The sequence below is a fragment of the Xyrauchen texanus genome, chromosome 24, assembly GCF_025860055.1.
Source record: "Xyrauchen texanus isolate HMW12.3.18 chromosome 24, RBS_HiC_50CHRs, whole genome shotgun sequence".
NCBI lineage: Eukaryota > Metazoa > Chordata > Actinopteri > Cypriniformes > Catostomidae > Xyrauchen > Xyrauchen texanus.
This window is the reverse complement of record NC_068299.1, coordinates 12,926,986-12,999,074: the sequence shown is the minus strand read 5'-3', so window position 1 is coordinate 12,999,074 and position 72,089 is coordinate 12,926,986. Positions and strand designations below refer to the sequence as shown.

Genomic DNA, 72,089 nt, shown 5'->3' with positions numbered 1-72,089 from the left:
ATATCAGGTGTTGTGTAATGAGAGTCTATCTGGACGCTGTTATTTTGAAGTTCAGTGTCAAGGAACAGGTTGCTCTATTGCATTCTCATACGACCAGATTGAACACGGAGGAAATTTTACCTTTGGATGCAACAAAAGATCCTGGAAATTTGATTTTCCAATGGCTAATCCTTGTGTATGGCAGAATAACCAAAAGACTAACATTTCCCTAATCTCTAAAATTGGAGTGTTTCTGGATCAAAAGGTGGGAATTGTGTCCTTTTACAATGTCTCTGACAAAATGACCCTCCTTCACAGATTCCAGACCACATTCACTGGGCCCCTCTATCCTGGGTTTTCATTTCAGCAATGGGGAAATTCCTCATCAGTGGCAATTTGTGATTTACCATTTACAAAACAAACTAAGAAGATCTAATCTTTACTCGCAGTGATAGTTAGTGAACTATTAATTAAGAGCCATGGCAAAAGTAATCACTGAAAATGTGCTTAACCCTACATTGCTACAGTAAATTTTATGGTCACATTACACAGGTTCATCTGAATTTTTTTTTATATCTTTTAAAAGTTAACATTTTCCTGTAATTTAATTCAAAAAGTGGAACTTTCAAATATTCTAGATTCATTACACATAAAATGAAACATTTCAATCCTTTTTTTTGTTGAATACGGCTTACAGCCCATGGAAATCAAAAATCCAGTATTTCAAAATATTAGAATAAAGAATTTATAATACAGAAATGTCGACCTTCTGAAAAGAATGTTAATTTATGCACTCAATACTTGGTCAGGGCTCCTTTTGCACAAATTACTGCAAATAATTATTGCTCAGTGGTCCCAAGTCCTCTTTCCAGAGGAATGTAAATTTTGCATTTAATTTGGAAATCAAGGTCCCAGAGTCTGGAGGAAGAGTGGAGAGGCACAGAATCCAAGTTGCTTGAAGTCCAGTGTGAAGTTACTAAAGTCAGTGATGATTTGGGGTGCCATGTCATCTGCTGGTGTTGGTCCACTGTGTTTTCTCAAGTCGAGAGTCAATGCAGCCGTCAACCAGGAGATTTTAGAGCACTTCATGCTTCCATCTGCTGACAAGCTTTTTGGAGATGCTGATTTCCTTTTCCCGCAAGACTTGGCACCTACACACAGTGCCAAAACTACTAGTAACTGGTTTGCTGACCATGTATTCCTGTGCTTGATTGGCCAGCAAACTCACCTGACCTGAACTGTCAAGAGGAAAATGAGAGACACCAGACCCAACAATACAGATGAGCTGAAGGCTGCTATCAAAACACCCCGGGCTTCCATAACACCTCAGCAGTGCCACAGGCTGATTACCTCCATGCCACGCCTCATTGATGCAGTAATTTGTGCAAAAGGAGCCCGACCAAGTATTGTATGCATAAATTAACATACTTTTCAGAAGGTCGATATTTCTGTATTATAAATTCTTTATTCTAATATTTTGAAATACTGGATTTTTGATTTCCATGAGCTGTAAGCCGTAATCATCAAGATTACAACAAAAAAAAAAATGCTTGAAATATTTCACTTTGTGTAATGAATCTAGAATATATGAAAATTCCACTTTTTGAATTAGATTACGGAAAAAATTTACTTTTCCACGATATTCAAAATTTTTGAGATGCACCTGTATATACTGTACATATACTTGTGTGCAATATTTTTAAAGCATAATCCTTAATTGTATTAATAAAACAATTGTGTTAATAATGAGATTCAGAATAGGTTAATTCATGCCATTATTTGTATTTTTTTGTTTGTTTTCAAAATAGTGGTATATGGTATTTTTTGGTTGGTTGTTTTTTGTTGTCCATATGCTTATGTGAGAAATCCACTAAATTGATTTTCTTTTTATTTAATTGACAAATTTTGATTATTTTTGGTGGAATAGAACCACTTTCTTGTCTATAGTTTTGTGTGCACTTTGGTGATTGTATGAGGTCTGTCTGTTCTGCCTGTTTAAAAGAGATCCAGGAGGTTGCTAACTATTTCACATGCTATGTCTGCTTTAATAAATTTGGCAGTTTACCAGCTGATTGTGCTAAATGTTGTTTATCTTTGATTGACCAATTGCTATTAGAAATACTGGGTTCAGGTTGAACTTCCATGGCGGACAGAATGCAAATATTGTACAATTCACTCCTATTTTTTCAAACTGATCTTTTTTAAATTTTTATCATACCTACAGCACAACTTGACATTTTATTACTGAAATTAACCATTCTTGGAACTGACTAGATTGATGTATTGCTTGGTTTTGCAGAGTCAATTGTATGTTTATTCATTTTTCTGACATTTTAAGCCAAAGTGACTTACAAATGAGGAATGTTACTACATTGTGATTAATCAAAAGGAAACAGTAATGATTAGAAGTTTTAAAAACTTCACAGAGAAAATGTGGTATTAGAAAGCTCACTCCTTGTGGTGGCAGGTGCCGCCTAACCTTTTACCCTTTCTTGCATTACGTCTGTATTGTTCTCTATCTCAAAAGACACAGATGCCACACTTGTGTGTATATAGAAGAGGCCAGAGATTAAGAATGCTAGACTTACTGAGGTTACCAGCAGTGGGAGGTACAACAATAAAAGCTTGATAGAGACATTTAAACATGCATTCTTCTAAATAGCACAGTCAACCCCCTTAAATCATCTGTTTGGGAGCATTTGAATAATTGACTGAAGCGATCACCCCCACACACACTTTAGTTCTGCTTCAGTCTCAGTGTGTAATAAGCATGTCGGATGTTCGCAGGGGTCACAGCAAACAGAGCGTCTTTGTCGAGTAGTCAACATTCTTATAATCCAGAACATATAGCACCCAACAAACACATACAATCAAACACATATAGTGACTCATTCTCTCACACACACATGCACACACAATGCACAGAGGAGAATAAAAACATCTTTTCTGATTATATTGGAGCCTACATTTCCTGCTAAGATCTGAGAGCGTGCTTCCTGCTTAGATTTTAGTGTGTGTGAGAAGCATTCTGCAAAACAATCATCTAATTTGGTCTGTGGTTATCTATAGAAGCCAATGTCTCCTTTTATGGACACTAGATATTTTATATTTTAATGTACACTCTGTAAATGCCTATACAAATTGAGATTGTTCAGAATTAGCATACAAACAACAAATTAGCATTATGGTCATACCAGAGACATATAACACAATCAGACCCATCACATACACCAATTACACAAAACATGGCAATTATTAATTAAAAAAATGTACACATAGGTGCCATTTGCAGGTGGAAAAATTAGATGAATAACAAAACTGGTGTACAGTGACACCTGCTGGTTAAATGGGGGATATTTTCTCTCTCTCTCTCCCTCGAGCCCAGAGTAAAATCCTTTTTTTTTTTTGTATCTGGGAAAAACTATATTAAAACAACGATGAACATGGTCACTAATTAAATCTTTCTTTGGTGAGATTCTCTCTGTGTCCCAACAGAGCGCGATGTGTAGCAATCTGCATAAATTATAAACTCTTATTCAAATGAGGCCTGCTGATCGTTAAACCCATGAGAGGTTAATGAGGAGAGAAAGCTTGTTAAGGGCAGGCCAATTAAATTGCAGAAGAGCCCCTGTAGAAGTGCACTGCATAAAGGAGGGCAATTAGGTACTGATTAGTAAGAATTGTCTTAATTAATTCCAAAAGTGCAGTTGTGTGTGAGACCTCCCTAATTATATTTACAAGTAAGAAAAACATAGATTGTATGAAGAAAACACATCTTCAAAATATCTCTCGCCCAGACATCACGTGATCTCAGGAAATGGGTCACCGTCAAAGAGAATTTGGGAGAAATGAGCGAACACAACATTGGCTGGGAGAGAGAAGCCAGACTTGATAGCCTTTCCCTGGGTGTTGTGGTGGCAGAGGAAGTGTTTAAGAAGGAACACGGTTGAAGGAGAGAGGAGGGGGAGCTGATGACTTATGTGGGGAATGTTACTTGAGTGCTCTCGGGGGAATAATCCCTCCGGAGACGAAGATAGAAAGTTAGTTAAGCGTGGGGTGCGTGTGAGGATGTTGAGTTAGGGCCATCGCTGTTGTATTGTCACAGGAATCTCCGAAAAGAAAACATTGCGACCAATGTCATTACATTACCTGCTTTAATAGTGCTATTGAGCATGACAGTAGTCTTTACTGTAATCAGACACTGCCAAAAGACATAGACTGAATAGTAGCCTACCCTTGTGTGACTTCGTTGGCCACTGGGAATCACCCTCTCCTACACTTCATATTCATATCAAATCGTGAATTAATTGAATGGTAGGGTTCACTTGAGTTCACTTGTGTTTTTATAGAGTGTGTTGTGCATTGCAGACTCTCTGCCGCTACCATCCCAGTATTTGTATTGCAGCCTGGACTTTTTAATCTGATGTTGTTTAATAAAGAAAACTGTCTTTGTGAAATAGGGTAGTTGTGTGATTTATCTTCTGGCATTTGCAAGTAATGAAATAAAATAACTATTACAATATGTATAATTATATTAATATATTGTTATGGACACTATAACTTTATCTAACTTTTAAAGTTAGAGAAGCCGATGTTTATAGTAATGGAAATATTTTGTTCTGAACTTGTTTTTATAATCTAAAAAAGAAAAACAATAATAAAAGTACCAAGACATCCCAGAAATACAATGTTCTCAAAGCCACATGTCTAAAGAATTATGTTTCAAATTTTCCTTTCAAGATGACACAAAATCTGACTGCACTGCTTGGCTATTATGAATAAAACTGCGCCACATTTTTAAAAATAGACTTTGGAGACAGGCTCATTTTATTTATGAGACTCTAATATATAAGATCATATACAGTTTTACAACATGAATGCTGCTCAGATTGCATAGTTTGTTGAAGAACGCTGACGAAGTGTAATTCTTTCAGGTGAGATCGCATCTAAACAATGGAGAATATTTCTCAGATGTATCACTTTTATGGACAAAAAGTGCTATTGGATGTTTTTCAATGAACGCTTGTCATGGACAATTGACCCAAGTGTGGTGAACTGGAATCATCAGGCGATCACGTTTTCATATAAAAATTATTGTGTAGAGGAAATAAAATGCACTAATTTCTATTCAATCACCTCAGAGGGTCTAATTACCACAATAAATGCCCAATTGGGAATAAAGAAATCATGACTTAGAAGCAGTGAAATGAAAAACAAATGTATCTATTTAAAATATATTGGATTAGAAGGTGACAACAAAGTAGGTCAATAAAATGACAATATGTTCAAATAGTTATGAAGAATAAGTATGCGTTGAGGGGAAATAAATGTATATGTAAGAGCGTAGGCCTACGCAAAATAACAAACAAGATGAAGGTGTACAGTTACAACAGACGTGCATAAAACATGGTACAAATGATTGTAAGTCATACAATGAAGCAGGTAGGAGGCAGGTGTTGTAGATCACAATGTAAATCAGCAGATGGAAGAAGGAAGGTGTGTATGTGTGTGTGTGGTTCTGTAAAGGAAACCAATAAGCACATTGACAAACAGAACACAAATATACTGTGTGTGTACTGCAAAATTATACAAATGCAAATAATTCAACACTGAAAAGGCTGGAATACAAACAGTCTAATAACTGCAGCAATAATTAACATAGTATATACAATAATACCTCATATAATAAAGGTTGGTCACACTCATAATAAGGCTATCACTGAACAGTCAACATAAACAGAGCTTTACTTAGCAATGATATTTGTCCAAGCAATAATAATATAATAATCATGATGAACTTACAATCTTCAATGACGTACACTAATAACACATGCGAAGAAAGCAACAGTGAGATGTTTGTGGCACACCAAGTGTGCCGCACAAGCCCTCAAAAGTGAAGCCAAAACGTCTCGATCGATCGCCCCTCCATACTAGGACTGGTATTCCTATTCCTATACTAGGACTGGTCCTAGTATAGGACTATAGGTCATAAACCCCGCCTCCCCATGTTATTCAACGGGACGTGAGACCAACTAAACAATTAAATTACACTTCACATATCTTTTTTTCAAAGATAGTCATTTACTGTAGTTTCTATCACGTTGTTGTAATTTCAAGTGTTTGTTTTCAAAATACGTTTGTTTTTAGTTAGTTATTGATGCTATAAAAACGGTGCTGTGACACTTCCGGTATAACCCACTTCCAGCTATTTTAACTATACAAAAATAATACATTATTGATTACAGGCTGGCAATATATGTCAACATATTATTATCATTAATTACGATTTTCATAAACGCATTGGTTTTTCGCAGATAGTTTATAAAGTACAAGTCCCTGGTATAAAATTCTAATGATCATAGAACAGAAATCTTTCATTGTGTGTCTATTTTAGAGACAGCATTCCACACATCACAATATTATATAGGCCTACTCTGCACCCATCTACTGAGGTAGGCCTACTTCAGCTTGGAAATTAACATTACTTGCGTTTGAACATAATATTTACAGGCAAATTGGTGTAATTTTTTTTAGACATTTCCATTGAATCAAAGTATTGGGGGTTATGAGTTTCCTCATGCATCCTCCGAGTCCGAATTCCCTTGAAAGTAGGTCGCATTCGAAGTGTCCTACTCACTTTTCTGAAACGAGTCAGCCTCGATGACGTATGCGGCCGACAAATGCATCCTTCTAAACCCTTCCATTTAAACGCATCTAAAAGTTCTTTAGGTGGAATATTTAAAAAATGTACAGTACCGGTCAAAAGCTTTGAAACACTAACTCATTCTTTATTATAATTTTTTCTTCACATTTTATAATAATAGTAAAATCATCAAAACTATGGAATAATATAAATGGAACTATGGGAATTATGTTGTGACTAAACAAAATCCAAAATAAATCAAAACTATGTAATATTTTAGCATCTTCAAAGTAGTCACCATTTGCCTAGAATTTGCAGACATGTACTCTTGACATTTTCTACACCAACTTCTTGAGGTATCACCATGGGATGCTTTTTAAACAGTATTGAAGGAGTTCCCATCTATTTTGGGCAAATATTGGCTGTTTTTCTTTATTATTAAGTCATCAATTTAAATGATTTTATTTGATTAAATTTAGTAAATTTAGTTTTATAATGAAATAAAATAATATGGTGGCACAAATATATTTTTTCATACGCCTTCAAATCAAAAGATTTTTAAGATCATGAGAAACATTTCAGTCAAGTGTTTCAAAACTTTTGACTGGTAGTGTATGTTTGAAGAATATTCAAGTCAACGTTTTCAATTCCAAATCTAATTCTGTGCGCCCTCTAATGGATCTGAAGGCTATTGCTACACTAAGGAAAACGACACAAAGCTTTCAGGCTGGTTGTAAAATATTAGCAAAAACCATTCTTGTATGTTGAGTACAGATGTCCGGTCTTGTGATTAATTGCATATTTACTACAACATTCAAACTTTGGTCTTGATGTTCAAACTTCTGTTTGTTTTTTTAAATTATGATGAAATATCTATACACCACTGTTCTCTTTGTGGTAAGTATACATCATATGCAACATTCTGTTTTCTCAGAGCGAGTATGTGACATATTTGTGCTGAAATCATGAAATTATTTATTGTAAAGGCAATCATTTTACATTTAACACCACATTATTATGTGGCCAGGTAATAATTGGCTTCTGTGTAAAAGACTGACCATAATGCTGCGTTTTGGAGCCAGAAAATTCAGAATCCTACTTAAAAGACACTTTTCTGCTTACACACACTATTAACTTAATCCATATCCAGCCTTCAGACATGCAGACACACACTCTCACAGCTGCACTATTATTGCAGTACCCACCTCCATAGATCTCTCTAAGTAGAGAGAGACGCTGCATCTGTTATCATGAAAATCTAATGAATGATAGTTCAGTGAAGCAAGGAATAATGTATAAGTGTTGTGTGTGTCTTTGATGCAATGTGGAGACATAATGTCTAGCAGTGTTTAAAAATATAATGCTTAAGTAAAGGTTCAGTTGCCTTCACCTTCCTGTCCTGTGTGTGGGCTTGTGATCTATCACCCTAAGAAGAAGACAAATGATTCCTACAGAGGGCAGATCTGACACCATTAATGTACTTGAGTGAGAGCCCTGGAAAAGAATAAAGAACGTATTAGATTCATGGTTCAGATAAACATGAATAGAATAAAATAGAATAGAGTAGAATGCATTTTAAAATCTATAAATTGTTACAGTTAAAAAGTGTTTATCTGCCATATTAAACCATGTGTTTTGAAAACAAGGCCCTGAAATCAGTCTCTCATGCTGTGTTCTGATAATGTGGCACATGTACATGAAAACTTTAAAATAATTTTCCAATATACAGTACAAAGACAGCAACAACATTTATCAAGTATTTTGATCTTGTATTTTTTTATTTTGTTTTTTTTCACTAGTTGCAATGACCATATAATGCCACGGTAATATGGCAAGGTGCACCAGCGATACTAACATACATGTAAACCAAGAGTTATAAACAGGTTATTTCATTGTCATGACATCATGACCTTTAAAATCATTTGAGATTAAAGGAATATTCCGGGTTCAATACAAGATATGCTCAATCATCAGCATTTGTGTCATAATGGTGTATACCACAAAAAACTATTTCAAATAGCAAAAAATAACACATCTTTGTTACAGTGAGACACTTACAATGGAAGTGAATGGGGCCAGTTGGGGATGAAAAAGACATCAACAATATGCATGTTAACATGATTTTATTGTGCTAAAATCGCTTACTAACCTTTTCTGTGTAAAGTTATATCCAATTTTACAATTTCCTTGTTGTTACAGAATAATGTCATAACATAACGTAAACCCTAAAACAACCCTAAAATGACAATTTAAAAAACTTTCCAGCTCAAATAACGCATTTATTTATTTGTTCTTGATGGGTGTGATCTTTAGGATATGTCCTAGTAGAGGCCTTCTAGCTCGCCTTGAGTGACGCAATCACACTTTAAGTGATGTACATAATTCATGATTTAAAAGCATAAGATCAAGCTGTCTGACCAGTCGGCTGTCATCACTGCTGGTATTGCCATTGAGAAAGAGATAATTATGTATTTAAAAACACAAGATATTCTGCATGACCGTGTCATTGCTTAATTTATTAAAAGGGAAAGGAGGGCTGATTTTCACTTCAAGTAAATTGGTTAGTGCTTTTTGCATTGTTATAGCAACATCAGGAGTTTTTCTAAGTTTACATTAGGCTGCTGGAGCATTCAGTGTCGGATCAAGATTTGAAAAGTAGTGCTGCGTTTCATTCAACTCGGAAAGTCAGATTTTACACTTCCTACAAGGAAAAGTGCAATGGAATGAATCTTGAAGTCAGAATTACAACTTGTAGGCTTGTGCAGAAATTCTCAACTATTATTTCGCTAAGATACAGGGGCATGATGTCACACAAACATGTTGAAACTAAATAAATGAGTTTGTTTCCACATTACATGATATTAAAACTTGTTTAACAAACGCTTGCAGAAACAGGTGTATAAAACACTTTCATCTCTTTTGATAATCGTACACCTGAAACACATATGCTAGAGCTGCAGCATTGTTTATCAGTTGGGTTGCAAGGAGACATCTCTAATGAGAGTCAAACTCCTGTTAAGCTAACGGAGCATTGCTGTCTTGTTTCCTTAAACGTCATCTTACGAAATTCGGGGAATGGAATGAATTTATGGTCAGAGATATCAAGTAGGAATAAACTTGAATGGAATGCAGCATAACTGTGTACTCTGACGAAAAACTAAATTTATTGCAAGCAACGTTTTTCGTTTTTTCGTTTACCTTTTTTCCAGGTATTACAGGCCTCCTTGGTAGATTCATATGAAAAGTTATGATTTTTGAATGTCTGTTCGGGAGACGTTCATTTCACAAAACAGTCATGTTGCATTTATAATTAGGCTTGCTTGAGCATTAAGTAACATTTGAAGTTCTGGCTTTCATGCGTGGACGTGTTTTTAAAATGTCAATTGGTTTTACTAGTTAGCTGCGACATAATGTATGATGCCCAAAGGCATAGGGTGTCTTCTTCATTGTGAAACTGTGCTGTCTTAATCACATGAATCACACTGAAGGCTTAGACTTTAAATGCACAGCCCACCACTGCTGTATACCATAAATGCTGTTGATTGAGCTTAACTTGTATTGAACCCAGAATATGCCTTTATGCCACTAAGGTGGCATATTATCAGTTCATGAGAGGACAATGAGAAAATGATCAATCTCTGAATGGCATGTTTATCTTCCAGGACGCAAGAAGCTCCCATAAACTTCTGAAATAAAAAACAACATGAATCCAGGGAGGGCCAAAGATCTGAGGCGTCAAAGAGGAACCCAAGACAAACAGATTAGACTCTTTAAACTCTTAAATGTCAACAAAGCTGACTCTTTTTAGAGCCGATTCCAGAACTTCGATCTCACGAAGAGCCCTTGGAGAACTCTGGAGTGTTCTGTGCTTACAGTAAACAAAGATAAGAGCTTTCCTCATCTTCTCTTGTTTGGCTAGATTTTTCCTCTCTTCTGTTCTCCTTTGATTGATAAGATCTGCCCAGGCATTACATTTGGCACTAGGACAAATGTGTGCGCACTTTGTAGTGTGCCCACATCTCTTTGACGTGTAGAGGCCAGACTTTCCTCCTCGCCAATTCTCTCTGTCTCCTTTTCTTTGTAAATTAATACCAAAATCCTGAATATGAAAGGATTACTCCCCCAGGTATAAAGATTTCCCTTCAACATTGTGTCAAGGTTCAGAAATGAGTAGCATTCATGCATTATCTAGGAATGTGATTTGGCATTGGATTGTAAAGGCAGAGATTTACCGTGAAAGAGAGAGAGAGTGACATGTCCCTGACTCATGATGTGTGTATATCCCAAGATGCTAAACTGAACTGTAACGTGTTTGGAACAGACTGGAATGTCTGTGGAATTCCCCCTTGAATCCCTTGCATCATTCAGTTCCTTTAACAGACATCACAACAATAAAGTCCCTCTCTGACTTCTTTCTCTCTGTTTTGTTCCATTTTCCCTCCTACTTTGTCCCCTCCTCTCTATATCACAGGAAATATTACCTCATACAGAAAAATGTCTCTATGTGTAAAACACAATTGTACAGGATCTCTCCCTGCCCAAGAACATTTCCAACAGTTCCTGTTTCTGCTTGAAAAGAATCTGGAACGTGGAGGAGTGTTGAGTGCGCAAAAATTCATTATAAAAAAAGAGTCAAAACAAGTCTTAACATGAGAGGAAAACATGCCCAAACAGCAGGTAATAAGTGAAAGTGCAATGGCTTTGAATGCATGGCAAAACTGAAATGGAACTTAATTTAAGGGTTTAAGGGTTTTTACATATATCAATATTTTATATAGCCCCTCAAACACACACAACAGGGTATATTTTTAAGTGTGAAAGGTCACAGTCACACACAACAGTTCCTTAGGGACTTCTCTGAGAAATACATAATCCATGCACAACCAGCCCTGCCTATCTCCTCCAATTCAGCACTGTATATAAGCAACACAATGTCTCATTGTTTGTATATGTGTGTGTACTCCTCCCTCACTTACAGTACACTAATGCAATGAATGATTGGCACAGCTGACTGAGCTGATAACAGCTCCATCCTCTACACATCCACACACTGCAAGGCATGCACATACCCGCCTGAGATTAACCCTCCTTGGCCACAAACATAAATGCTGCTTGCCTGGATCTGAACCACAGCTGATGTTCTGGGCTGTTATATGTGATCCAGTTTTGGGAAGCTACTTTGAAACTATAGCTTCACAAGCTCCTTTTTACATAGGAATAACTAACCTACAGTTAATCTTTTTCAAAAAGTAGCTAAAATCATTTTAAATATGTACTCTGATTAAATTAAATGACATAATTTAATAAACAATTATTATATCTGTAGTTATACCATTTTACCAATTAGTATATTTATATGGACTATAAACTTAGGAAGGAGCATATTATTGGTTTGACGCACTGAACGAATATGTTCCTTTCCCCCATTCAATTTGTGAACGAGCGACAATCAGGATCTGTTGACTGACTTAAGGAGAAATGTCATTCGTGTAGTTCTGTAATCTAGTTTTACAAGGAGAGAGAAAGGGTCTGGATGAATTATGAATAAACCTGACTACATTGACATCAGGGCATAATTTAAATGTATTATTATTTTTAGGCTAAAATTGTTGTCTTTTTTAATAGCTGAATAGTCACGCACAGCAGTTCACAAAATGACAGATATGCTTTTTTGTCATTTGCAGGGAAATGCTTTTGATGCTTAAACACTGCTGATATCTCTTCGTAGTTTTGTAACTAAATTTTAATAAAGAATAATTAGACTTGTTTCAGTTGTGAATGAATCAATGCTGCATCAGTGGTTTAAAGGAGGCCATGACATGCCTGTTTTATTTTTTATTTTTTTTATTTTAAGTTCCTTGAGGCTCACTTATAATATTAGTAAAACATTTTTGCACAATTTTGCATAATTGTCATATATTTGTAAATCATGATCATTTTCCACCCTCATTCTGACCCTCTGTCAAAAATGGTCGGTTTTGGTCTCCTTTAAGACTTGACAGTAAACGCCCACTGTTATGATTGGCTCTTGGCACTTGACTGACCTGTTCTCACCTTGGAATACATAAAATGTGCACATATAAAGCAATTTTCTGAGGAGGCACATATATAAATTTGCACACCAATCTATTAATAAAATGACATTAATTAGTCAGATATATATATATATATATATATATATGTATATATATATATATATATATATATATATTTGAATTTAATACATTTTTTGTGTGTTTAATTTTGGAGGGAAGGGGACTGTTCCCATTGAGGATAATACATTTACAGTATTTACTGTATAGATTTTTCTCGAGTGTCTATGGTCATAATTATTAACATGATACATTCACATAAACCTGCACAACGCCATTAAATATATATATATATATATATATATATACATATACATATATATATATATACACACACACAGCTACACATACGTAGAATATATATAAATATTCTATGTTATGGGAGCAGCCAATTTCCCTCCAAAATTAAACACAAAAACGTATTAATGCAGTGTTTCTGCTACTCCCCAGAAAAAAAATGCTATTATATGCAAGTCATTTTAGTGTCAACATAATAAGCAATATTATGCGTCAATATTTACCGATAATTGCTGCAATAATAGCTGCTGCTCTCTGCCCGCTTAAAATCATTGGCAACGCAAATTGTTTGGAACTATTGAGAGCTACACGAATCACGTGACCGCGCGGCGGCGAGATCACTGTCGCAACCGTCTATGTTCGCAACTCTCATATTTAACGGCTCTTGGGTGCGTTTCCCGTACAACGACATAACTTGCTGCTCCACTACCGTAGTACGATGCACTGTTGAAGAAATCAACTTGCTAGTCACGACTGTTTCCCGAAACCGTATTGTCGCAAATTGGTTGTTCAACCACGTTGGTTAATGATGTCACACATGTGGTGGAGTAAAAACTACTTTTAATGAATCTGTTTGTGATCGAATTAATGCTAGATGTTTTGCTATAAATTACGGACATATCATCTGAGGACTATCTCATATTTTTCTCAGTTATTTGCTTTATTTCAGATTCAATCATAGGCTCGTTCTTACGCACTAGAGCACGTTCACACATGCGCACTCTTCAAAAACGGTGCTTTAAATCTATTGACAAACTAAAAGACATAAAGGACATTTGTATGTCTTCTAAATAAAAGATACTGATTGTACTGAATGTCATCTTGCTTATTTGGCTCAAGATAATAATTTATTAAGCCCACATGTTATAATATCAAGAAACTCTACTTCTAACCACAGGTCGAGAGCTGTCGTTCCAACCACACAACTCTGCAATGCTGTTTGCGAATGTTCGTTGGAACGATGGTTTCGGGAAACACAGACTCGTTGAACTATGATGATAACGACGGAACTTGCGACCATAGTTGGCTAACGATGCTTTTGGGAAACACACGCCCGGTTCGCGCTTAGTAGATGCCGCCAAGGCAAGTTCAAAACAAAACGCGCGCGCGCTGTACTGTGATTGGTGGCTCGTTTGACCAGTTACGTTTTTATCCACTCATAAATAAAAAGGAACGACTGATTTTGAAAATGTAGTACAGTAAAAAGTAAGATATTTGACTTTGAAATGTAGTGGAGTTAAAGTAAAAGTCTCCCCAAATTTAAATACTTCAGTAAAGTACAGATACGCAAAAAAGCTACTTAAGTACAGTAATGAATTACATTTACTTCGTTACTGTCCACCACTGTAAATACAGCAAATGAATGGAGCAAATTTACATTTATGCATTTGGCAGATGCTTTTATCCAAAGCAACTTACAGTGCACTTATTACAGGGACAATCCCCCTGGAGCAACCTGGAGTTAAGTGTCTTGCTCAAGGACACAATGGTGGTGGCTGTGGGGATTGAACCAGCGACCTTCTGATTTACAGATTACCAGTTATGTGCTTTAGACCACTACACCACCACCATACAAGCAAATTGCGCAGAGCCCGCTACAGACTATGATCAATACAAACATTTATAAATTAACTGACAAAGAATTTATATATTTGATCAGAGGCACAAAAACCATATATGCAAGGTATGCAATGCATAGGGGCACCATGTAAAGATCCCCCCACTCGACAGATACATGGGTTGATACAAAATTAACGCTTATAATGGTCAATACTCCAACCCAACCACACCCCCCCCCCTCCTTGATTGATCATGTCGTTCAGTCTTTCACAAGTTTTTACAACTTCCTATAACTTTTATTTCATCAAAATATTGGCGTATTTTGACCGTTTCTCTTCACCTGACGCTTTGTCCACAAGCATGATTGATGAAGTATAAACGTGATACTGAAAACGAACTGGCTTGAATGGTTACCTCTGATAATGATTGGTTATGTACGTGGATAGAGGCAAATTTCCTTTTGCCTCTGTATGGCCTTTAATGGATGCTTTTTGAATGTAAGCAGATCACTGATGCGCCATTTGAATATACATTTTGATTGGTCAGTTTACTAATGAGAGGAGGCCTTATGCCGTTATTCTTCTCTGGCATTCAAGCCGATTCATACAGTAATTTAAACTCACCTGTCTACCGCGCATGAAAGACAAAATAAATAGAAAAATATAATTTTTCTTCACATTTTAGAATAATAATAAAGTCATCAAAACTATGGAATAACAGAAATGGAATTATGGGAATTATGTTGTGACAAAAAAAAAAGTCAAATTTTAGCATCTTCAAAGTAGTCACGATTTGCATAGAATTTGCAGAAACTCACTCTTGACATTTTCTCAACCAACTTCTTGAGGTATCACCAGAGGTGTTTCCAGCATTGAAGGACATCCGGGGCTTAGCCCAGACAATTTTGTTTTCACACTAGCAACCACTTCTCTGTAGTCCAAAGCTGGTGAGAGGGTATTCTTTGAGATTTGCTCTGGCTGGGCCTGTTTCTACAGTTCCTAAATCTTCCACTCTAGTACTATCCTCGACTAACTCATCCTCTCTCCTCCCTGAATCATCTGTGATGCAAAAGAACAGATACAGCACATAACTTATTGCCAATCAGCTTCAAACAACTAATTCATCAAGTGCTACATATTTCAAATTGTAGACCAATACCATTGAAGGAAATGTATTGGGAAGAGCAGATCAGTGGGATTGCCCAAAGATCTATCATGATTCTTGAATTTTCATGTACATTACCATAAAGTCATCACAAAAGAGTTATATTATAGTGAGTAAAGTGAAGTAAAAAAATTTTTTAATAGAAATTATTTATATTTTTTGACAAATAGTCAAAATGATGTATAAGATCCTAAATTAAAGCAATACATGAATGACTTTAGTCTAAGTTCATTGACACACCATGGCATCGAACTGTATATAATTCTCCATGTTCATCTGTCAAAATCCTTTCATTAGGATCATTGGGATAAACAATGTTTAACTTTTAACTTACTCTTAAGTAAATTGACTGATTCATTTTTACCAGTTTCCATGCCTGATTCTGGCACATCTTTGCTACCCTCAAAGTGTATATTTACTACAAACTAATATCACAAAACAAGTCACACATACATTTTATGCTAATGCTTATTGGTTATCCTTAGAGAAAACAACACCTGATAAACAAGAAAAGTATGCTCCAAACTGTATTTGAATCTTGGTCTCCAGCGTGGAAGGTGGATGCCCTAACCACGAGGCTAGAGGTTACAACATATAATATCAGTCCGTAGTAGACATCTTGAGGTGAAAGCCACTGTACTGTGAAAGCCACTGTACTGTGGGTGAAAGCCAGCCAGATGATGATCTTTAGACTTTAAGGACAAAAACAAATGTGAATTCTTACCCACTGACTTCTTTCGGAAATTTTAGAAGCCTCATTTGCTTCATTTTTGCTGTCTTTCCTGCTAACTGCTGTTAACTCGCCACTAAGTAACATAAGCTGATGTCAGCTCCTCCCCTACCTGCTGCATATTCAACAGAGAGGAAGAAACGGAGTCGCCCATAGGCTACCGACAGCAAAGAAACTTATTCTATAAGCTAGATTATGCCTATGTCTATTTTTACAGGCTGTATGCAGTATGTGCAAAGCCAAAACACAATGAAATAAGGCAATTTATGATTTTGGGGGTTTACATAGGCTATTGTCCGGTTTCATATTTGTCAGTCAACTTTTCAAAATTCATTCGGGGCTACACTCAAAACATTCGGGGCTGAAGTCCCGGCAAAATCGGCTGCCGCCGCCTCTGGGTATCACCCTGGGATGCTTTTTAAACAGTATTGAAGGAGTTCCCATCTATATGCTGGGCACTTAGTGGCTGCTTTTTTTATTATTCAGTCCAAGTCATCCAAATTTTAGTTTTTTAATAAAATAAATGTATATGTTGACACAATTATATTTTTGTCTACAAAACTAATTTAAAACATTTAAGAATATGCCTTCAGATCAATTTTTATTTGAGATAACGTGAAACATTTCAGTCAAGTAACCCCAAACTTTTGAACGGCAGTGTACCTTTTCATAGAAAAGGTTAGTAAGCTATTTTATCACACCCAAATGATGTTAACACACATATTGTTTACTTCTTATGGCTGCACTTGAAATAGTGATTATTTTTATATTTATGAATTGGCCTATTCACTTCCATTGTAAGTGCCTCACTATAACCCAGATTTTAGTTTTTAGTTTTTTAAGATAAGGAGGGAGAAGTCAACATTTTTTTCTGATAATCAGCATTACGCCACAAATGCTGTTGATTTTGCTTAGCTAGTATTGAACCCGGAATGTTCTTTTAATAACATTACCTCTACCAATGCTGTGATTTTATGGTGAGTCTACAGTACCTGTTGTCTGAAGTCTTATAAAAGTATTTTTCTGTGATGATCTATAATTATATATTTAAATAAAATTTGAGAGCACTGATTTCTCATTTTAAAGGTTGAATATATATATATTATTTTATTTTCTCGAATATAGCACAAATTCGTACAATTCAAGATTTATCCTGCATTTTCCAATAGAGCATGACTCCTGTTTTGTACTGATCATGGCAAGTTAAAGGAGAAATGTAAAGCTGCCTCCTCTGAAGATGGCAAATACAGGTCAAAACACTGACGCACTGATATGTCTCACCTCTTCAGTCACCCAGAGAGAGGTATAAAGTGCCCAAACACTCTGAGGGAATTTGCATTAGTTGTAATAGAAGTCTGGTTTGAGGTCAGAGGTTAAGCACTCTCACACAATCACTCTATCACTTATATTACAAACCTGAGACACAGAATATCTCACCTCCCAAAGTGAGAAATTATTCCATCTTTTTTAGCTGGGAAACAAAACTATTACAATTTTCCCACTCCCATCTGAAAGTACTTTTGAATCATACATGTTCTGTGATCTCAACAGAACACAGGTGCCTTTCTTTCTAACAAAGCCCCAGTGTGTCACATCCTCAGAGTGTTGCAAGCATTGTTCACATCACATCTAATTTGTCTGCATGCAGCTCTGGTGCTGACTTCCTTTCTTTATTCTGACTATGGACCAGCACTAGAGGAATGCAGGATGGAGTCTGACTGCAAGATTAGGACTACAGCGTCACTCATTTCCTAAAGAGAGAGAAACAGAGAGAGACAGAGAAAAACATTGATTGACAAAAAGCAGGATATGATTCTAGTCATGCAGTAGATCGCTGAGACCATATCATCTATTTTAGTCTATTACTAACAGTCAATTTCTGACTATTTGCTAAATGGCAAAAGTTGGTTTGCATCATGGCTGGAGGTGGGGTTGGGAAGCCTTTGGGAAGCCTTTGAGATTTTTATTTATTTATTTATTTTTGTCAATCAAAATATACCCACGCTGTTTTATCAGGCACAATAATGTCTTCAAGTTGTTACAAGAAGAAAGAGTGATATGGCCATGTAGCATATAAAGGCAAAAATGTATAGCTTATACATTAATTCTTCTGTCAAACTATACATTTCTTTGAATCATCATTTTTGCGGGATTACAGGGTTTAGGGTGTTACGACGTAGTGGCATAGAAATGGTAAAATTGGATATACCATTCAACTGAAAAGTTTAATAAGCAATTTTTATCACATTAAAATCATTTTAACATTTATAATGTTTATATCTTGTGGCCATACTTTTGAAAGAGTGGTTATTTTAACGTTTACGTACTGGCTCCATTCACTTCCATTGTAGGCTCACTGTAACCCAGATTTTTGCTTCTTTTTCTTTCTTTTCTTATATTTTCTTATCTTTTTCTTTTTTTAGAGAAAAGGATGGACAAGCATCTTTTTTATTTAATTTTTTTTTTTTTTTGGTAATCAACATTATGCCACAATTTAGCTTGTAACTTGTATTGAACCATGAACATTCCTAAACTCTCTGTCAAAATAAAGTCACAAAACAAACTATTACAGATATTTGATAATAAAAATAAGTGAAGAACAGATCAGGCCAGAGCCATGACCATAATGTCATGAGCAGATATGAAAGCTGTTGAGGGACACTAAAATTATTCTGTGTAATGCAACAAGTTCAGCCGGTACAAAGATGCAAAATCACAAGAGGGCGCTCTGTAGCTTAGAAAAAAAATAAATAAAAAAAATCCCCAATTACCTTTAAAATGAGTGTAAATTTAAATTGTGAAATAGTACAAACAGGGCAAAATACCCAATCTAAAAACAATGAAAAAAACTTACTGTGTAATAATCATTTACATAATTGCAACATGCTTCCACTAATAATTATGAAACCATTCAACTGCTAAAAATTCTGAGAGTGTAAAATTATGTATTGTGGAAAAGATTACTGAAATGATAACAGCACAAGAATTACTCTTCAAAATCTTAAATTTCCATCCTGCAAAGTCAATAATCTGGTCAGTTCTATAATTTATAAGAAAGGCTCCGCCCTCTGACTTTGGGATTGGCTATTGCAGCGGTTCCACTTCTACTGATGGCTTGCCAATGGTTTACTGCATTGTCAATCAAAGCTCGCGCAGACAACTTGTAGTTAACTGATAAACTGAGAGCCGCGCGCTAGAGGAACGAGTTGATGTGTGTGTGACTCTCATCTCATCTTCTGAGGCTCTTGCAGAGAAAGGAATCAATTTGACTGCCAGGATTCTGAGAACAATGATGCGTACATGTGTTTTCTTTTTTAAAACCATGTCGTATTAACTTCGTAGGAGTCATGCATTACTATTTTGGAGGTTGTTTGTCAACAGTGTTCCTAATTTTGACTTTTTGGACTGAGGTGAGTTAAACTCCTTATGCATTATCAGCCCACTTTTTTTTCTTTTCCTTTTTTTTTTTTTACTTTACATTGAACTGAAATTAATTCATTTTGGTCAAATTAGATTTTTGGGAATTCTTTTCCTAATAGAATTAGCCTGCTGTCCACTTATCATGTGATCATTAAAGTTGAAAGACGTTTTCAAACCAAACCAATACATGCGAACTGTAATGCATCTACAGAGAGACCTTATGCATTGTCTAACTGGATAATACGTAAAATCTTTACTGTGCATATTTCATTATTACACTACTTATTCACGTTGGATGCGTAAGCGTTTGTTAGGTCTGCAATAACTGCTGCGTATTACCCTAAATCCGTGAACACAAATTTCAAGTCAGTGCACTTTATTCCATTGTAGCTACTGTGTTGTATGTTGTCTTGCATTGCATATTGCGTTGTATTTAATGGAAGCAATTCACAAGAATTCTTAATAATGGCAGTCTTAGATGCCCAACAAACTTCAACTTCACAGTTTATAAGCTGTTTGCATTTCATATTAATAGTGCAATTCATATTTTGCCCCTTTTTGTGTTATTTTTAGGTTTGCCACTCGTCGGGTTATTTGGAGATCCAGTTGATCAGTGTGGAGAATGACAGGGGTGAGCTCGCGAATGGAAACTGTTGCGACGGCGCGCGGAGCGCACGAGACGCTCGTTGCGACCGGGACGAATGTGACACTTACTTCAGAGTGTGTCTAAAGGAATACCAGGCGGAGATCACCACGTCTGGGTTATGTACATACGGCACTGGAAGCTCGAGCGTGCTCGGAGGGAATACGTTTCAGTTCAAAGGATTCAATGGAAACCCAAACAAGGCCAATGACCTCGGGACCGTTATCATGCCCTTTCAATTCGCCTGGCCGGTAGGTGTTCAGCAACAGCTTTTGAACAGAAAGCAAACCATTCTTTGGCAAACTTTTCTGTTATGCTTGCTATTGCATTATACAGGTAATCGTAATGCCTTATAATGCACATTGTAATCCGTTATATATATAAAGTAATTGACCACATGGTTAATTAATGAGTAGCTATTCTTACTCTTGATAACACAAGATAGGCCTATAACATGAAATCTGGTGTGTATGTAATCACATGTATTGTAAAGTACATTTTAAAGCTTATGTTAAAGCATTTCTCTATTCTGTATGGTATTTCTGAACTGTGGTTTCTCCAGTCTGGTTGGAAGAGGCAAGGACGCACAACTGAAGCATAAAAATTCGTTCATTTTAAACATTTATTGCAAAGCAAATGTTTGACTCGGTGGAAAAAGGAGAGCTCGGTGTCATAGTAGTCACTGGTGTTAGTCGTGGAGATGAGTGGAGGCTCTCCGGTTACGGCGCGCGTTCGGCTGCGCGAGCCGCGGCTGGTGCGTGTCTCCCTCGTGCGCGCGCGTCGAGTATACTGTTACTCGATTGCGTGGTGTCTTATTTATAGGATTTAGTGTGTTTCACTTCATGCGGACGGGGCTGTAAAATGAAAAATGACCATGTATCGCAAAGTTCAGTAGGCCTATGCCCTGAAAATATTTTGGTCACCTAAAAATATTCTTCATGCGGTAACACATTCATTAAATGGATTTATAATCAATAAACGTCCAAATTAACTTGCCAAATTAGATTATACCAACTAAATAAGTGTGTATTGGTTAGATCAAGTAGAAATAAATCTGTAATGAAACAGTTGCAGGTTACACTTTTTTTTCAGTGTAGAAGGAAGACAATCAATAAATATTTCCACTTTGAGATTTTCAAATCTGATAAAAATAATGACTGGCTTCTTATTACCTTGAGTATAACAATGCAACTATGTGTTATATTAAACGACCTATAGTGTTTGACTATTGTCAATGCTATATTATTCGCACACTGTAAATCTAACACACCCCTTATCAATTTTATTAGTTGTAGCTGTGTTGTTTACAACATACCAATGTCTGCCTGGCATGTTTTTCCACTTCTACGGTTTTTAATTGTAACAGTTGCAAACCCGCAAGAGTGGTCAGGTGTTAATTTGCACTTTAATATTCAAAGTCTTACAGTACTAAGTAGCATAGTTAATGTGGTGTACTGAAAAGTAGCAAAATAAACCAGCAGACAATGCATTCACTGTAAACACGTTAACCACTTGAATTGCTTTTGATTAAAATAAAAATAGCAACTGGCAAATGTGCAGAACAATCAACTACAAATAAAATAACTTAAGATAAAGAGTATTACATTAATAATTATAATTATAAATATGAATCTCAAATACAAAGCAAATACAAAGGCTGCTGTGCTATTAACTTACCTGCCACATCCGCTGAGGTTGAAATAGACATGAGAGGAACAGCAGTATCAGTGGATGTACGTGCTGGGAAGTGCTCCTCTCCTACAGAGGATGGACCTGATGAAAGATTAAATAATAATAATAATAATAATAATAATAATAATAATAATAATAATAATAAAAGCTAGCCATGTTAGATGTCATATTAGAAGGTAATGCAACTGTCTGTCAAAAACAAAAAAAGATCTCACAAAAGATCTATTGATCAGGGATTGTTGAAAAATCACCTGATGTATCATCATCAGCTGTAGCACTGGCACTTGGGGCAGGTGGCGTTGGCTGTGCCCCACTTCCAAAGTATTTCAACCAGGGGACGTTTCATTAGAGTACATAGTTGACAAAACAGAATGCTATTTTAACAACATAAATTATTATACACAGCAGCAAGCCATCTGTACATGTTAAAAAACAACTCTTAATCTATAAGGCTTAATGATATTGGAATATAATAGCAAATACCCTAAAATGGTAGGCTAATGTAAATAATGTTAAACAGTTATCAGTACCAAGTTTTTGGAACACAAGCTTAGTTTTATTACAAGTTATTAACAAGTTATTTATACACAGAAGACAAAAACTTTAATCTAAAACTAGCTAAGTAATATGTTGTATTATAATATATTAAGATGTCAAGGCTATTTACGGAAGTTTAGTCAAAGGTGAATTTTCCTAAAACAAGAAGAAATGCTACCTAGGCTATGTTAACTAACTAGCCAACTAACATTAGCTTGCATAGCCTAGCTAGTTAACATACCTTTATCTTGCTGTTTTTTCTTCTTTTACCTTTTCTCTGCACCAGAGAGATATATACTTTTTTGTGACATGCTGTTGCCTCTTCAACTGTCTGACTATGCTTGCATCCTGAAGCTCGGTCACATAATATTGCGTTTAATATTGTGTTTTTGTATAATTTCCATTGTCCATTGACATAATATATCACAATAAATAAACAAATAAATCAAGATGTCATTCCATGTGCTCTTGGGGACCCCCTAGTGGCCAAGGGGGCCATAAGCTGCCGCTTAGTTCGCTTCTGCCTTGGGCTGGCTCTGGTGTTTGGTATGGAAAACAGTAGCCTAAACTCATGTAGAAACGACAGGTTTTGCAGCTGTCATGATTTTAATGAAATGTTGATTCCCTTACTCTATTAGAGATCTAACAGCTATGGATCTTTAACATTTCTAACAAAATTGCCTACCATAGTTTATGTCAGTTATTTAAATTCTAGTTAAACAATGGTAAATAATTTAGTTTTACTGGGCTGTCTCTCTTTCTGTTACTGTATTTAGCGTGTTACATGATTCTACTGGAATCCCAATTCACACATTAAAACACACATGTAAGAGCATCTTTAGTAAGGTATCATTATTAACGCACCTTCTGAGGAAAATACCCCTGAAAATTCTGCATATTTTACGATTCTTTCTTGCTGGAAGAATTATGATGCATGGTCATCACTGAAGTGTGACAATAGCACAAGCTCATAAGAATGCTTTTTTTTTTTTTTGCAAAAGTGAAATTTCATTTTGAAAATGGTTTACACAAGACATGGTTCCTGACTAGAGCTGGCATGCTCATGGAGTGACAGCTCAAGCGGAGAGATAAAGAGGAGAAAGCGAGAGAGGCAGTGGGAGTTGTCTACATGATCATGTTTCAGATAGCTTTGTCGCTAAATAGATCAGAACAGATAGTTTGTAAGATAATGCAGTATGCATTACTATGGGTAAAACTTTTAACTCAAACCACACACCGCTTGCACCAGTGTGAGTTTGTTGTTGTTGTTTTTCATTTTAAATCTGGTAAATCTGTTTTGCTAATTGGTGGAAAGCGCATTTGATTCTTGTTTGCTTCCAGGTTTCAGCCATGGTGATAGTAGCCCTGGGGTGAAAGTTGCTTATTGCTTTTCTGTTGTGTACGCACACAATTTTTAATACACAGTAATTTCTTAACTCTGCATAAGATGAGACATGACATGTCAGATTTTTTGAAATGTCTGTGAATATTTCTTTATTGGCAGAGGCTCTTTGCACTTTATGCAAATAGCGATAAATGCAATTAACACTCAGTGTGAATAGCAACAAAAAGCGTCTTCTTCGCACTAAGTATAAATAGCATTAGATGCTATTTGCTCACCCGTGCACTGCAAATAGTGGCAGATATTATTTGCACACCTAATTAAGTACTAACATACAGTATAGGGGCATGACTGCAATATATTTGTTGTGTTTATATAAAGTCCTACAGACACCGTACACCAACCCCTTATCTTATATCTAGGCTTTACCTTAACCTACAAAAATTAATCATGGTTTTACTACAGTAACCATAGTCTCACTATGGAATTCTGTAGTAAAACCAAACTGTAATAACCACAAAATTAAACATGGTTACTACATTAACATCATATTACTGTAGTAGCACCATGGTTAATAGCATTAAAATAATGGTTGCTGCCAAAAACATGGTTACTACAATATTACTAGTAAAACCATGATTATGGTCACCATGCCCAAATCACTGTGAGGACATCAACCTTTATATAATTTTTATTGTTATTATTATTATTAATTATTAAAATTAAATATATATTTTTTATTGTTATTATAAGTAGTATTAAATGAAATATTAATAGTGGAGACAGGAAACAGGATGGGAAAAAGTGGGACAAAGGGGGAATAAAAACCGGGTCTTCCGCATGAAGAAAAGCACATCCACACTGCTTTTACACGCCATGCCATTTCAGCAACACCTTGGGAGTTTGTTTCCACCAGACTATTAAAGCACCTTAGTCTAAGACAGCTTACTTAGTTTGTTTTAACTGTTTTGCATTTTGTTTTCTGGTATGCTTGAGAATGCCTGTATTTTTCAAAGCATTATATAACACATCTTTCTATTCAATTTAGTGCTGTTTCACAGCCCACAGATTATGTTTTTGCTAAGTAGGAATTCCAATGTGTGTCTGTGTTTAAGAATGTTCTCCTGATATGCAGAACCATCCAACTCAGTAATGCACGTTATCTTGTCATTTGGATATTTATTGATTCATAAGTGCCAGTTAAACAGTTTGACAGGTGAGTCATTTGAGCAACCAGTTGATCTCCGATTCACATGCAACTGGTGGTTTGAAGATTCTTCTCGGCGGCAAGTGGTTCTTGTGTAGTCTGAAATGAAAGATGTTTGCAGCCCAGTGTCAAGACTAGTGAAGACAACCCATAGCAGGAAGGAAATCCTTCTGTTGTGATGTTGTGATGTAGTGCAATCCGTTATTTTTGGAATTGGCAAACTACAAAACAAACACTTTCTAATGGCAAGAATCCTCCAATAATGTTCTCTGCAGTGTCTCTCTCTTGTAGTCTTAACAAATGCAAAAAAGCAAATAAAAATGATGATAGACGATACAGTGTATTTAATGTAGTTGCTTCAACATGCATAATGCATCATTACAACATCAGCAGAACGAAAACCTGCCAACGCACTTTCGCCTGCCATTGTCCATACTTAGCGAATTAGGTGTGCCATGGGAGGAACACAGTTTACGGAAGGTGCTCTTTATGAGCCTTATAAGTCCTGCTGTGCCTGACGTCCTACAGCTGGGAGATCTTTGATACTCTTCCAGCATACCATCCTTTGTTTCTGGATAAAAATCCCATTCCGCTGAGCACACACCACCACTTTTTTATTTAAACTTTTTCCAAGTAAGAGCTTCTCAAGTTCATGTTTTGTCTCATGATAAGAAACTGCTCAGCCTTTAATCTAAATCCCCAAATATATTGTCAAGAAAGAGATCATTTAAAAAAACAAATGGATTGCACAATAGTATCATCAGTGATAACGTGAGCCAATGAGTTTATCCGGTTTATTTGAGATTTGGGGTCTGAAGCCACTTACATCACAGTATCTTTGCACTCATGTCATTTCTGTCTCTGTTTTAAATCACATTAGTGTGGACCTGCCAAGATGCAAGAGACATTTCTTGACCTGGAAAGAAACAGAGAATGTTCTCCTGAAAGAGAGAGGGACACTAGTGACCATTAAATCTTTTTCACGAGGGCGAGTGTTATTTATAAAATCTCTGCAAGACTACTGTAAATACTCCAAAATGTTGTCCTGGTTTGCTCTACTCTCTCTGTTTATTTATTTATTTATTTTCAGAGCTTTCATATCCTCCTTTCACCCCATTCTGCTTTCTTTAAATCTTGAATGAGCCTTGGGTCTCTTGTTTCACGAATGTTTCTCTTGCTTTTCAGCAAGTGCTCTGTACAGTTGGCTGAGCATTAGATCACAGGTGATTGATGTAGACTTGTTTTGTGTTCTTGATCTGGACTGTGTTTTCTCTTTTCTGCCTGCTGGTTGTACAACCAATGGCAGTTGATATTTCACCGTATTATAAATTGGATATGTTTGGTCCTTAAACCAATTTGATGATGGTTCACTGCTAAAAGTTCAACCAAAAAGGGTGATTCTAGCATCATGTTTTTCAAACCCATATGACCTTCTTTCTTCCGTGGAACACAAAAGGAGGTGTTAGGCAGAATGTCCAGTCTCAGTCTCCATTCAGTGAAAGTGAATGGTGACAGAGGCTAACATTCATTGTCTTACACAGAAGAGAGTCATACTAGATTTGGAACAACCTAAGGGTGTGCAATTGATGACAGAATTTCCATTTTTGGGTGAACTATCCCTTTAGCATATTACTTGGCAGAATTATTGTTAACTGTGATTATTATTAATAACACATGTAATTTAGTGAACAACACTGGTGTCTTTTGACATTGTGAATGCAGAAGCTCATTTTGTTTCTGAGCATGTTGCTGATGCCAAGGTCATGCATTCGATTCCACTCACATATTGATAAAAATGTATAACTTCAATGTGCTGTAAGTCGCTTTGTCTACCGAATGCTTATGTAACTGGTCCTGCTCGACCCGCTCCGAGCGGAATTCGAACAGGCATCATCCGGGCACGCTAATGAGGAGGGTAAAGGCTACAGCCTCTAGCTTTAGTCACTAGTGTGCCTCTTGAGGCCAGGGGAGTGAGGTTTTACACATACCGCACATCTATCACGGATCAGCTGGCTACCGTTACACTCACCTCCTTAAACCACACTCCCATCCGGGCCACTGCACCACTGTACCCAGTCCTGCCTGACTCGATCTGAGTGTGATTCAAACCAGCATCAGCTGGCTAGGAGGTGGGCGTGCTAACGAGGAGGCTAAAGGCTACAGCCTCTTCCGTCAGTCGGGGGAGTGATGTTTTACACATACCGCACAGCTATCACGTACCAGCTGGCGCCCATTACACTTAAACGAGAATCTTTTATTATATTGCTATTACTGCCATTTTAAAGGCTTCAAAAAAGACCTGTGCCACAGAAACTAAAACACTGTTTGGAATGACTAACTCAGGTGTGTTACCAACCTGCACCTGTCACGTTCAGCTTTTAAGAGGCACATCTCCTGCTTATGTGTGTGTGTGTGTGTGTGTGTGTGTGTGTGTTGTGTGTGTGTGTGTGTGTGTGTGTGTGTGTGTGTGGGTGTGGGTGTGTGTGTGTGTGTGTGTGTGTGTGTGTGTGTGTATGTGTGAACGTGTATTTACTTTGTGGGGACCAAATGTCCCCATAAGAATAGTAAAACCCAAATATGTTGACATTGTGGGGACAATTTGTCAGTCTCCATGAGAAAAACAGCTTATAAATCATACAAAATTATGTTTTTTGAAAATGTAAAAATGCAGAAAGTCTTCTGTGAGGGTTAGGTTTAGGGGTAGGGTTAGGGGATAGAATATAAAGTTAACACAGTATAAAAACCATTATATATATGGAAAGTCCCCATAAAACATGGAAACCCAACATGAGTGTGTGTGTGTGTGTGTGTGTGTGTGTGTGTGTGTGTGTGTGTGTGTGTGCGTGTGTGTGTAACTGTGCATTGATTTGCATTTGATCTGAATCCTTAAAGACCAGTATACTCTACACTTTCAGACCTGGTGTGTGTGTATGTGAGCGTGTGTATGTAAACAAAAGGTACTTGCAGTCTCTGATCTCACAATAAATGTCCTCACTACTCTCTAATGGCACTTTTCCACTGCACGTTACAGTTCGACTCACCACAACTCTACTCGCTTTACTTTTCTGAGCTTGCATTTCCAGTGCAGTTTAGTGCCCTTCAATGTGGGTGGGATTATAGGCTGATCCTCAAGTTGCGCCGCTTCTACTGCCGTGACATCATTTTAAACATGACACAAACTGACCAAAAAAATAACACAACCGCTAGCTGTTTGTGCTGCATAAAGCAGTTGATGCATGGTGATTTTACACAACTGTAACAGTTAAATTGGCCTGGTTGTTTTAGAAGCAAGCTTCCAGTAGCTGGTCAACTAAATAAAGTGAAGCTTTCAAGCAGAGTATAGAGTTAACGTAACAAAATGTACCATCCTCCATCGTGGCTGAGTCCAGGGCATACTCCCTCCCAATGCTCGCCGGTTTAGATAGCATCTATTTGGTCGAACCACTTCCACTTTTACTTGATGGTTCTGTAGTCTTTAAGGTTGTTTTTACCTTTCCCTACACTGTTGGTAGGTCCGGTGGTAGCTGTGTGCGGCCAAAAGCTGAGACACTTTCTGAGAGACTTTTTCGTTAACGAGTGGACCGTCTGCACCTCGTTTATTGACCACGGCGTGGTTTTGCACACAGCCATACCTTTTTCACAATTTGAAAGTCGCATGAACAAATGATACTGTTATCGCTGTTGCTAACTTTAAAACTAGCAGGTTGATGTCGCGTGTCGGAAATCCAGTGACGCTGGTAGTGACGATTGTCCCTGACCAATCAGTGATCAGCTGGATTTTTACCTCACATTTAGTATCGGCTCGGCTCGCTTGGAACCTCGACCGAGGTCGTATCAGGTACCAGGTACTATCCACAGTGGAAAACCCCAAAAAAGCAAGCAGAGTCGAGTTGAGTTGTACCGTGCAGTGGAAAAGCCCCATAAAGGTGTAAAAACTGTGGTACTGCTTGCTCAGTGTCACTTAGAAGGTGTAATTTATTCATTGGCATGTGTGCCTGTGTACCTTCTGGCATGTGTAAATGCATGTGGGTGTCTTATTTCCCTCTGACTAATGAAAGATAAAATCTTCCCCTCTCCTGCTCCTCCCTGAAACTGAGTTTGGTGTCTGATGGTTGTCTTTAGAGGTTAGTAACTGTGTTTTACAGAAGTGACCAGGTGCTTATATCAATACTCATGTACAGGCCCTTCCAGAACATCCTGACACATTGAGAGGGGGTTTGGATTTGACTCTGGATGTTGGAAATAAATAGATTAGTACATGACAAGATTTTTAAATGCCAGTTATTTAGCTTAAGCAACATTGAGAATATATCTCTCCACAAATGTAGAAAGTGGCCAGAAAGACGCATTTTCAATGTCTCATTGGTTGAGCAATCGACACTTCAGTACACAACAGTACATTCTGAACAAATTCCAATATAGGCTTCCTTGCATAAGATCATTCAGTGAATGAAAGTCTTGTTTGTTATTGGCTCAATTGAAAACAATTTGGACATTTAAGATAAATCTGTTACTTCAGTATCCCATGTGCTTTATATTCTGCAAATTTTTCATGACAGATACCCAAATGAGAGGGTATCATTAAGTTTGATGATCAGTAATTCATGAAGTCCTGTCTTCCATAATGGAGTCTCTTTGAATTCTTCTGCAAGATGCATTGATTGAAGACCTCGAGACTAAATCACTTGAACTTAGAAATATCTTTAATAATAATAATATTAATACATTTCACTTGTTATTTCCAGAAATGCAATAGGTTTAGAAAGGTGTACCTTTTTCAGTGTTCTGATGGTTACAGTTATACTTATATACCAATAAGGCAACAGGTGTGACATTATTCTTGATGCAATATTTTTGCCAAACTCATATAAAATTAAAACAGGTCTATGAAATTGTATTTTCGTATTGAGATGGTGTTTTTGTATTTGTCTGGTAGATGTTCGGCATTATAAGTGAGATCATGTCTCCATGAATGATCTCTTCCTCTGTAACCCTACACATTCATATATATTGTTTTCTAAAATGTTTTACATCCTTTAATGTATCTTTTGTAGGCTCTCTGCATTTGCACATTCACACAAATACATTTCGCATTCAAATTTCATTCAACAGTGAGTTTTAGCGATATTTTTTTGGGAGCCCTATGTGAATTTAGCTTCAGGTTTAGTTAAAGATTTACTTGAATCAGGAGTATTTTCTTCCTAACCTCTACTGCATGCACCTACAAGTTTGAGCGGTTTGGCTTCACTGATGTTAGCGTGCTAATTCATGCTTCCAGAGAAAAGATGTGAGTGACAGCACACAAAATCCATGGGCATGTTTCTCATGCAGTCTTTCTGCAGTAAACCTGATCTCTGCCCCAACAAAAAGTAAAGCCTGTAATCCAAACATATCTGCCATAACAACCTCAGAAATGGCAGTTTTTGTGAAGGTTTGTTTCATGTTGTTTGGGTTTGTTTTGACATCATAAAAAGCTTTCCAGGGTATTTCTTAAAATGAATGTAAATTCAGTGGTTTTAAACCCATTTTAATCCATTTTGAACAAACTTATGCAAGCATGATTTTGTTTTTGTTAGAAGGAAATAAATATCTTAACTAGACAGTAGCTATTCCATGGAACGCAAAAAACTTACAAAATAAAATAAAGATGTCAGGCAGAATGTTAGTCACCATTCGCTTTCATTGCGTCTTTTTTCCATACAATGAAAGTGAATGGTGACTGAGGCTGTTTCTGCCTAACATTCTGCCAAATGAGGAATGCAGCAAAAACTATTTATCCACTACAGTACTGCTATAAAAAGTTCAAAAATTGCTCAGAGAAGTAGAGGCCAGAATTCTGATAAAAAGTAAGAAAGAACAGTGAAAGAATTTATATAATATATATATACACACTGTAGGATTGTTCCAAGTGCTCATGGAAGAGATCTTGATACGTTTCTTGACATTTGCAAGGGAAATGGTTGCTTGGGAAGAGGCATAGACATTTACCGAAATGTCAATGCAGGTCAATGTTTGTAATTCCAGTGGCACTCAAGATCTGTCAGATTAAAGGGAAGAGACTCTAGGACCCCTCATTTGGGTGAGGAGGGAACATGAGACATGACCTCTCCTGCCTTACAGTTGGCTCACCTCACTCAGTGTACTACTAGTCCAGGAACCGTTTGAAGTGACTTTGCCCCTGCTGTTAGTCCACTTGAGTTCACATGCCATTTTCCCACAAAATGAATGACCTGGTCTTTTCCCGGTAGGCCGGCTGTGAAACAGGGCCAACCACCACTCCCTAAACCCCCCTCCAACCAACCAAATTTTGGGCTGATTTTTATTTCAAATCCAGGGCCGATAACTCTTCCCAGTCCGCCCCTGACTGGAGGTGTGACTACAGCAGTGGCCTGATACACACACAAACACACCCTTGCATCATCTCACCTCTCATTTGGTTTAGAACTAGTCTAATCAGTCACCAGACTGTGGGAACCAGGTTATTCACATAACTGTTATGACTTACATCCTGCCCAACACACACACAAATACATTCTCACACATACACACATGTTTACATAGCTGTCTAAATGAGGACATAGCATAGACTTCTGTTGTTTTTTTTTTTATATAAAGCTAATTATATATATATATATTTTTTTTTTCTCCTAATTTGGAATGCCCAATTCCCACTACTTAGTAGGTCCTCGTGGTTACCCACCTCAATCCAGGTAGCGGAGGACAAGTCTCAGTTGCCTCCGCTTCTGAGACCGTCAATCCACGCATCACGTGACTTGTCATGTAAGACACCGTGGAGACTCCGTATGTGGAGGCTCATGCTACTCTCTGCGATCCACACACAATTTACCATGCGCCCATTGAGAGCGAGAACCCCTAATCTCTGACTCTACCCTCCCTAGCAACCAGGCCAATTTGGTTGCTTAGGAGACCTGGCTGGATTCGCAACTCCAGGGTTGGTAGTCAGCGTCAATACTCGCCGAGCTACTCAGGCCCCCTTATGTACATATTATAATTACTAACCATAACACAGTTGTAGAATCTGTAGGTAGACTAACAAAGCTACTTGTGTTGTTTTATTGATCTTTTCTGTTTGACTTTGTGGCGATGTGTATGTGTAATTATTTTAGCTAACCTTTCACTCTCTTTCTCTCCTAGCGAGCGTACACTCTGATCGTGGAAGCTTGGGACTGGGACAATGAAACAGTCACTGACAATAGTGAGTAATGATTTCCCAACACACACATTAACATGCATTGGTGCCAACATTTCAAATATACTTAAAATGTCATCATTTTATGAGAAATGGCAACACCAAACATACAATCACTCCTATGAGCAAGCATCACTCCAAGTTCACATCCACAAATGGCACAGAAAGTTAGATATGTTGGGGCTGTATATGACATTTGACAGTAAGAGAAACATACGGGGATGTAGAATGACAGGGGATGACAGGGGTTCGAGCCCAGCCGAGGAAGCTAGAAACAAAAATTAAAGTAAAGCCTAAGTGACACTGATGCGACATGAAATTACATGGTTGCTTCAGAATAAAAATGGGCGTTTCATGACAAATTTCTTTTAAAACATTATCGGATAGGTTTAGGCATTGGATCAGGATGTCTGTTTTTTTACCTCTCATTTATCTTTTAGGTCACCATTGGTTTGGTTTAGGCTAAAGGTTTAGGTTAGGGAAGTACAACATGCATCTAAAATTCACCTTACAAACCTGTCTGCTTACAACATAGTTTAACTTGTTTTTGGAGCACCCTGCAGGACATTTCTCTTGGAAAATGCAGCCAAATGTTTAATACAGCTCATAATTTTGGTGGCAAAAATGTTGCCATGGTCACGTAAATGAGATCAGGCTGGTGAATAAGATCCATGCACATTAAATTTACATTTGGCAATATATATGTGTATCTGCAAAACAGATGTAATTGTGTTCTGCTTTTCCTGCACTATATGCAAATATTAAGTTTAGTTCTGTGATGATGATCGCCGTAAATGTACTTAAAAAAATAAATAAATCATTTTCTAACCCTCATGTTATTCTAAACCTGTATGACTTTCTTCTTTGTAACATAAAAGGAGATATTAGGCAAAATGACAGCCTCAGTCTCCATTCACTTGCATTGTATGAAAAAAATAAGCAATGACAGTGAATGGTGACTGTCATTCTGCTATCATTCTGTTTAAATAATCCTCCCTTTGGAAGAAAAAATCAAGTAAAACGGATTGAAACAACACGGGGGTGAGTAAAGGATGACAGAATGTTCTGTATTTATATTTGGGTAAAATTTACAAATGCACCCTGAATAAGCAAATGCATTTCAAATTGGCCGAGCCGTGTCTTTGTTTATTTGAGTATAAATATCTTGTGGGCCTGCATGTTGACATGCATATTTGATAAGGGAAAGTAATTCAGCATAATTGCTAGTGTTATACGTGTGTTGTTACAGTGCTATAACTGCTTTATGACATGCTCTTATTACAGGCTTAAGTAAGTGTACTAGTGCCCTTTATGGGGCATGGAGGTTGTTTTAAGATGTAGATGGAGACTGTTTATACACAGTGTGTCATGTTTAAAGTCCCTGGAGAGAGTTTGGGTCTAAACTAAGAGTGTGAGGTCATCGCCTAGTTAAGCCATTAATTACTGTAGCTCCTGCTCTTTATTTTCCACACATGTCTGTGAGATAATTATTGCCTGAGCAGCTGCAATACTACTATTCTCCACATACACACACACACAAACACAAACACAAACACACACGTGCGCGCGCGTGCGCGCGCAATCCCACATGCTCACAATTCTTTATTATCATCCAGCAAGGCTCTGACAGGACACCTACAATTACACTCATAGATGCTCACACTCATAAAAACAAATACACCTGAGCTAATTAATTACCATGCAAAAGCCAACTGACAGGACTGACATGAATATACACTCTCACAAATAGACACACATACACTGCACTTTGGTAAACACAAGGCTCCTAGATGTTTACACACATATCTTTATCAAGCCTGTATGTATGGCATTCAGATCTTACTAGCAGATTATGAGCAAAGTCTAGTCTGTCTAGTCATTAGTCTGTTATCCTGTCATCATGCCCTCACCCTCATGTTGTTCCAAATGCAAAATACATTCTTTCTTGCGTAAAAAAACTAAATGATAATTTTGTGCATAATGACAGCCACAGTCACCATTCAATTTTCATTGTATGACTGAGGCTGTTCCTTACTTTTGTGTTCCATGGAAGAAAGAACATTAGGAATGAGTTTGAAAAAATGTGAGGGTGAGAAAAGGATGTGTAGAGCAGAGGAGGGCGGGGCTGGGCTGGAATGACACATGCCGGGTCCCCAATCAGCCTGATGGGGCGTGCGAGGGATAAAGGCGGCCGGTGACGACAGTTAGAGAGAGAGAGAGAGAATTAAGGGCAGGTGCCTGGTTTGTGTTTGTGTGTCTTTTATGTAATTAAAGTTTATTTATATTGTTAAGCCGGTTCTCGCCTCCCTTTAACCCCCTTACATGATGACAGCATTTTTATTTAAGGGTGAACTATCCGTTTAAGAAGACTGGAGCTACAACACTCAATGAGACTATGCGAATGTTCCGCAGGTGGACCAGTGCCAGAAATTACTACTTGAGTGGAAATTCCTTTATGCTGGTTATTATTCCTCAAGGGCATTTATTTTACTATCATTATCTTTCTGGAGATTATAGATTAACATTTTATTATGTATCTACTTCTGGTTTTTAATCAATACATTTAGTTGATAATATTTAATACAAAATCATCTGGTATTAAGCACTGAATACTAAAGAACAACCTGTCTGGCAGAGGTTGTATGGCTAAAATAATTATGACATTTTTAACCCTGTAAAGCCTCACATGTAAAAGAATTGTCAGAAAAGCATCGGTTTTCTGTCTATATCAGTGTATGTTTTTATGTTTCCTGGACACAGATTTATGTGCTATCAGCAAGCGAGAGCAATTAATCACAATGGTGTCATACCTGCCTCATGCTTTAATTTGATTTCTTAGGTGTGCGTTTTCCAGCGAATTAGGCTTAGCTCACAAGTGTAAATCTGGCCATAAAAGAATCAGAACAATCTGGAATGATTTCATACTTGGATTTAGATGTAAGAAGTCAGTTTACTGGGCATCAGGTAACAGGGCCCTTGGAGGAGAGGGTCCCATGGGCCTGTTTACCTTTCAGGCAGTCCATTTCTCCAACTCTGTGTTTGGACTCTAAACAGCTCTCTCTAGCCAGCAGGTCAACAGCATTGTTCCTTCATTGTCAAGGGGCAAAAAAGGGACCGTTATTTTGTTTCACTTCAGTGCTGGCTGGTAGATCTGTAGATAGTTATGAAGTGGACAAATAGAAAAACAGGCAAAAGTAAAGTGTCAGTTTAGAAGGTGGGGTACATTAACATGGAGAAAGACAGTTAGCGAGAGGGGGAGAGAGAGAGGTAATATGGTGTTGTGTAGATTTAGAGGGATTTATTTGGCCTTGTGTGTCTTTGGTCTATTGTTTATGATCTGTTATCACTGTGGCGATGGGGGCAGAGTCGCACCCATTGTGAGCAAACTGGAGACAGACTGATGGAAAGATGTGAATTGAACAGAAAGAAAATAATAGTAAAGAGAATAAACAAAAGAATGGGCACTTTGTTTTAAAACAATCCCATGAAATAAAAATTATTTTATATAATATTTTAAAATCATATTCAATCAAGTAAACAAATATATATATTAAATAATTTAGATGAGTAAACACCATTTTTTTCTGTTTCATAGGTGTATGGCCTCTGACACATAAGTACATTTATAGCGATTAACACCCGACACTCCAAAGACGCCGGGCCAAAGGCAAAAATTCAAATTGAGGATACAAAGGATGTGAATCATCTCTTATAATGCTGTGAGCCTTCCTTATCACTTGCTACTCATAGAATTAAGTTAAGATTATGCTGAGGCACACCGATCATTATTGAACAAATCTTAACTATGGCTTGCAGGTTTTAAACATAGAAAACTGTGCATTTCAAACTATTTCATGGGGTTTTAATGCATAAAAGCAGCCATTATTTGTGTTTCCTCAGGCTTTTCTTTATCTAAAGGTGTTGTTATGATAAGAGAGAGGCTCTCAGAACGAGGCTGTAGTTCTTGTGTTGATTAAGCCCATGGATAAACACAACTGATTGCATTGCAGACCAGATGAGAGTTGCTCATCTGCTTACCTGTCTGATTGTTAGGGCTCTTATCTGTATGTGCGTCACGGTTCTTGAACTGGCTCATCCCCAGGGTCTCACATACACAGTGTGACTCTACCCAGTAACAGTCTGTAAGTGTCTCCTTCAGCTTATAGAGAGGGAGTGATTGGTGTGTATTTTTATAACTAATTGCTGGAAATGAACTAGGAGATGAGTGCTAGCTTTTAATATTTCAAGTGGGCAGAAAAAGAGAAATAGAAGAGATAGAGCTTTAAAGAAGTGAGGACAGCAAATGGGGTGATGGCACATTTGATGTGAACAGTGTGTTGAATTCCTTTTTTTAGTTTGGAAATTAGGACAGTATGTCAAAGCTTTTGTTCCACTTTCGGAATCATGTGTCCATTTAAGGAAGACTGCGAGTGGATTGAGATGGAGTTCGTGAGAGAACGTGCTCAAAGGCGATTAATAGAGCACCATTGCTAACCTTCAAACACAGTGTCCTGTCAAAACTAACACTGATGTATTTCTGAGGCTTCCTTAAATAGGACATCGGCAAGTTTTTTGGCCCTTTTGTATATTTAAGCCAAATTCTCTATATTTTACCCATTCCCATCGGAAATAGCAAGTTCTGTCGCTACAACATTACAGTTCTCTCAGTCAGTGGGACTGGAATTAGGGGGAAAACTATATTTTAAACAAGGTATTGAAGTATTTGACATCAAAATACTTCATTGATATTCTGATACCAAGTAGTTAGTTTTATTACAGTACATGAATGTTCTGGGTGCAACTGAAGTTAAATCAACAGACTTTGTAGCATAATGTTGATTACCATTAAAAATGTCATCTAGTCCCTCTTTTATTGAAAAAAGTTTAAAAAGTATAGCTACAAGACATTAACATGATACAATCTCTTACTGACCTTATCTGAGTAGAGTTATTTCCAACACCCTGATTACAGGGTTTCATGGTCCAATGAAGTTGTAATACTGGATATAACTTTATAAGCTTAGAAAGCAATGTTTATCACACCAAAATCATGTTATCACATATAATGTTTAAGTTTTCTGTGTAATGTATTTAAACATTTACTGGTCCCATTTACTTCCATAGTAAGTGCCTTACTGTAACTGATTTATTTATTTTTATTTTTCAAATAAATACGGGACAAGTCTAAATAATTGTTTGTGGAAACCAACAGTATGCCTCAAATGCTGTCAATTGACCATTTGGTCAACAAACACTTTATTATTATTTATATTAGACTAAAATCCAAACTCTACGCAGGCTACTAATATAATTGTGCCAAAAGTCCATTGTGGAAGATCACAATATGTCACAGAATAAAGAATCGTGACCCACATATATGTACACTGAAAACATTTTTGTGATTTTTCTTGAAAAAACCTATGAAACAATTTCCATACAGAAATTGCTAGTCAATTTAACAGACCATATTTTCAAGTAAAGGTTATACACAATTCTTGCTGGCTTTCATAAGAAATTCTCAAGTAAATGTAACTTTGTTTACTCTATTTCAAGAGTATTACATTCATACATTCAAGAGTGGGTACAACATTTTACATAATATTTTGAATTCATTTTTAAAACTGTTTAGAAAAATGCATTTCGGTCAAAGGATCAAATAAAAATGGTTAAATAAATCAAACACCCATCTTTCATCCAACTGTCCACATCTCTCTTATATTTTACATCTTTGTCTGTCTGTCTGTCTGTCTATCTGTCTGTCTGTCTGTCTGTCTGTCTGTCTGTCTGTCTATCTATCTATCTATCTATCTATCTATCTATCTATCTAAATCTGTACAGTACTGTAAAGTTAATCATATTGTATAAGGTGTACAGTGAGTATATGGTCAACTTACATTGAATAAGCTGCTTTAGCCTAATGGTGAATCCTCAATCTGTGAAATGGATATAAATTGTTGTCCAGCTATTCCTGCCATCTGACAGTCTGTTTAAATCTGTTAAGTATTGTAAGTTAAAGGGATTGTTCACCCAATAATTTAAATTCTCTCATATTATCCTCACTCTTATGCTATTCCAGATGTGCATGAATTTCTTTCTTCTGCTGAAACACAAATAAAGAGTTTTAGAATAATATTTCAGCTCTGAAAGTGAATTGTGACCAGAACTTTGAATCTCAGTCAGCATAAAAGTAATCCACAAGACTCCAGTTGTTTGATCCAAGTGATATGATAGGTGTGAGTGAGAAACAGATCAATAATTAAGTCCTTTTTAACTATAAATCTCCACTTTCACTTTCACTTTCAATTCCAATTCTTCTTTTGTTTTTGACAATTCAATTTCTTCTTGTGTATCGCCACCTACAGGTCAGGGCTGGTCAAAGGTTGAGATTTATATGTGTAGATCCCTTGTTTGGAAAGGAGATTACAGTGTTGAAATGTGAGAACCACAAGCAAACACCTACTTTAATTAACAGTTTAGATTAGATTGGTATTATTGTTAATGTTGTGTTCCCTTTCTCTGTCTCTGTAGCTCTTTAAAGCAGACCCAGCTTGTATTTTTTCTGCACATACACAAACTTTCCCTCTCCCCTACAATTGTGACTGCAGTTGTTAGCAAGGTCACTGTGTTTCTCTTGACTTCTCGAAAGGGAGCTTGGGTGTGTGTGCGTGTTTTTGGGGTGGTGGTGAGGAGGGGGTTCTTCCTGGTCCATTCCTGATTGTATTATTTCCTGTATGATTGTATTATTTCCTTCTGTGTCTGAGACACAGAAACACACATACAAAGAGAGAGAGAGAGAGAGTGAGAGTGAAAGTGAAAGAGAGAGATTTACACTGAAGCAGGAACACACATACTCTTTGAGCTCATCTACATGCACAGCAATATGCTGATAATTTCCAAAAATATGTTTATTTAATCCGACAAAGCAAGAAAACGGTGTTTGCATGAGATTTGACACTATTTGAATATCAAGATATTCTCAGCTTTTGATTTAAAACCGTAAAGAGGCAAGCGCACAACACTTGCAAACATTGGATAATCCGGTAAGAATGCCGGTAAAGGTGTTTACATCTTCCTGTGTCGATTGTTTTGTTCTTAAGCCATTTATGATCTTATACAGATAAAGGAAAGCCGTATAATGCTTTTACATGACCACAAACGTAGTTGGCTTATTTCGAATAATTGGTGTAAACATGTGCATGTTAATGCGCTCCCTATGGTTTCCATAAAATGGTGACCCAATACAGTAACAAATTGTTTATCGTACAAAAGCAAGCAGAAATCTCTTTAAAATTCAACATTGAAAGACGTCAATATGACCTAGAATTCATATTGACAACAATGTGTAAGTGAACTTGTACACAATTTGGTCTGGGTCATTTTTTTTTAATACCTTGTGTAGATTTGTTCATGGTTTTTGATGAGGGCATGTCATGCAACCTAGCCACGTTGACATTTGCCTAATTTGGCTAGCTTCTATCAAAGAACATGAGTTTGATTGGATGCCTTTGGCAACAACAGAAACCAGAATACATTTTCTCCTCCCTCTTATAAGTTGCTAAGCATTTTTTATTTTGGTTATTTGCATTTAAAAGTTTATTCCAGGTTCAGTACAAGTTAAGCTCAATTGACAGCATTTGTAGCATAATGTTGATTTATTTCGACTCGTCCGTCCTTTTCTTTTAAAAAAAAGAAGTAAAAATCGAGGTTACAGTGAGGCACTTACATTGGAAGTCGATTGAGCTTAACTTTTATTGAACCCAGAATATTCTTTTAATTGATTGTATTTAACATTGTTTTTCACAACCTTAACATTGCAACCCATCAGCTGTGAACCACGGCACTAACACACCTAACTAATGTGTCTGTTTTCTGCTGTCTTAGGTGATGATCTGTTGATTGAGCGGAGTGTTAACCGTGGGGAAATGAACCCTGGAGAGGAACGACAGCTCATTCAGCACAAGGGTCAAACTGCTAGCTTCCAGTACAGTGTGCGTGTGCGGTGTGACCGACATTACTATGGCAGCAAGTGCAACATAATGTGTAGCCCTCGCGATGATTACTTTGGACATTACACATGTGATCACCTCGGCAATCAGCAATGCATGGAGGGCTGGAACGGGCAGGGATGCACGAAAGGTGTGTGTGTGTGTGGACCAGGGCGATACTCAGATTTCAATCTTAGGGGGGCTCAGCCCCCAATAGGACCATAAGATGTTCACATTTACTTAATGTATTCCACTCTATTGCACAGATATTATTTTGTTTTTTAAACTTTTAAATCATTCAAGCTAGCCAGCTAATAATGCTAGCATGAATATTGTCATTTTCTATTTATCAACACTATACAGTTTTCATGAGTTAAGATTGCACCTGTGTTTGGGAGGATTTTGGTACATATACAGTACATATACAACTGCTCCCTGTGAAACTGTGATGTATAATGAAGTAAGTTCTCTTCAAGTTCACACAGATGTCCTACACAGTAAAAAGTGGTAAGGTGGAAATACTATCTTAAAGATCGATTTCTACTAATCAAATCCTCAAAAAATTACTTTATTTGGTGTAACATTAAATAGTCAGATTGACTTATTGACTTAAAATAGTACAGAACTTTTGACTTTAATAAAAACTTTTTTACTAATGTTAACACAAGCTTTTTTTAGGTTATCTGACAAGTATAGGAACACCCACTATGACCAATAATACAGCCAATATTGTGTGTGTATTTGTGTTTGTACACCCCATTAGCCTTTTAATCTCTCTGTGACTGTCACTCATCAGTCACATTGTTGAATGGAGGCAAAACAGAGGACACTAGTAAAGTTCATTCATATTTCTCTATCTTTCAGCTATCTGTAAGCAAGGCTGCAGTGAGCAGCATGGAGGCTGTGACGCTCCAGGAGAATGTGTGTAAGTCCCTTTCTCCTTCTCTCTCTCCCTCTCTCTCTCTCTCTCTATTCTCAGGTCAAGCATCCCGAAAACATGAATGACTCTGTTCGTTAGAGTAAACGTTGTTTCACACACACACACACACACACACACACACACACACACACACACACACACACACACACACACACACACACACACACACACACACACACAACACGCACATGGACAGCAGTTTAAAATAGTTCTGAATGAACTGAGCAGACAACTGACACATAATAATATGAGATTAGTTCTACCTCCCTCATGAATGTGTGTGTGGTTGGCTATCTTTGGAATGGAATACTAGCTTACTAAATACTGAATACTGTGCAGTAAATACTGTACAGTACTGTATATATTGCCTACACTTTTTTTTAAACTACAGATTGTCTAGTTATTCTGTGCACACAGAAAATTCACATACTATGCACAGTATCCATACAATATACTGCAGAAATAGTACATTGAAACAGCCGTTGACTCCTTCAGGAGTATGTTTGTGTGTAAGTAAATTGTTGTGTTTGAGTGGCATTACTTTCCCCTGCGGAACCTCAGATATCTTTTTTAAGCATGTGAGGTGGAAGTGACCTTTGACCACCAGTCTTTCTGGAATTCATTGCTGTCTAAGATTAGGAGAGAGACTGAGGTCATGACCTTTGTCTGCTACTGGAAAGACATTTTTACACTCCTCTCTCTATTACATCCAAACTCTTTCCCTTAGAGTTAACGGTGTTGTGTACATGTTTTTTTTTTTTAAACTTCAAAAAATATAAAACTTAGTAAAAAAAATAAATGTAAAAATAGTTAAGCAACCATTATGATGTATTAATGTTGCTAAAATGTGCAGTTAGGATTTGTTTGTCTGTTACATTAGCTTTGGTCTCATGTTAAAGTGGACACATTTCTTCCCTGTCTCTCATAATGGTCTTCCTAAGAAACGTCTAGGAGGAGCTTTTTCGTAATTTTCTCTCAGGTATGAGGGTGTTCACACAGCTGTTTACTTCACTTTACCTCACCTCAAATTTTCCACCTCTACCCCAGCTCTATCTTGTCTCTCTACAGTAATATCCTGAGGGGAATTTTTAGCATGAGTTGAGTCTCATACCTGAGCTCCTCCATTACAGTTTGCAAGCCAAATCGGTTCTCTGCTTTCAACATTCCTTTAGCACATTAAACATACATATTAAGTTTAAACTGGGACAAATATATTAATATTGTCCCAGCATTTGTTGTTTGGATGCTGGTCTTCAGCATGGGATGTTGGTGTCCTCGTTTGCCCATAACTAAATTAAGCAGCAAGACTTCCTTGGTCAAACCAGCGTTAATCAGCCTGGTCCAGTCTATGCTGGTCTAAGCTGGTCTTTCAGCAGAGGTTTACAGGGGATTTCAGATTTGATTTGAATTCTGTGAAAATATATACTCTAAATTCAGTTTGGATTCTTTGTAGATTGAAGAGACCCATCGTACAAACAGAAGTCTTGATATTTGTTGTGTTTGCCCAATAAGTCTATACTGCATTCTCATTGGTGTGTTCATGTTAGTGGTCAGATTCAGGCCAGGAAGACCTGTGCTGAAATTTCATACTCACTCTCACAATGTGTTGGTGTTGCAGGTGTAAGTACGGCTGGCAGGGTCCACTCTGTGACGAGTGTTTGCCATATCCGGGGTGTGTGCGCGGCACCTGTGTGAAACCCTGGACATGCACCTGTGAGAAGAACTGGGGAGGACTTCTGTGTGACAAAGGTAGGGAACATTTAGACACACAAAATGCACTCTTATTCACAAAAACTCACACGGTAACACTCATAAAGAAACAAATCATACACCGAAGACAAGTACTCAAATGCACCTATATTCACAAAAAGACACACTTGTGCAAACATGTGTACACATACATATGCAAACACACACACAAGGAACAGGGTTCTCACGGTCATGAAAGACCTGGCAATATCAGTGAATTTTAATATTGTATTTTAATATAAAATAAAATAATTTCCAGGCCTGGAAACGTCATGGAAATTAATATCTCAGAAACTCATGGAAATGCCTAAAGTGAATATTTCTCTAATATATTTTATTGGCTACATATTGATCTTTGTGGGCACATCTCTGTACAATTATTTTTAAAATCCTCATTCAGTATTCACGAACGACTGGAAAAGTCATGGGAAATTGTAAGCCAGAAGGTGTGGGAACCCCTAAGAAAATACACCAAAAACACATATATCTCACATGTTCAAGTTACTTATTCCATGAGATGCCCATTCTCACTCACTTTTCAAACTTGAAATTCTTGGTATTATGACCTGAAATCCCCTCACTTAACTCAAAACTATTTTGTTAAGATAGTAAATGAATGCAGTTGAGGTCTGTTGCCTCTCACTCTGGACATTTACTGACATGCACAAACATTTTTCTGAGTCATCTTCCCCAGAACAACTCTTTTGAAACCAGGTGGTGTATTGGATGCTGGTTTCCAGCATGGGATGTTTGTGTGCTGGTGTCCCTACCAGGCTACTTAACTTGCTTAACAAGTAAGCCTTCCTTGGTTAACTAGCCTCATAAAAAAGAACAGGCTGGTTGACTAGCATTTTTGCTCATGAATGACATAGTTATGCTGGTCCACCAGCTTGACCAGCACTAACAAGCGTAAATTCATGCTTTTCTAAGCTAGTATCATTAGCACCTTTACTGCTGTGCTGGACAGGGAAGTTCTCTTACGAGAGGTTCTCTCGTATTGCGTAAGCTAGCTTACGCTACGGGAAGGATTCATCTTTTCTGAGATATTGAAGCCAAAAAATTATCCTTAATTTTTGTATCCATTGTCAACGCAGTGCGGCAGCTGCAGACCTTGAGCGGGCTAGCTAGCGAGCTCATAGGTTGCTCTGCGGCAACTGCTGCAGCCTATAGACGAGCTTGGGCGAACTCGCATCCAATGAGAGGCGTCCGCGCGCTCACTGCAACAAAGCCCGCCAAAATGGGCGTGACTAGAGTGCATATAAGCGTAGTTCGTAGGCTGGAACCCTGATTTTCATCTCTTCAGCGAAGCTCTTCGCATCTCTGAACTGGAAGCCGCGTCGCCGTTCGAGGGGCATCAAGCAAGCGTGGACAGCACTCGAAGAAGCCGGCCGTCTTCGCCACCTTCAGCCGTCCTGCGAGCTACGCCATCCGGCGACGTATCCTTTTAAAGCAAGCTAGTTCTTATGAACTTCACAAAAGAGTACGAGCGTCTTTTTAAAGATGCCTCGCTCCACTTGCGCCTCATGCCGCGCCCCTCTCAGCACCGGAGACCGCCACGTCATCTGCGCTCTCTGCCTGGGACTGGGGCATGCAGAGCTCCCCTCGCTGAAGGCGGATGCGATCTCTGCGAGGAGCTTCCGATGTCGACCCTGCGGGCTCGACTCAGCGCTCAGGACCGAGCCGCCGCGCCGCCTTCCATTCAGCCGCGCAGTAAAAGCGCCCGCTCTCAAAGGCTGCCGGAACCAGTGGTAGAAGCGATTGCCTCGCCGGAGCCCCTCCCTCGAGCATCGCCTTCACCCTCCCCGCCCACTCGGGACGCGCAGTTGCCGCCGAGCGGCTGCTCTGCTGCCATCTCGGACGAAGAAGCGGAGGATAAGGGCTGTTCCATCATGGCTTCGGACAGCGAGGAGTGGTCAGGCTCACACGCCTCCTCCTCGTCCCAGGAATCCAGCAGGACCCGCGCCGGAGTCGAAGGGGAACTAACGCGCCTCCTCACACAGGTTGTCGACCGCCTCGGGCTCGAGTGGTCACCGCCCCCTGAACAGGCTCCCAACAGACTCCACGCCGCACCTTCGCCCGCCCTCCGCGAGATGGCGGTCTAAGCTGGTGCTCCCGTCTAAGGCCTGCAGAACTACTTCCGCCTGTGTTGGCCGCGCCTATACCGCCGCCGGCCAAGCCGCATCTGCTCTGCATTCCATGGCCGTCTTACAGACAGAGGCTGTTTCAGATCTGACTAGCCGACTTGGGAGAAGCTGAACGCACTACGCGCCGCTCTCTCTGTCCGGTCTCTTCGGTTCCGCGGTGAGTGGCATTGTTGACCGTTTCTCGAAGCCCAAGCCATGAATCTCTTTCTGCCTCGTCGCGCTAGCTCCTCTGCAGGCCGCCCACGTGACCAGCCTCCTGCACGAGCCTCTTCACAGCGCCCAGCTCAACAAGCCAGACTTCTCAGGCGTCGACAGGGCGGCCGCCCTCGATCGCGCTCAGACAGCCGCCCCTGCTGGCCTCGGCCTAAGATTGTACTGAAACCTGAGCAACCGAAGTCCTCCTAGCGTTGTTGAGAAAACGATGGCTCAGTCCCGCCACGGCCGGACCACCATCAAAGCTTCAGCCCCTGTCAGTCCCCTTCTCTCAGGCTACTGCAGTGGTGGATTCAGCAGCCAACAAGCCGGTGATACTACCCGTTTGCCTGCACTCAAACGCCGTTTTCACGGCGACCCAAAGAAATCTTGTAAAGTGTAAACATGCCTTATGTGTAGAAATTGTGCCCACAATCCAGTGCTCACCCCTACACACAAGCATTACACATCCCGTGTCCCTATCAGAGCACACTCACATAAGCGGTTACGACCCGCTCGAGTGTTAGAGTTAATAAACACGCCCACAAGCCCGTGCGCGTGCCCCTCCTCTGCCCGCTCTGTCACACGGCCAGCTGTATGTAAGTCCCGTACGCCCCCTGTCAGTCCCCTTCTCTCAGGCTACTGCAGTGGTGGATTCAGCAGCCAACAAGCCGGTGATATTACCTGCTTGCCTGCACTCAAACGCCGTTTCCACGGCGACCCAAAATAAAGCCTTATGTGTAGAAAATGTGCCCACGATTCAGTGCTCACCCCTACACACAAGCATTACACGTCCCGTGTCCCTATCAGAGCACACTCACATAAAGCGGTTACGACCGCTCGAGTGTTAGGGTTAATAAACGCACCCACGAATCCGTCGCGGCGCCCATTCTCTGGCCGCTCTGTCACACGACCAGCCTTATGTGTAGAAAATGTGCCCACAATCTAGTGTTCAGCTCTACACACAAGCATTACACGTTCCGTGTCCCCATCAGAGCACACTCAAAAGCGGTTACAAACCACTCGAGTGTTAGAGTCAATAAATGCGCTCACGAATACGTGCGCGCGCCCATTCTCTGCCCGCTCTGTCACACGGCCAGCAAACACTTCTCTGTATGTAAGTCCCGTGCCCGTGGCTATGCTTGCGCATCACTTAACAGACGTGACTCTTTCCCCATTCACCTCAATCGGGAAGTCACTCACAGAACAGCCTGTCCATGCTGTCTGCGAGCAGTCCAGCATAAGCACAGTAAGCGCGCTCACACATTCTGTTCAGCGGCAATCAGAGCGATTTGGCCATTCACCCTCTAACATTACGCTTCCAAGCGTGGGAAGATATTCCAGGGATATCCGAATGGGTGTTAAGCACAATAAAACAGGGCTATTTGCTACAGTTCGATCGCCGTCCTCCTTGCTTCAGAGCGCGGCTCGAAACTACTTTGAACACGGAAGCAGCGTGCATGCTTCGTTCAGAAATAGCAAACCTTCTGTGCAAAAGGGCCATAGAGAGTGCCGCCTCCCTGAGCGAGTCGGGGTTTTACAGCCGTTATTTTCTTGTCCCCAAGAAAGACGGCGGCCTCAGACCAATATTAGATCTCAGGGTTTTGAACAAAGCGCTTGCAAAAGACCGTTCAAAATGCTTACAACCAGCAAACTCCTCGCGCATATGCGCCAGGGGACTGGTTTATTTCTCTCGATCTGAAAAATGCATACTTTCAGATTCAGATAAATCCCGTCACAGGCCATTCTTGAGATTCGCCTCGACGGCCAGGTTTATCAATACGCCGTCCTTCCGTTCAGCCTGTCCTTAGCACCCGTACTTTCACGAAGTGCATGGACGCGGCGCTCGCACCCCTCGCGGAGTCAGGGTTTGCGAATTCTGAACTATTTGGACGATTGGCTGATTTTGGCACAATCACATACGGAGCTTCTGTCTCACAGGACAGTTCTCCTCAGTCATCTGAACAGTTTGGGCCTTGCAGTCAATTGGACCAAGAGCTCACTACAGCCCAGTCAGGCAATTTCCTTCCTTGGAATAGAACTAGACTCAGTGGCAATGACGGCTTGCTTATCTACACAGCTGGCGCCGTGTGCAGCGACTAGCAGCGTCATTTCAGATGAACAGCCTCACACCTCTGAAGAAATTTCAGAGAGTGCTAGGCTACATGGCCTCAGCCGCAGCAGTACTTCAGCTGGGTTCACTGCACATGCACCCGCTTCAGCATTGGCTAAACACCGCGCGTCTCGCCGAGCTTGGGCCACAGGCCGCCAGCCCATCAAGGTGACTCAGACCTGTATTTCAGCTCTGCAGCCCTGGACAGTGGCCGAATGGTATCAGCGGTGAGTGACAATGGGAGCTGTATCTCGCCGAAAAGTCATCTCGACAGACGCGTCCAACACGGGTTGGGGCGCGGTCTCGCGAGGGCTCTCCGGTTTTCGGCCTATGGTCAGTTCAGGAAAAGCTCCTTCACATAAATTGTCTGGAAATGATAGCGGTCGAGTACGCGCTCGTGCGCTTTCTCCCGGTCATTCAGGGTCACCACGTCCTGGTCCGTTCGGACAACAGATCTGTGGTATCCTCCCTAAACCGTCAGGGCGGTGTCAGATCCAGGAACCTCTTCCATCTGACGAAACGCATACTGAGTTGGTCCCAGTGCCACCTGCGCTCGCTGAGGGCGACGCACGTGCCAGGCCACCTGAACGACGGCCCGGACAGACTGTCCAGAGACAATATTCCCCCAGGGGAATGGTCCCTGCATGCTCAAACAGTCCAGACGTTATGGCACCTATTCGGCAGAGCGGAGATAGACCTCTTTGCGTCCAAAGAGAACTCTCACTGCCCAATATTTTTCTCGAGCGAGGACGCGCTGGCCAAGGACTGGCCAAGAGGCCCGCTTTACGCCTTCCCTCCCGTCTCGCTATTGCCACAGGTAATGCAGAGGATCAGGGAAACGCGTCACTCGGTGCTCCTCATAGCCCCGCGTTGGGAGAATCAGACATGGTTCCCGGAGCTTACGCAGCTGTCACTGACAGCGCCGTGGCCCATCCCAGTGAGAGCAGATTTCCTCTCTCAAGCTCGCGGCACAATTTGGCATCCCCACCCAGAGCTGGGCGCTGCATGCGTGGGTGATCAACGACTACCCGTCGCTCTGCCAGAAGGAGTAATAAACACCATCATACACGCTAGAGCCCCTTCCACGAGAAGACTCTATGCGTCAAAATGGTCTGTGTTCTCAAAATGGTGCACCGACCGAGACCTGGACCCGCTGGACATGTGGGGTGTCGTCGCTGCTCAGTATTTCTACAAGAGCTGCTGGATAAGGGCAGATCCCCATCCACGCTCAAAGTGTATGTGGCGGCCGTTGCGGCGTTCGCTGAACCCCTGCACGGCCAGTCATGGGGTAAAACGAGCTGGTCATCCGCTTCCTCAGGGGAGCTAGAAGGATGAACCCCCGCGCCCCCATCGGTTCCTATCTGGGATCTTTCTATAGTTCTCGAAACTATGAAAGCCCCCTTTCGAACCACTTCAATCCATGGATTTGAAATACCTTTCACTCAAAACCATTTTTCTGACTGCCCTGTCATCAGTCAAGCGTGTGGGAGACCTTCACGCGCTGTCTGTCAGCGCTGCGTGTCTTGAGTTTGGACCAAGTGACTCCAAGGTCATTTTAAAGCCTAGACACGGCTATGTTCCCAAGGTGATCGGTACTCCTTTCAGAGCACAGGTCATTTCCCTATCGGCGCTGCCAGCATCCGTTAGCGAACGCGACGCCAATCTCCTTTGCCCGGTCAGAGCACTGAGATTGTATACTGCGCGCTCCGCCGCTTTCAGGCGCTCTGAGCAGCTTTTCGTTTTAGTTCGAGGGCGCACCAAAGGTCTCGCCGCCTCGAAACAGACACTATCTAGATGGATAGTGGACGCTATTGCTGCTGCATACGCGTCAAAAGACCTGCCATGCCCGTTGGGCATTAGGGCTCACTCCACTAGAGGCATGGCATCCTCGTGGGCATGGTCCAGCGGGATTTCCATTCACGACATATGTGTGGCAGCGGGATGGACTTCCCCTCCACCTTTGTCAGATTTTACAATATGGAAGTGCCCGCTCTGCAGGCAAAACTACTAGCGGTTTAATACGCTACAGCTCCCCTGGTGAGCTGCACTGATGGGACACATTCCACACAGACCGGCACCGCCGCTCTGTCGTTCCCTTCCCACTATGTGCTTATGTAATACACAATTAATGACCCGCATTCTTGCCGGCCAAATATTATTTCCCCACTCATAAGGGCTCCCACGGGTCCCCCTTAATTCCCTGGGGCTCATACAGTGGATGCTTGAGCGACGGCGTTGACAATGGGTTCCCGTAGCGTAAGCTAGCTTACGCAATACTGAGAAAACCTCTCGTAAGAGAACGTGTCGGTTACCTAACGTAACCTCGGTTCTCTCTAGATGAGGAACGAGTATTGCGTAGCCGGCCGTGCTTCGCGCCACGGCGACTTTTCGCTTCAGTCAATGAAAACCAGGGTTCCAGCCTCACGAACTACGCTTATATGCACTCTAGTCATGCCCATTTTGGCGGGCTTTGTTGCAGTGGCGGCGGACGCCTCTCATTGGATGCGAGTTCAGCCCAAGCTCGTCTATAGGCTGCAGCAGTTGCCGCAGAGCAACCTATGAGCTCGCTAGCTAGCCCGCTCAAGGTCTGCAGCTGCCGCACTGCGTTGACAATGGATACAAAAATTAAGGATAATTTTTTGGCTTCAATATCTCAGAAAAGATGAATCTTTCCCGTAGCGTAAGCTAGCTTACGCAATACTCGTTCCCTCATCTAGAGAGAACCGAGGTTACGTTAGGTAACCGATACGATTTCTGTTACCTAAGTAAAATTTGCTAATGCGGGAGGTGCCATTTAGCCATGCAGTCCGTCGATTAAAATGCTGAGAATAATTCTAAAAAGTTAAGACTTTGTCAAGTCAACATCAAAGCATATAATATCATCAGTATAACTGAAACCAAAAAAGCCAAATATTTCTGAGATATTCTTTTGCTGGGTCTTTGGTGGCAACTTTACTTCTCACCCTGTCTGCTCCTGTTGGGCTTGCATTATTACATCCTGCAGGGTTCCTCTACAAATGTCTCACAGAAATTATATTACATTCAAGATTGGGGAATCAAAATATTTCAGCTTCTAATACATTAGAATACATTGTTTAATTGTTTGTTTTTCCACAGATCTGAATTATTGTGGAACGCACAAGCCATGTGTGAATGGAGGCACATGTTTGAATACAGAGCCAGATGAATATTTTTGCTCCTGTCCTGAGGGTTACTCTGGGAAAAACTGTCATATCGGTGAGAAAGCCTGGCACTTTGATATATACAGTAACTTTTTAACTACGTACAGTTTGTTTATGATTAAAACAATAATGCATTAAATATATAGGAATGGTAAAAAATGATAATGTACAGTATATATATGAGGAATATAGGTAAGAAAGCAATCTACATTTGATGTAATGACCACATTTATATATGCTTTTATCAAGGAATATCAAATTATCTTATTTTGTGTATGTGTATGTATATGTGTGTGCATCTCACAGCCGAGCATGCATGCATGTCAAACCCGTGTGCAAATGGTGGGACCTGTCATGAACTGGTATCAGGATTTGAGTGTCAGTGTCCCGCCGGCTGGGATGGCCCAACCTGTGCTAAAGGTCAGAGGTCACACACTGTATTTACTATTTACTGTATTCATTTACATTTTGTATGTGACTATGTGTATGTTGATTAAATTTGTGTGTGTTTCAGACAAAGACGAGTGTGCGTCTAACCCATGCGCTCATGGAGGAACCTGCTTTGATATTGAAAATGGTTTTGACTGTTTATGTCTCCCGCAATGGACCGGCAAGACCTGTCAGATAGGTGAGACCTAATGTGTGAGTGTTTAAGTGTTGAATTCATATCACTAATTTTATACACAAATCTATTGGGACTTGGTGCCACATACCAATAGATTTGTGTATAAATGAAATTTGACTGACGATTAATTGCCATACAAAAAATTGTGATTATGACGATTAATTGGCTGTTTTAAGGCTATGACGATTAATCGCCTTTTAAGGGCTTTCACGATTAATTGTCATTGTCATATTTCTTAAGGTGCATGCTGCTTCATACATCTTAAGAAGTCCTTTTTTACATATTTAACTTCAAATATATAAATCAAATTATAAAATATGTATATAGGACATCTTTTTAAGGCTTTAAAACTTGTAAATGACATGAAAAATTATGTTTTAAATATTAAAATATTTCTCAATACTTAAAATATGTATCTCTTTTTGGTTAACTTTAGATTTTGCCCAGTTTACATTTATGATGTTTTTTTGGAACTTGTTTATTTTTTGGAATTGATATCATATTTTTTTATAATAAATATATAGATTTTATATATATATATATATATATATATATATATATATATATATATATATATATATATTATGATATTGTATTATATTATACTATACTACTAATAGTAAAATAATTCATTAAAAAACACATTATTTTAATGCTGTTTGATTGAACCCACAAGCCCTTATTTCTCATGAAGCAAAACCTTTGATAATTACCATAAAAAAACATAATTTTGTCACTCCACACAAATAAAGTGTGCCTCTCTGTGTTACTGCATGTTTGAACTTTGCGGTCACTGTCAGAGTTTAAGTTCAACAGAGTTCAACTGAATGACACACACAAGCGCGCCGTTGATGGCATTTATATATTCGCTTAAAATTCCCTTGTTTGGGCATTAAAATGTGATTGAAATTTAAAGTGCACAATAATTGTGGTTATCTCAAATAACCGCGATCAGCCTAGAGCCACAAAGCATGTTGCTTGTTTAATTTAATGAGGCGTGTAACATGAACGTTGTGTTTACATCTTACAACGCCAATTACGAACAGTTGATTTTGTTACAGTTTGTACCGGTATGTATTCTTGTGTTTGTGTGTATCTTTTACCATTTTTGTGTGGTACAGCTGTAACTACTGTAGGTAGAACTGTTTGTATGTTTAGTTTGTGGATGTATGAGTGTCTGTGAATTTCTGCCGAGGCTGTGTGGTCATGGCAGATAGCTGAATATTATCTGTAACCTGACCCAGGTGATTTAAGTAAAGCTAAATATATCAACGGGCCTGGCAACTGCCAAGACGGGGGCTAAATTTAACTTTTTGTGGGACTATAGTAGAGTCACCATGGGAAGCTTAAGAGAGGGTGTGTTGGAAGTATTTTACTCTACACTGCTGGTGCAGCCTGTGAGAGGAAATGCTGTATAACCTGTAAACAAGCACAGTGTGGAACAGTACCTGTGGTGTCCGGTTATGGGGAGTGGGTCGGTTTGCCCAGGTAGGGCTCCGGTCTCAGGTGTGGAGCAGGCAGGGTTACCTGCGCAGAAGGGTCAGATTTCAACCAGGGCAGAACACGGGTCCCAAATACCTAAAGCGTCATACACAACTGTCATTTATCCACACAATTTACACACCGCAGAAACTACTGTATATACTATAGATAATCTTATGATATAAATGACTCTTTCACACACACACAAATATGACAGTGTGCAGTACACACAGTTGCCATAAGGAGTGTGAATGCTGTCAGAATGTTGTAAGACATTGATATAATAAGGTCTTCAATTTTTTTATTTACTTTGCAAAATAAAACAGCTTAAACCAGTCTAAGCTGGTTTGATGGTCTTAGCTGGTCTGTTCAAAACAGCTGGTCCACAGACAGCCTACAGTTAAAATAATAAATTATAATTCTTGGCGGAAGAACTGTTCATTCTGATTATTATCATTAATTAACTATTTCGTATTGCAGTTACCAAAAGCAATAAGCCACAAGAGATTGTGTGTTACTCTCGTAGCTTATTGACTTATTAAATACAAAAGAATCAATGAATAGCTATTTAAGGTTAAACAGTTGCTTCATCTAGCAGGCCACTACAAGCATTGCAACAACAAGGGCATTCAAGCAATTGCAAATTTTATTATGATGTCTTTGCAAATGCACAGTTAATCCTTGGGCTTCAAGAGGCACCACATCAGCAATTTTGGGGTTGTACCTCGTGGCAGAAATACAGACGGCTGTTTTGAATGACAGTTTTGTTTAGAGAGCATGGTGTATTTTCAGTCAGGTTTCATTCTTTATTGTTTTGTCTCTCTGATTTTCTCTCATAAGCTGTAGTAACTGTACATGTGTTCTGTTATGGCCCGATCCTTGTGCTTGCTTGTGCATAGCGAACAGCTTTAAGCCATTTTATCTTTTGTTTTCTGCCTTTTTCTTATTTTGTTTACACACATTGGACCAGAAAGAAGTGCTGATTGTGTTCATAATTATTTTATAGATGTCAACAGCTGTTACGGTCAGTGTCAGAATGGAGGAACCTGTCTGGTGGGTGCTCACTTGTTTTATTTGACATTTTTGTTGGCAATATCAGCTTTAAAGTACAATCCCAATGTCAACTGCTGTGATTGATATTGCTTTTGATGTAGATATTCCTAAGATGGTGGTAATTAAAAGTTTTACAAGCTGGCTTCTGTCTCATACACCTGTGAACCTGTGTGTTTCTGTTAGGATGGTTATCATGGTTACGAGTGTCATTGCCAGCAAGGGTTTATGGGAAGACACTGTGAGGTGCAACAGAGCAGGTGTGCCAGCGCCCCGTGCCAAAATGGTGGACACTGCTATTCCCTAACCATGGGCTATGAGTGTGAGTGTCTGTACGGATACACCGGAACCAACTGTGAGGTGAGGTGAATAACCATATACATACACACAACGTTTCCGCACATCTTTGCTTTCTCAATAACTCTCATAATATTTCTCTCTCTTTCTCTCTCTCTCTCTCTCTCTGCAGGTACAGGTGGATCCATGCAGTCCAAACCCGTGTCAGAATAAAGCTCAGTGTCACTCTCTGCAGGGAGATTTTTACTGTGCCTGTGCAGATGAATATGAGGGAAAGACATGCAGTCAACTTCGAGACCACTGCAAGACCAGCACCTGCCAAGGTAGACATATAACCTCACTGAAAGCCTAATACAGTTCTTCATAACTCTTTAGACACCACCAAATATTTTTTTGTCCTCATAGTTCCATTGTAAGTTCGCTCACAAAACTTCTTCCATCACAAACAGTACTTATTTAACTATACTTGACAATCTTCCAGCGTCTCTCTCTCTGACCCTCGATTAAAGTAATTTTCAGGGATCAATACAAGTTAGCTCAGTCAACAGCATTTGTGGCCTAATGTTGATTACTACAAAAAAAAAAATATATTCATACTCAGCCCTCATTTATAAAAAAAAAAAATACATGTAATGGACCAGTGCATAAATATCAAAATTCACATTGTTTCAAAATATATCCACAAGACATTAACATTATGCATGTTATCATGATTTTTGTGTGATAAAATCACTCACTAGCATGGTAAATGGTCTGCAGTTTAATAGCGCCTTTTTAAACTTAGCGGTATTCAAAATGCTTTACACTGTGTCTCATTCACAAACACCAATGACAGCAGAAATAGCATGCAAGATGCTAGCCTTCCATTGGGAACAACTTGGGGTTCAGTGTCTTGCCCAAGACACTTTGGCATGTGGAGACGTGTGGGCCGGGAATCGAACCACCAACCCTGCAATTAGCAGACAACCCCCTCTACCACCTGAGCCACTAGCCTTATCTGTGTGAAGTTATTAACAAAGTTGTACTGTAATATTGGGTATAACTTTACACAGATAAGGTTAGTAAGCAATTCTATGTATAAACTGATTTTATGTTTATATATTTTAACACATATAATGTTTATGTCTTGTGGCTATACTTTTGAAACAATGTGTATTTTAGCCTTTATGAACAGGCCCCATTCACTTCCATTGTAAGTGCCTTACTGTGACCAAGATTTTTGCTTTTTTTCTAATAGAGTAGGGTCGAGTCAAAATGATTTTTTGTTGAAATATATATTTTTTTTAACCTGGAACATTCTTTTAAACAGGCTGTTTTGGCTACTGTGCCTTTAAAACTTCTATATGTAAATGGCCTGTTATAAAAGGCTAATGTTTTTGCATGTAAAGTTTATGTAGTGTAATTCACACTCGTTCATCAGGAAGCATCAAGTTACAGAATACGAAATATTTGTTGCAATGTAAATGTAGGTGGTCATATATGCTCATAGTTCTGACATTATAACCATGGCTTGGCCTGAATGACCACATTTTGCTTTGCATCGAATGTTAGAGTTTGTCTACATACTGTAGCAGATCAAACTCATCCTTAAAATTAGATTTCATTCATATTTACTCATAAAGGAAATTATTTATGACACAAACATTAATACATTTTGTCTCATTAGTGATTGACAGTTGCACTATTGCCATGACCACAAACGGAACAACAAAAGCAGTACGGTATATCTTATCAAATGTGTGTGGTCCTCACGGGCACTGCATCAGCCAATCAGGAGGCAACTTCACCTGTGCCTGCCAACCAGGGTTCACTGGGACATACTGTCATGAGAGTGAGTAATAGTACAGACACACATTAATGAAATCCTCAAAACAAAGAAAATACCCAGTATGTACACGCATATCTCCTAATTCATGTTCTGTGTGTCATTGTCTCTCAGATATAAATGACTGTGCATCATCTCCGTGTCACAGTGGAGGAACCTGCATTGATGACATCGGCTCCTTCCACTGTGTCTGTCCCGATGGCTTTGACGGACAACTCTGTGACCTGGGTGAAATATCTGCTCTATATGCTCTTAAAGGGATAGTTCACCCAAAAGTGAACATTCTGTTGTCATTTACGCACCCTCATGTTGTTTTAATCATGCATGATCTTTCTCTGTGAATGTTAGGAACTGCCAGCCTCAGTCACAATTCAACTTCATCATTATTCCATACATTGAACGTGTATTGGGACTGAGGCTGCTCTACTCCACTCCTGAGACTAATCTTTTGTTCTTTTTCAGAGGTGAATGAGTGTAGCAGTGAGCCTTGTCTAAATGGAGGTCATTGTATTGATCTACTGAATGATTTCTACTGTCACTGCACTGACAACTGGAAGGGAAAGACGTGTAACTCACGTGAGTGAATGTGTGTGTGCTCATAAACCTTACATTTTAACTCAGGTTTTCAGCTAAGACATCTAACTTTGTGCCTTCGTTGTTTCAGGAGACAAGCAGTGTGATCCCAATACATGTGCTAACGGAGGAACATGCTACGATCATGGAGACTCGTTCCACTGCGTGTGCTCCTCCGGGTGGGGTGGCAGTACCTGTAAAACAGGTGAGATGGAGCATTTGGAGTTTTGACCTATGGTGAGCTTATTCAATATCTCTCCTTTTCATTAATTTTCTCTCTCTCTCTCTCTCTGTCTCTCTCTCTAGCAATGAAAATCTCATGTGAATCTGGGCCGTGTCTAAATGGTGGAACTTGCGTTGGAGGGGGCGTAGCCTTTACCTGCATCTGCAAGGATGGATGGGAGGGGCCTACCTGTGCTCAGAGTAAGACAACACCCACCTGTCTGTTGCACCCAGCTCTCAAAAATATCTGTTAGCCTAAACTTGTGGATATACTGTAGAACTTTGATTTGCTCCCATGTGTATACCTGCGATTGGGCTTCAGGTGTGTTGGCAAGATGTGATTTGCCCTGACAGGTTTAGTTTTTATATGTTTTCTGTTAGTTCTGCTTTCATAGGATCTGTTTTCTTTCTATTTTCAGATGTTGATGACTGTAACCCTCATCCCTGGTAAGTAAAACAAAACAATACAAAACAAAACACTGTGCCTTTTGCTCTTTGTAAGGCCATGAACACAATGCAGCTAAATACAACTTGCCGTTTGAGGTATCATTATTTTCAAATCAGGGTATGGAATTCACTTTTTAATTATACTTGACAATTGGGTGAATGCCCAATATATATATATACATATATATATATATATATATATATATATATATATATATATATATATATATATATATATACACATACTGTATGCATAATATTATTATTATCATAATAATAATTTAGCAACATTCAAATGGAAGCTAAAGAGTAGACAAGCACAGAAGTGAAACTTCTTGTTCAAGAACCAATTCTGAGGTTGTCCTGAATTTTGACACATATGACATAGTCCCGATGATGTTGCATCTTGAGATGGTCTGAGATCATATGCAGTGTTCTCATAGATGACACTATTCTTGCTAACTGTTTCCAGATGACTGACAGAGAAGAAATAGTTAGAACTATCGTATTTCACAAGATACACTCGCGTTTGCCAAATCTATTGCCAAATCGCCAATAAACCTTTAAATATTATCAAGTGTGCTTTTTCAAAGGTGCATCTTTATGTCTAACGGCAATTCTTGTCATTTGTCACTCTGAGATGTCTTACAGATCACCTGCCACAGTGGCAGGTAGATGAGCAAAATTACTTGCCACTACACCGATCACAGATCACTGAAACACCTGCATTTGGCGGGTCTAATTTCATACCCTGTCTCCAACTGTCAATAGCCCAAATGTTGCGAGATGAGCTATAATAATAGTGTTGATAATAACTACCTGCACCACAAACAAACCAGTGCACCGGTAGCATTTTTTTTGTCTGTGTCTGCTTGTGAATTAAGATCAAATATTCATTCCCCAGAGGCTATCTCTCTGTTCCTCTATTTTTGTAGTTATAATGGAGGAATATGTGTGGATGGGCTTAACTGGTTTCGCTGTGACTGTGCTCCAGGATTTGCTGGGCCTGACTGTCGCATCAGTGAGTAAAAATAAACGTGGTCTTACCTGTGAACAGGATATAGTATGGCCTGTTAATGTTGAATATATAAATATTGATCTCAATCTTTCTTTCTCTCAGTCGCTTACTTTCTTATCACTCTCTGTCAGATATAGATGAGTGTCAGTCTGCTCCCTGTTCATATGGAGCCACATGTCTGGATGAGATTAATGGATATCGTTGTCTGTGCCCTGTTGGTCGAGCTGGACCACGCTGCCAGGAGTGTGAGTTACCACAAATAATTTTTTCCCAAGTCCTGTTTGAATTAGTCCTATTTATCCACTAAACATGGGAACACTTATGACTAAATTACCTGCGACACAATATCGAGGTTGCGCGTAAAACTTGCTGTGAAAATGACACTGCCATGCATTTCATGGTAGATATTAAAACGTACAGTGTTATTATGAAAGATAAACTATATTAAAAAAGAAATAAAAATGCAATGGAGTGTTCTTCTAAAAACTCTAATTTAAAAGATTGTTTCTCTTTAATGCACATTATGGAAGAAAGATATTACAAACATCATCTCTTTTAAATAGGAAATAAGGCTTTAACTTAATTTGACAAGGCAAATTTCATAATTTTAAGTTTGCACTTTTCTTCTAATGTCTTCAGAAAATTCAAAAGACTTGACAGCACCTCCGGTAATGGAACATTATGAGCAACGATGCTCCCGGTTTTTTTCAGTGCATTCTGATCATTTTTAGAGAGCGAACGTTTCAGTGCACTAGAAAGATTTTGCGATTGGGACAACCCTAGAAATGGCTCCCTGACTGCTGAACTAGGGAGCTGATTGAGACTTACACATAATTGTGGACCGATATTGTCTGAAATCGCATAAACAAAATTGGACTGCTGTTCTAAATTGCCTGTTTTATGAGCACGCTATACTCATCTTTTGAGGACCAGAGGAATCTGATCAGAAGCAGATTTCATTCAGACATGATAAGTATCTGATCTCTCCTTCTTTCTCATTGTACCTGTCCATCCCTCTGTATCTGTAGTTATCGGAGTTGGGAGGGCATGTGATCGCTCAGGGTTGCAGTTTCATCATGGTGATCGTTGGGAGGATGGGTGTAACAGCTGTCAGTGTATGAATGGAAACATCAGGTGCACTAAAGTGAGTTCCTATAATCTACCTTGCACTGCACTACTACCGTGGTGCAACATTTTCCAGGAAGAAAAAGACTGTACATTTTACATGTGTGTATCTGCTAAAAGTAATTTTTTTGCAAACTATATAGTAGTTAAAGTGAAGCTATTATGGTAACACTTTACAATAAGGTTCCATTTGTTAAAGCTAATAGACATGTACTAAAAGCAACAAAAGTCCAATTTTTATAATATCGCGTTTCACTAGATGCATTCATGGAAGGAATTTAAAATGATTAAAAATGCATTAACGAAATAAACTCTAATAGTAATGAAACTGATTGTTGCTGTCATCTCCTGCCTGCCCCAGGTGCATTGTGGTCCCCAGCCCTGTCTGTTGCAGTCAAGCTTTAGTGAGTCACATCGCCCCCTGTGTCCATTAGGGCAGGAGTGTGTAGAGCATCATTTCCTTTCTTGTCTCCGTACCCCCTGCCATCAGCTGGGGATATGTTCCAATCCAGAACGTCCATATCCAATCAGCACTCAGTGCCTACCCAACAACGGCTACCTAGACGACAACTGTGCTCGTGTTACGCTTGTATTTGACTCTAATAGTGTTCCACAGGTGAGAATTTGTCCCAATTTCCATTTTGTATGTGTTGAAAGTGTTAAAATGTGGAACATACTGTACAAAATAGAAGCCTGTTATGGTCCATTAAAGTGGATGTTGTTGTCCTTTATTTCAGATAAAGATGAATTTCCAATCAAACCGCACGTTTTTTTGTATGTGTTTGTTCAACAGGGGACAACTGCTGAAGGTGTTTGCGCAGAGTTAACATATCTGCCAATCACACGAATCCTGGCCAAAGACCACACCCTTTCCATTCTTTGTGACCAATCACCTTCCAGCCACAATGCAGTGGAGGTTGCTATGGTGAGCTCACTTTCTTCAGTCATCAGTCATTAATCCTGCAAAATGACTTCATCTGTTGTAAACAAACTTGTCTGCCTGGGTTTTTCTGTTCAGCCTCTAAGCCACAAAAACAAAAGCTTTGACATATAACATAAAATCAATTCTTGTTAATAAGACAGGACATTAGGCTTTAATGATGCATTTTAAATTTTCCTTGATGCCAAGGGTTGTCATTTTTTATGAGGAGCTGCATGGTTTGAAATAGAAGTATGTGAAACCAGCCTCTCAAAACTAAAACTCAAAGCTGTTTCAATGCTAGACCCCACAATTTTGCTGACACAGCTGTAAGATTGTTGTAACCCTGAGAGCCCCTGATATTCTCTACCACATTGATGTGAATTGCAAACTAATTCTGATAAGAAACGTCCAAGAATTTATGTGCACATTTCTATCCTTATAGTCTAACGAAAATATAATTTGTGATATTGTTTATGATTTAAAGTTCTAAGACAAGCTCAAATGAAACTCAGGTTGAAGTCAATTTTATCACCAATCTTTTCACCTCAAGTCCAGTGTAAGAAAAACGAATTATAGGCTTGTGGTATATATAAACTGTAAAATGGCATACATCAGAATAGTGATATTTACATCATTTTTCCTGATCACATCACATCTGTTTTCCCTCATTTTGGAGTGTTTATTTGTCTCTTTGTGTCTCTTCTCTCTTTTAAAGCTTTCCCTGCTTTTCTTCCAGTTTGCACCCAATAAAAAAGGGCACTTTAATTCAGAGTCAAATGGCTTTAAATGGCTTCCAGCGAGAGCTTGTAAAAATGACTTTTTCTAATCCCTTTGTGAAACTGATACTTTCTTCTTTTATTCTTGATTCCTCACTTTTTGTCTTTTTTCTGTCTTTCTCTCCTTTCTTTCTTTTCCTTACATTCTCTTTTTTTGTTTCATTCTTTTTCTGTCTTTAGTTTTCTTACCTTTTCTTTTTATCTATCCATCTTTTTCTCTTTTCTAGTTTCTTCTTTCTCTCTCACATTTTCTCTTTTTTCTTTGTCATTGTCTCCTTTCCTTACTTTCTCGTTCTTGCTTGCTTTTTCTCACTTTTTTCTTTGTCTCCTTTCTTTTTCTTACTTTTTCTTTCTTGCTTGATTTTTTGTTTCAGATTATTTCTTTCACATCCAATTTCAAATGTCTTTTACCTTAACAAGCATCATCTGTCCTCTTGTTGCTTTCCATTTGTTGTCTTTCTATCTTTATCTCTCTTTCTCCATCACCTGCTCTGAGAATATTACCTCATGGGTAAGACCATTGGTCTTCTACGTTAATCCCTTAATGGCTTGATTCTTTCTTCTACTCTTTCTGTGATGTTGTAAATATTTATGTTGTAACATTGAGAATTGTTCAGAAAAGGAGGGGCAACATTTTATGGCCTGAGCTCTCGTAATACTTAACTTTATGCTGATGTTCTACGCATTGGGCAACCCCTATGTAATCCAGTGCAGATGCGGATTGAATCCAGAGTGTGAACACTCTGACTATTACCTCATATAAATTACATGTGGCTGGTAATGATATTTCTAACAGGAAGACTAGCAGACTTGAGTGGAATTTAAGATTACATTTATTTGATGAATATAAAACAGAAAAGTAATGTCTCTCTTTGGCGGCCCGAGGAAGTTGTACTCGGAACCGTCGTATTGTCATCGTAGGTGCATGTCCACTGTGAGAGACATAATCTAAAAAAAAAAAAATACAGAAATCACAATGTATGATTTTTTAACTATTTATTTGTATGATACAGCTGCAAATAAGTATTTGAACACCTGAGAAAATCAATGTTAATATTTGGTACAGTAGCCTTTGTTTGCAATTACAGAGGTCAAACGTTTCCTGTAGTTTTTCACCAGGTTTGCACACACTGCAGGAGGGATTTTGGCCCACTCCTCCACACAGATCTTCTCTAGATCAGTCAGGTTTCTGGGCTGTCCCTGAGAAACACGGAGTTTGAGCTCCCTCCTAAGATTCTCTATTGGGTTTAGGTCTGGAGACTGGCTAGGCCACGCCAGAACCTTGATATGCTTCTTACAGAGCCACTCCTTGGTTATCCTGGCTGTGTGCTTCGGGTCATTGTCATGTTGAAAGACCCAGCCTCGACCCATCTTCAATGCTCTAACTGAGGGAAGGAGGTTGTTCCCCAAAATCTCGCAATACATGGCCCCGGTCATCCTCTCCTTAATACAGTGCAGTCGCCCTGTCCCATGTGCAGAAAAACACCCCCAAAGCATGATGCTACCACCCCCATGCTTCACAGTAGGGATGGTGTTCTTGGGATGGTACTCATCATTCTTCTTCCTCCAAACACGGTTAGTGGAATTATGACCAAAACGTTCTATTTTGGTCTCATCTGACCACATGACTTTCTCCCAATGACTCCTCTGGATCATCCAAATGGTCACTGGCAAACTTAAGACGGGCCTTGACATGTGCTGGTTTAAGCAGGAGAACCTTCCGTGCCTTGGAACCTTGGAAACGGTGGTCCCAGCTCTTTTCAGGTCATTGACCAGCTCCTCCCGTGTAGTTCTGGGCTGATTTCTCACCTTTCTTAGGATCATTGAGACCCCACGAGGTGAGATCTTGCATGGAGCCCCAGTCTGAGGGAGATTGACAGTCATGTTTAGCTTCTTCCATTTTCTAATGATTGCTCCAACAATGGACCTTTTTTCACCAAGCTGCTTGGCAATTTCCCCGTAGCCCTTTCCAGCCTTGTGGAGGTGTACAATTTTGTCTCTAGTGTCTTTGGACAGCTCTTTGGTCTTGGCCATGTTAGTAGTTGGATTCTTACTGATTGTATGGGGTGGACAGGTGTCTTTATGCAGCTAACGACCTCAAACAGGTGCATCTAATTTAGGATAAAAAATGGAGTGGAGGTGGACATTTTAAAGGCAGACTAACAGGTCTTTGAGGGTCAGAATTCTAGCTGATAGACAGGTGTTCAAATACTTATTTGCAGCTGTATCATACAAATAAATAGTTAAAAAATCATACATTGTGATTTCTGGATTTTTTTTTTTTAGATTACCCCTCCATGATTTCCAAGTGGGAGAACTTGCAAAATAGCAGGGTGTTCAAATACTTATTTTCCTCACTGTAGATGGATGGGAAAGATAAATAATTTTAACACATCTCTAATTTAGCCATTCTTTTGTCTTTTACTCCTCTCTTCATTCCTTTCATCCAATTCTACACTATCATTCCTATTTGTTGCCATCTTTCTATGTCTCACCCCTTCTCTGTTCTCTGACTGTACTGTCTTTTTTTATTCTCAGTCATATGAGCAAAACAGCTTTGTGGAGGGACGTGCTCAGATACAGGATGTGGTCCGCTCCATCATTGATGTTCTGACTAAACGTCACAACAGCACGTTATTGTTGGCTGTGAGAGAGGTCAGAGTTGACTCGCAGGACCTGCGACCCTCAGTTGGTGAGTAAGATGTTTATATCTCCCTTTTTTGGACAACCTGCAGATGATGTCCCTTCTCTTTTCACCTGCTCACCCTGTGGCTGAAAAGAGTCAAATCGGCAAACTGTTTTGCAAACAGGCGCTACAAGTATAGACATTTATAATGGAAGAGATGTAGTTTTGATGTGTTGCATCATGCGGCATGCTTCTGGGGTAGATATAGGTTGTTTACAAGCAACCTCACAACTTGAAGCTTTAATATGGAATTCAACTGATGTGCAATTACACTTTAATTGTGCATTTGTGCATATATCTTTACAATGCGTTTTTCAGACAAATTCACACGTCACACATCCAATCATTTTTAGAATGTATTACTGTTTTGAGTGTTGTTTATAAACGGAAATATCCACACCCTCATGCCGTCTCAGACTCGATTTACATTTTGTCTTGTGCGGAGCATAAACAGAGATTTTTGAAGGATGTATGAGATGTTTTCAAGCAGATAAAAGTACATAAATGCAGCATAAATGCAATCCATTCAACTCGAATGGTTATTTTCCATGTCTTCCAGAAACAAATAAAAAATCCCAAAACAGTCCTTATTTACCAAAACACTTGACTTCTGCCAAACTCTTCTAAGCACATTCATGAGAGAATCTTGTTCAAGCATCCTCATCCTTGACGTATGCTCACTTGCATTTTCACGCAGGAACTGGTGTGTGCGTGATACAACTGGATGTTAAAGTGAAGCTATTTTTTAGCTATTATATTTAATAATATCTCAATTAAGTTCCAAGTGACAAAAAAGTCACTAAGATTATCAAAACATAGACATGACTATATGGTTATGTAATATAAAAAATATTTCAGGCAAAAATTACTGTGTTGTGATATATACCGTAACCGCAATATACAATTACTCATATCGTGATATAAGAGTTTGGTTAAAGTGCCAAGCCCTTCTGCACATCCTTTCCCAGTCTTTACCTACTTGCTTCTTACTTTTTATTAAATTTTTTCATTTATTCTCTTTTTTTGTTGTTTCATGGATTATATGTGTGTCTCTCTGCAGGTTACCTTGTCCCGTTACTGTGCGTTTTGTTTGTAACATTGTGGATCTCCTGTGTCGTCGTGTGTGTGTGGTGGTTTCGAAGACGCAGGAAAGCAAGAGAAAGAGATGACATGCAGATGGAAGAGAGCATCAACAACCAGCGTGGGTTGCTACCAAGCACTCGAACACCACACAAAGACAACATGGACACGCTGCAGGAAAATAAGAACCTGATTTACCCTCTGGATCGGGTGGGAGATGGAGCTGAACGAGAGGATGAGGAGGAAGAGGGGGAGGAAGAGGGAGACAGAGGGCTGGTTATGCATAAATGCTCATCTCTCATGTACTCTAAAGGAGATGTAGTCTACACTATTCACACTTCAGGCCAAACTCAGCCACACAGGACACATTATAGCAGCAAAGACAACCGCTGTAAGAACAATTTAAACGAGAGCATGAGCGAGCACACAAAAAATCATTACGTATGAAAGAGCTACACAAACTGGGAAATTATTAAAAGTAATTTTTTGTCTGGCTGACCAAAGATCCCCCTGGGCTTGAGTACAACCCCTGTCATTGTGTACAACAAATCAGAGATTCATAGAATGGCTTTCAAAATCCTTCCCTTCTGTTTACACTCTCACTTTCTTTAAAAAGAGGGACATTTATACACAAGGTTGAACTTTTGGATTACGTCTGTGAACTGTGGAGAGACCTTTGACCCTCGGGGTTTAGGAGGAATCAGCAATAGGCAGCTTTGAATTGTTTTTGATTATGTCCAGACCTGCCCTATGTCCAGTGTTAGGAGCAGTCATCTCTTCCATAGGTATATATACACAAGTGCCTCATTGAACATTCAAAATAGCACTTACAGCTGACACAAGCATTTAATTTTTTTTAGATAGACTTGACTCAATGATACTCATTTGTGTTTTTATTATTTATGTTAACAAATGCTGTAGACACACTTAAGAATTTTAAGACAAAAATGTTTTATTTTTAATATAAGTTCTCCTACCTTAGTGGGTGATTCTCACATTTTAGCCCAATCCTCATTACCGCAACATGCAAAAAATTATATAAATTGTTTGAACTGAAAAGCATTTATACATCATAGTAGTTCTCCCTTAGTCCTACCTTTCATTTTCACCATTTTAATAAAGAAAATCAATAGCATGTATTTTATTGCAATACAGTAAAAACATCACTGTGTTATGGTAATAAGAATAATAATTTAAAACAGTAAGAGTAGTCAAAGTAAAACACCTAGATGCATTATGTTAATGTTCATCGAAAAATGAAAATTCTCTCATAATTTACATGTATGACTTTGTCACCTGCTGAACACAAATGAAGATTTTTAGAAGAACATTTCAGCTCTTTTGTTCCATAAATGGGTCCCAAAATTTTTAAGCTCCAAAAATCACATTAAGGCAGCAGAAAAGTAATCCATAAGACTCAAGTGTTTAAATCACTGTCTTCAATACAGTGATCAATATTCAAGTGTTTTTTTTTACTATAAATTCTCTTCCCTGCTCAGTCAATTTCCACTTTCACATTCTTTTTGTGTTTTTGGTGATTCATATTCTTCATGCATATCGCCCCCTACTGGGCAGGGAGCAGAATTCATATTGATCCGTTTCTCACCCACACCTAACGTATCACTTCTTAAGATATGGATTTAACCACTCTAATCGTATGGATTACTTTTATGATGCCTTTCTGTACTTTTTGGAGCATCAAACTTTTGGCACCCATTCACTTGCATTGTTTTGACCTACAGAGCTGAAATATTCTTCTAAAAATCTTCATTTGTGAAGAAAGTCATACACACCTGTGATGGCATGAGTGTGAGTAAATGATGAGAGATTTTTCAATTTTGCACAAACTATCCCTTTAATGAGATTTGGAGGGTAAAATGTGCTTAAGTGTCCTAAAAATAATGTCACAATGCAGAAAATCTATGGTCCTGAATTGGTTTCATTTAATTTCAATGTTGTTTCATATTGAATTGGGGTTAAATATGACCCGTACATTTTCTTGACAGGTTTCGTGAGAATCACCCTAGTAATTCTCGGTAGGGGTCTTTTCCTGGAATTGGTTCTCAGTCCTAACAGACTAATAGAGTATTCTAACTGATACACTCTCACCCACACAGTTCTAGACAGTTAACCATTTTTGCTTAGTGTTTGATTCTGTGAGGTGTCTATGACAGCCATATAAAAAGAAAAGACAGTTTAAAGGATTAAGGATCTTCTCTTTGATATTTGAGACTTTGAGTTTATGTTGGTGAGAAACACACTCTTGTATTCTCCTCCCAAACTCTTGGGTTTTCTGGTCACCCAGTGGCTGAAAATAATTTTAGTTGTTTGATCACGGAGAGATGAGTCATTAAGATTATAGATAAAGATTATGCATATGTACATATGTAAATAGTGAGAGAAAAACATAGCTGTGTATATTTGAGTTAAATAACTTATGCAACACCTTTTTATTATTTTAAATCTTAGATGAAAGAGACAAAAAGAGAGGAAAAAAAATATTTCTGTGTCATTCCTTTTATTTATGTTGGTCAGAAAGTGTTTTATTTATATATATATATATATATATATATATATATATATATATATATATATATAACACATATATATATACACACACACACATTACAAGTATATACAGTGCATTCAGAAAGAATTCAGACCCCTTCATTTTTTCATATTTTGTTATGTTGCAGCCTTATGCTAAAATGCTTTAAATTATTTTTAGTTTTCCACATCAATCTACACTTCATCCCAATAATGGCAAAGCAAAAAAAATACTTTTGATAATTTTGCAAAGTTATTGACTGAAAAACTGAAATATCACATTGACATAAGTATTCAAACCCTATGCTATGACATTTGAAATTAGCTCAGGTGCATCCTGTTTGTACACTTTTCTTGGAGAACACTTGTTGCAAATTCAGTTGATTGGACATGATTTTGAAAGGCACACATCTGTCTATATAAGGTCTCACAGCTGATGATGCATATAAGAGCAAAAAACAAGTCATGAGGTCACAGGAACTGACTGCAGAGGCACAGATCTGGGGAAGGCTACAAAATGTATTGGATGTATTCCATAATTCTTAAATGGAAGAAGATTGGAACAACCAGTACTCTACCTAGAGCTGGACTCCTAGCCAAACTGAGCAATCGGGGGAGAAGGGCCGGTAAGAGAGGTGACCAAGAACCTGATGGTCACTCTGGTTGAGCTCCATAGATCATGTGTGGAGATGGCAGAATCTTGCAGAAGGACAACCATCACATCAATACTCCACCAATCTGGGCTTTATGGCAGAGTGGCCAGACGGAAGCCTCTCCTCAGTGCAAGACACATGAAAGCCTGCTAGGAATTTGCAAAAATGCACCTAAAGGATCTTGAGAAACAAGATTCTCTCATCTGATGAGCATCATGTCTGGAGGAAACAGGCACCACTCATCACCTGTGCGATACCATACTAACAGTGAGGGTGTTTTTCAGCGGCAGGGATTGGGGGACTGGTCAGGGTTGAAGGAAAGCTGAATGCAGCAAAATACAGAAATATCCTTATTGAAAACCTGATACTGAGTGCTTAGTACACAGTCAAGACATCGCAAGTGTGGCTTAGGGACAACTCTGTGAATGTCCTTGAGTGTCCCAGCTAGAGCTTGGAATTGAACCCAATCGAATATGTCTGGAGAGATCTGAAAATGGCTGTCCACTGATGGTCCCCATCCAACCTGACAGAGCGTGACAGGGTCTGCTGAGAAGAATGGCAGAAAATCCCCAAATCCAGGTGTGCAAAGCTTGTTGCATCATACCCAAAAAGCCTGTAATCCCTGAGAAAGTACTGAGTTAAGGGTCTGAATACTTATGTCAATGTGATATTTCAGTTCATTCTTACTAATAAGTTTGCAAAGTTATAAAAATTCAGTTTTTTGCTTTATCATAATGGAGTATGGTGTAGATTGATCTTTTTTTTTTAAACTATTTTACAAAATGTGAAGAAAAAAAAAATTAAGGGGTCTAAATACTTTCTGAATGCACCGTAAAAGGGTCACATGCTGGAGTGTATCTGTGGAGAGTCTTTATAAGAGATCACGCTGAACATTAGATCATCTGTGTATATATTAGAATAGATTATCTGTGTTATTTTTATGCCTTTCCTAATGAATGTCAACTAGGGACTGACCATGCTGAAAGTAAAAGAGAAAAATATTATATTGCAGGTGATTAAAAACTGCCTTTTTCTGAAATTCTGCTTTTACTGGAGAAAGACTCAAAGGCTTCAAAGAACTCTGCTGGGTGTCTGAGTGGCACTTTGTCTCCTTGGAAAAGTCCAACACCTGCATTTTCATGCCAATGTCAGTCATGCTATAATTATGTGTTTATATTAGCGTCCCAGACTGTCTGGATTTTAAGCTGGATTTTGGAAGACGTTTTTATTCTTAACGTGTCCGGAACATTACTGCTTGTTATTATACTACAATTTAAACTGAAACCACAAACGAACCAGAATCTAGCATGTAATAACAGAAAAACAAAGTGGAAACTAGGAAGCAAGCCCAAACTCCTGTGTATCTTCTGTCTGAGTATTGTGTTGCATTTTAGATTTGATAAATATTACATCATATTTAAAATGGTACTATATTACTTTAATACTATTTTAAGAAAGAAGATAGGACTAAAGATGAGAAATCCTCTCTTATTTGTGATGGCAGTTGTGTGACTGCCTTTTGTAGTTTCTGTGTCAAATTCCATGCAAAAGGTTTTGGAAGGTCAGGAGAATAGTTTCAGCGCATGTTGCTATTGCTGAATGAAGGGAACAATTTCATTTTTTTTCTTTCTGTCATTTATTTAATTTGGTGACTTTATTGTACAGATTTTATATTAATATTACAAGAGCTGAAGATGAATACAGGAGGAATTGAATAATGAAAAATCTGACAGTCAATTAGATTTATTCTCATACTGATTTCTGTCACTTTTCAATTAAAGATGTGCATTTCAAGTTTTTGATTATTGTACAATAAAAGGAAATTATACACTCCTCACATGCAACACACAACTCAAAACTCTTAATAGTCCATCACATTACTGGCTGTGAGTACTTCTACATTCACTGAACATCATACTGAATTTGGCCTTACATTTGCTGTACCTGTTTGATTTTCCCAAAAATCCAAGTATTTATTAAATACTTTTTTTACCTAACGCTATTTCATACTGTATGTATTAGCATTTATGATGCATTTGTCATTTATTCACTTTGTCAAATTTTCCACTTGAAAGCCCAAAACAAGAGGTCATGACTCATCTGTCAACCACTGACATCATGCATGACAGTGAAATCCACATAACTTAGAGCAGCCACAAAAGAATCCTCAGAGTCAAACAGTCATAAAAGTGAGAGGGTGATAACAAGAGTTTTGTTTGACTCAGTCAGAGTAACGAAGTGTATCATCTCTTTTTAAAGATGAACCTGCTCTAACTCACCTGGGTCTCAGGGCTTTCATTTCTCAAGAAAAAAAAAAGCCACACCCACATAAAAGTCCTCTGTCTCTTTTCAGAACCATTTCCCTCGGATTAACGGATCTCTCAGGAGAATGAGGGCGTAAAGCGTCAGGGTTTTAGTGACAGAGGGCTTCAAACTAGTGGAGCAACTCTACAAATACATAGTACTAGTCTCATGTTTCAGGCATCTATTCACTTTAAATAGACAAAGAAATGAAAACAGAGTGTGAGAAATCATATCTGGGGTGTTTTGTGACCCCCGACATGCCTAGATTATATTAATTATGTATATATATATATATATATATATATATATATATATATATATATATATATATATACAGTGGCCCCCACAAATCCTTTTGGACACTTACTGGTTGTTACTACTGTGGTTATTCTGCTTAAGCACCTGTGTGAACTTCATACATTCATTATAAACTCACGTGATGCCATGCGAGGTTCAGACGTGTGAACGGCGAGCTCTGCGCACTTTGCTAGTTTTAATACTTTTTGTGTTATAAACCTGTGAGATTCGATACACTCTGATTCGTAACTGTTCCAGGAAGACAATATGTCAAAGAATTCAAAATCCTCAGGTTCTGGAGATATTAAAAGACACTTACGTGTTCAAGCTGAAGCCACTGAGCAGCAAGCCACATGCTCGGGAGTCAATTTGGACAGTGAAGTGCAGGAAATTCAGCATCAATTGATGAACGTGTCGGCAATGTTGACGAAGGTCATTGCTGACTTGGAGGACCTTGCTCTAATATGTCAATCGATCACTGCAATGGAGATGAAATTCACTGAGATAGTTACAAGAATGGCGGATGTTGAGAGACGGATTGATTATCTGGAGTCATCGGAGAGGGAATTAGCTGATAAACCAAGGCAGACTTGGCTTATCAGGAAAGGTTGGAAGATATGGAGAATCGTAACCGGCAAAAACAACATCCGAATTGTTGGAATTCCTGAGGACAAACAAGGCAGAGATATGGTGAAATTCCTAGATGGGCTCTTCCCAAGTCTGCTTGACATAACAGGCCATAAGCTGGAAATTGAGCGAGCTCACAGAGTTCCGGCTCGGAGATCCGTTGAGGGAGACAGGCCCGGTCAGTTCTGACCAAATTTCTTAGATCATCTGATAAAGATCTCGTGTTACATGAGGCAAGGAGCAAAGGAAGGATTTCTTTTTTGCAATTAACAATTTAAAAATAAAATAAATAAACAAACAAAAAAACCAATAAGAATGCACACAAACATTCGATATTACCCATCTCCCTCCACCGTCTCCCCCCTAGACCCCTCAACAAAATCCAAGTAACTACCCGATTTCTTTATTAAATAATCCCATGTTGCCCAGCCTTCTACAAACCATCCCCTCAAAAACCGCCACCCTGCCCAACTCCAATGACCGTCCCATCGCCAAGAACACAGTGCCTGGGGCAAAATTAGTCCTGAGCAGCCAAATCCTCACATATAAAATTGTGAACCCGCAACCAAAAATCTTGAATCTTTACCCACCCCAAACAAACATGGGTTATGTCCCCATCTTCTGACTGACATCGCCATCAGATGGGTGTGTCTTTAAGACCAAGTCTATACAATCTAGAGGGGGGTCCAATAAAATCTATGTAAAATCTCAA

The 72,089-nt window shown here is 38.9% G+C and overlaps 2 protein-coding genes across 3 annotated transcripts in view; both read left to right on the top strand.

Moving 5' to 3' along the window:
• LOC127618276 (E3 ubiquitin/ISG15 ligase TRIM25-like) overlaps window positions 1-628 on the top strand; it is a 15,379-nt gene extending 14,751 nt beyond the window's left edge. For both annotated transcript variants that reach the window (XM_052090651.1, XM_052090650.1), the window contains exon 9: window positions 1-628. This exon is cut by the window's left edge and continues 160 nt beyond it. In XM_052090651.1, the coding sequence (XP_051946611.1) occupies window positions 1-415 (415 nt within the window). In that variant the 3' untranslated portion in view covers window positions 416-628.
• A 19,048-nt stretch (window positions 629-19,676) lies between these two features.
• LOC127618270 (protein jagged-2-like) lies at window positions 19,677-70,105 on the top strand. Its single transcript, XM_052090643.1, has 25 exons — window positions 19,677-19,875; window positions 20,459-20,779; window positions 32,462-32,522; window positions 40,398-40,652; window positions 41,366-41,426; window positions 43,060-43,190; window positions 50,757-50,876; window positions 51,128-51,241; window positions 51,336-51,449; window positions 53,935-53,981; window positions 54,165-54,338; window positions 54,448-54,598; window positions 55,942-56,106; window positions 56,215-56,328; window positions 56,563-56,676; window positions 56,765-56,878; window positions 56,980-57,096; window positions 57,315-57,342; window positions 58,278-58,363; window positions 58,492-58,605; window positions 59,389-59,504; window positions 59,847-60,101; window positions 60,279-60,410; window positions 63,722-63,875; window positions 64,930-70,105. The coding sequence occupies exons 1-25, from the start codon at window positions 19,813-19,815 to the stop codon at window positions 65,394-65,396; spliced, it is 3,588 nt and encodes a 1,195-aa protein (XP_051946603.1). The 5' UTR covers window positions 19,677-19,812; the 3' UTR covers window positions 65,397-70,105.
• The last annotated feature ends 1,984 nt before the right edge of the window (window positions 70,106-72,089 follow it).

Coding starts and splice junctions, on each gene's coding strand:
- LOC127618270 (XM_052090643.1), top strand. CDS start 19,813: ATGCATTACTATTTTGGAGGTTGTTTGTCAACAGTGTTCCTAATTTTG. Junction 56,329..56,562: donor CGGACAACTCTGTGACCTGG/GTGAAATATCTG, acceptor GTTCTTTTTCAG/AGGTGAATGAGTGTAGCAGT. Junction 60,411..63,721: donor ATGCAGTGGAGGTTGCTATG/GTGAGCTCACTT, acceptor TTTTATTCTCAG/TCATATGAGCAAAACAGCTT.